Here is a 72,089-nt window from a genome sequence, read left to right as displayed (position 1 = left end):
CAGATTCACCACATACACTTGTTTTTGTTTTGTTTCCGCAAGTTAAAGCTCAACCACGACTCATAAGGCTGCACTGTGCTCCTTCCCCCTCTCACGTTGCTGGTGAAGGAAATACGCGTCTGAGAACAGAGAAACAGAGAAAAAAATGGCGTTCCTTCACTAATTTTTTGCGGCCTATCTATGGAAGGGATTTTTCTTCTGAAAACGGCTGCGATATCAGGTGTCCGCAAGGAACAGATGTTCTCATTGGGACAACCTTTGTAGCTTTTATAATTAACAAGTTAATTAATGAATGTCCTTTGGACTTTGCTAATTCCCTACTAGGGAGTGCCCTTCAGCATATGCCATATTGCAATTGATTTCATCTTGGAAAAAATGTTATATATATTTTTTTAAAATCTGTATACAGGTGTACACGACATACGTGAACCCTCAAGAGCCGTCCCTGTGCCCGTAGCTCAGTCGTATTATCTCTGCACGCACGGTCTTACTGTGGATAAATAGAATAACTGAGTCAGGGAACAGGGAAGATAACAGGGAAGAAAAATACCGGCGCTCTTTGGCTGTACGTTGCACATATATTAATAAGCCCTAACGTCGCCACACCAGCACCGGGCAGCTGTTTCCACCTTATTGGGTCATCAGCAGCAAGGCAGGTAAGCACCAGGTAGGCGACGTTTGAGCGAGTGGCGGCGGAAGTTAAAGTTAACAGAAAATGCTTTAATGAAATTGATGCGGTACTAAGAGAGTACAAAGGAAGGGTTATCAACTTCTAGAACCGAATGTTGAATTCATTTTATCCACCGTTTGAGCGGCCTAAGAGCGCGCGTAACGTGATATTATACAGCTTCAAGTTGTAAAGCCCAATATAGGATATGACCAGACTCTACCTCATATCGTTTCCGTACGTCTCATTGACCCCCTGCAGGACTTTACTATTGCCTGCCGTTGCAATAGAGCAAAAGTATCACTCCTCCGTCGTCTTCGAATCAATGTTGCACGGACACCCTCACTTCCGTATCAAATGCGCCAAACGAATTCCCAAAATTGTGCAACTCGTTGTGTGGAGGACAACATTGAGCAGTGATTTTCAGTGGATTTCTTTCTGAGGACATATTAGTTGATTTAAATTGTGGGATATCTAATCAAAAGATACGGGGCACGCAGTGCCACGGCGACAGCAAGGGGGCGTGGCAGACAAACATTGTATAAAAGCGGGGGTCTCGGTAGAACTAGGGTCATTTTTCGCTTGGCTTTTCTCGACGGCTGAAGGTAAAATAAACCGTGTTGTTTCATTGAAGTTCTGTGTGTGCCGCTTGTTCCTTTGCGCGCGGAACGGACGGGGTGACGCCCCGAGGTTGTGGGAAATTAGGTTTCCACAACTGGCGCCCAACGTTTGGGGTTCGAGCTCGTTCGTCCCGTGGCGGGGAACACGCGGCACTGTGAGTTTGCGTAGCTGAGTATTTCGTTGTAGTTTGTAGTTTTTGCTGTTAGTTTTTTGGGTGTGCGTTCTTGTGTGTGTTTCTGTTTGTTTTTGAGTTCCTACAGCTCCCGCCCAGTACCTGTGTCCCGGAGCGGATGCACCGTTCACCGACGCTACACAGGTACGACCTCCGTAGCAGATCCGAGGCCCCGGGAGGGGAGCGGGCCCGTTCGGAAGAAAGGCTGGTCTCCAACGCCTCGGCGCCATCGGAGCCGAAAGGACCAGCCGAGGCCAAGGAGGCACATGCCGTGCCTTCCTTCCAAGCTACGTCGACTGAGGTACCTGCAGTGCCGCAGTCTGACGCCATTGCAACGGCAGAACTCCTGTCACGCATGACGGAGTTGTGCTCGCTGGTGGTTCAACGCATGGATGCCGGGTCGGTTTCGCCGCCGCAGGCACAAGCGCCTCTACGACTCAACTTACCGGTGCCTACCTTCTCAGGTTACACCGATAAGAAGTCTGTTGCCGATTTCCTGGATGACCTCACCGCCTATCAGACGGGTATGGGAATTTCGGACGAAGTCCTAATCCAACGCATCCTGCAGGTTGCTTTGGTCGGAGACGCCGCCCGCTGGCTTCGGTTGCAATCGGAGTTTACGTCCTTTCAGGACTTCCAGGAGCGGTTCAAAAACGAATTTCTTCCCCCGGATTACGAATACCGTGTCCTAGAGGAATTGCATAAGCGTACTCAACATCCTGAGGAAAGCTTAGCTGAATTCGTTCGGGCATTGCAGGATCTGTACAGCAGAGCGGATCCCACTGCTACGGAAGAGCAGCGCGTCGCACGGACTATCCGTCAGTGCCACCCGCGCTTCCGGCCCTACTTAAGAGCCCATCGCTTTAAAACCCTTGAGGCGTTGGCCCAGGAGGCTCGTTCAATACAAGGCGACCTCCTAGCAGAGCTTGAATACCGGCCCCCTCCGCCCCCGGAGCTAGCGTTGGAACCGCGCTGCGCGTGGTCGGGAGGAGCCGCCTCGGTCGAACGCCTGCATGCAACAGGTTTGGGTGACAACCCCCGTAATTCATACAATGCGGAGTCATCCCACCGAGCCCTAGATCCGTTCCTCTATGACCAGAGGACGATCCCCGCAGGAACGAGCCTTGACAGACCCGTCCCGCCCCGAAGTCGCGGTCAACCTGGCCTTTCAGCTAGCGAAACCCCACGGCAGCGGGAGCGGCATCATCCTGCGCCCCCGCAGCCACGAGCGCCCAACGGCTGTTGGAATTGCGGCAGCCCTGACCATTTTCGTCGGGAATGCCCGCGACAAAGATCAAACACCCGTAATGTGCCATCGGGAAACGGTCGCAGCCGGCGTCCATGAATGCTCGCTCAACGACGTCGGCAAGTTGCGAAAAAAGCGAGCAGACGGTTACTATCCGTGGCCTTGATCAGTCAAAAACTAGCTTTGCAAGCGGTAAGATAACGCAAAGAGATGCTTTGGCTCCTCTTGCTTTTTCTGTCCGAGATTACATCGAGGATAAGGAACCAAACATCGCCGTTCGAATTTTGGGTAAAGATTACATCGCCCTTATCGACACGGGAGCTACGCTTTCCCTTATCGGGGATAGTGTTTACGAGCATTGCGTATCGCGGCATGTGGAATTGCAATCCACAGATGTCACTCTTCGTCTTGCTTCCAATGACGCCGTTCCAGCACAGGCTGCAGTTGTGCTCTGGGTACGTTTGGATGGGAGACGACGAAAGCAGCGCTTCGTGCACCTTCCTGGCCTGGCAGTTCCTGTTATCCTGGGCAGAGACTTCATCATCCGGCAGAAGTTGGTGCTGGACCTGCCCAATGGAGGATACGTGTACCACGGCTCGTCGGGATTTTTCCGCTTCGCCGCAGCACGGGAACACTGCACAGAACAGCAAGCTGTGGCAGCGTCCGTTGAAACGTCTGGGCTGCCGACTGTCTTGGGGTCATTCCATGGTCCCGAGGAGCAACGCCGTCAGCTTGAACAAGTACTGCGGCAGTTTGACGGAATCTTTACCGAAAAACCGGGTAAGTCGTCTGTGTTACAGCATAGCATAGACACCGGTAACGCTAGGCCCTGGCGTTGTAATCCCAGACCATTGAGTGTGCATAAGCGTGCTTTATTAGACGCTGCTCTTGACGAAATGCTCCAAACCGGTGCAGTTCAAAGGTCCCAGAGTCCTTGGGCATTTCCTGTGGTTCTGGCTCCGAAACGTGATGGTACGGCTAGGTTATGCGTCGACTACCGTCGACTTAACGCAGTAACTGTAAGGGATTCCTACCCCTTCCCGTCCATTGAGTCAATCTTGTATTCCCTGGGCAACGCAACTGTGTTTTCAACGCTTGATTGTAGTAGAGGATTTTTGCAAATCCAAGTTGCCCCGGAGGATGTCCCAAAAACAGCCTTTACGTGTCATAGAGGTTTGTTTGAATTTGTACGAATGCCTTTCGGACTGTCCAACTCACCCGCCAGTTTCCAGCGGTTGATGGATACAGTGTTGGGAGATGCGAAGTACAATTTCGCAATGGCATACATGGATGATGTCGTAGTGTTTTCTAGAAATTTTCAGGAACACTTGGAACACCTGTCAATCGTCCTTGCAAGGATGAATGAAGCGGGCATAACAATCAACCCCCGCAAGGTGCAGCTGGCATCGTCTAGGATCAGCCTTCTCGGCTTTGTGGTGGACGGAGGGACCATCCGTCCTAACGACGACAAGCTAAAGGCGATCACAGAGTTTCCGGTTCCCGGTAACGTCAAAGCCTTGCAGCGCTTCCTAGGTATGGTTGGTTTTTACAGACAATTCATTCCTAATTGTGCCGAGCTAGCGCAGCCGCTTAACCAGTTGTTGCGCAAGGACACGCGCTGGACTTGGGGAGAAGAGCAGGAACGATCATTTCGAGCTCTATCACAAGCAATCGCTGATACGGCTAGGCTTTATCTGCCCGACCTTAACAGACCATTTGTTGTGCAAACAGATGCAAGCGATTATGGTGTTGGCGCAGTTCTCTTGCAGGAGCGTGACGCTACTCTTTGTCCAGTGGCTTTTGCAAGTCGCACGCTGAATCCGGCAGAACGGAACTACTCAGTGACGGAAAAGGAGTGCTTGGCGATCATCTTCGCTTTCAGGAAGTTCGACCTTTACCTGGACGGCAGTACCTTCACTGTCCAGACTGACCACCAGGCACTTTCTTGGCTGCAGCGGCTCCATAACCCGTCTGGACGACTTGCCAGGTGGGCCCTGATGCTACAAGGCTACTCCTTCAACGTGGAGTACAGGCGGGGCTCAACGAACGTGGTAGCAGACGCACTGTCCCGCGCGCCTCTACCGGAGGGGGAAGAGGAAGGCACCGAGGCGCCTTCTCAACTTCTGGCAGCAGCACAGGTGGCACGAGACGTATCTTCGTCTTGGGGCACGGTCGTGAGCAGAGAGCAGCTCCTAGACGCTCAGAGAGCGGACGGCCTTTGTCAGCGGGTGTCGCAGTGGATAGCTGAGCAAGACTCGGCGGACACCGGAACGACTGACGGACGGCACGACTCCTATCTGCTGGGCGAGGATGGCATCCTGTTCAGATACATACCCCAGGCGGATGAGGACGACGGCTCATCCCCGTTCAGAGTCGTGGTGCCACGGAAGTTGCGTAAGTCTTTCATACGATACTTCCATGACTCGGCCTTGGCAGGTCACAGCAGCGGCAGGAAAACTTATGAAAAGTTGTGTCGTGTTGCGACATGGCCAGGAATGAGGCAGGATGTAACAAAGTATGTTCGTACTTGTCCCGTATGCCAGAGAGCGAAACCTCGTGGTGGTTTACCCCCTGGGCGCTTACAGCCTGTTCAGAGCAATAGACCCTGGCAGATAGTCGCTTGTGATGTGATGGGACCATTTCCCCGTAGTCCTAGAGGTAACGAGTATTTGTTCGTGGTTACTGATCATTTCACGAAATGGGTTGAGCTGTTTCCTCTCAGGACACTGACTTCCCAGAGAGTGTGGGAAAAGTTACTCGTCACCTTTTGCCGGTTCGGGTTTCCCGCACAGCTGATCACCGACAACGCAGCCTACTTTACAAGTAAGGTGTTCTCAGATTCTTGCGCTGTCTTAGGCATTCAGCATAAGAAGACTTCCCCGTATCACCCTCAGGCTAACATTACCGAACGTGTTAATCGGAACCTGAAAATGATGTTGGTTGCTTTTACTAGCCAGCACCACCGTGATTGGGATCTTCGCCTGGCTGAACTGGCGTTCGCCACGCGGACGACGGTCAATAGGTCTACAGGATTCACCCCGGCGTTCCTGAACTTGGGACGAGAGGCCCCTTTTCCTGTGGAGAATGCTCTGGGCCTCCGGGATGGTGCTACCCGGCCTCCTTATTCAAGGTTTGCTGAGGACCTCCGGAGTCGACTGGACGATGCAGCCCGGACGGCTCGGGAGAACCTGGACGTCGCAAGGTTGGACCAGGCTCGCCAGTACAACCGTGGACGTCGGAACCTCACCTACAGCGTCGGTGACCTCGTCCTTCGACGGACTCACCCGCTAAGTGATGCGTCACGAGGCTTTGCAGCTTCACTCGCAGATAGGTGGGATGGCCCCTTCGAGGTAAGTGCGTGCTCCTCCGGCCTCACTTACAGGCTTCGTCGCTGCAACACCGGCGAAGAGACTGGGCCGGTTCACATCTCGGACTTGAAGTCTTACCATCTCCGAGACCCGGACGGAGAGGAGCCCGATTCGCAACCTGCCTCCCTCCAGGACCTGGACCCGGATCCCGTTCCCAGACCTGCGTCCAGCCGCTACCACTTGCGTCCCCGCAGGCGGCGCATGTAGCTGCCACTATCTCCATCGCTAAGCATAGTGCTTGTGATTTAGTGCTTTAGTAGTGTGATTTCTGTTCCACAGTTTTCCGCTATCTGTTTAGGGGGGACGCCTTCTCAGGCGCCCACGGTTTGAGGCCGCCTTCTTACCGTTTCCCTTTCTCCCTTGCAGATGCAGCGTCGCTCGGTTCCCGCAACCCGCCGTCAGAACGCGAGAACCCGTGAGCCCTTCATCCCACCACACCGACCAGCCTCCCACTCCCGCCCGGCACAGAACACTCACCGTGTTACGGGCTCGGCCTCCGTCCGGCAGCACTCTGTGGCCACCTGGACCGTGGTGTCCCATGGCATGCCAGTGTCCTGGGCCTCCCGATCACGCTGGACTGCCCAGCCGCGACCTCTCCACGGGGACGACCTCAGCCGCACCCCAGCCCCCTTCCGGGGACTAACTCTCTCCGAGCGGCACCCGGCCGACCCCCTGCAGCCCCTGACTGCAGAGGAGAGAAGACTCCTGTGTCCGGTGTGTGAAGTCCCGGAGGTACATCGAACCACCCACCGCCGGGGACCCCTCCACCAGGCCCGTACTGAAGCTGCCCGCACGGCCACCGACGTCAATAGCGCACTGGCCACGCTGAGGCGCCTTCGGCCTGAATTGCTGAGAGAGGCCCACCCCCCTCAGGCTCCTCTGGTACCACAGGCACCACGACCACCGCCCAACGCGGAAGACATCCTCCTCGACCTTCCGGAAGACTTAATGTCTGTATAATCTTCTGAGGGGGGCAGTGTGGGATATCTAATCAAAAGATACGGGGCACGCAGTGCCACGGCGACAGCAAGGGGGCGTGGCAGACAAACATTGTATAAAAGCGGGGGTCTCGGTAGAACTAGGGTCATTTTTCGCTTGGCTTTTCTCGACGGCTGAAGGTAAAATAAACCGTGTTGTTTCATTGAAGTTCTGTGTGTGCCGCTTGTTCCTTTGCGCGCGGAACGGACGGGGTGACGCCCCGAGGTTGTGGGAAATTAGGTTTCCACAAAATCATAACGAATGTCAGCGTTCAAATCACGATAAGAATTAGAGATTAAATCACGCAACCCTGCTCGTGCGTGCTACAGTGATTAGCTAGCCACCCACATTATTTTCTGGGTTTTCACGTTGTTTCGACATTCACGCAGTTGCTTTGTCCTCTTTGTTCTAACCTTGGTCGTGTCTCCTCCTTATATTTTTCATTCCCCACTGTTCCCCACTCCATCCCGCTGTCCTCTCCTGGACGCCGGTCATAGCCACAGTTGCTTCTCGGCGCTAACAGGGAATTAAAAAATAAAAATATTGCATTTGCCATTATGCAATTTTACAGGCTCAATCAAATGTTGACGGAGCACGTCACTGGCGTCTTTCTTCATACGAGTGCCCCCTGCTGGTTACCAGGAAGAAGTTAAAAGCGAAACGGGTGACCGGCTCTTTTGTTGACCTCTCAGTTTGCTGTGCGGGTGCCGCTCCATGGAGAAACACGATAACTCCGTGTTGCGCAAGCTTTCGTACGAAGCTGTACTACAACCCAGCCCACTAGTTACCTATACTTCCCTTGCAAGGACGACTGCATTTATGTTCTGTCCTCTTTGTTCTAACCTTGGTGCCGCCTCATTACTGCAAATTTTCATTCTCCAATGGCATGAACTGCAACGCTTCAGCCCACTAGTTCCTATATTCCAAACTGCTAGAAAAACACTAATCTATCATACTAACTGGATGCTAAACGTTATTCACACTACTACTAAAAACTAAGTATATACTAAATTAGTACGAGAAATATACGCAAAACTGCTACTAAAACACTAAACGATTATACTAACCAAATCCCAATCGTTAGTCACTCTACTACTAAGAACTAACTGTATACTAAAGTGCTACAAGGATGCACATTCCAAACTGCTACTAAACCACTGAACGATTACTATACGAAATAAGTGCTAAACGTTAGTCACTCTACTACTACCTAAATACTGAAGTACTACAAAATATAGCATTCTAAACTGCTACTAAAACTCTAAACGATTATACTAACTCAACACTAAACATTAGTTGCTCTGCTACAATGAAATCACTGATTACTAAAGTGCAAGTGTGCATTCTAACCTGCTGCGAAAAATATTATTCGATTATACTACCTAAATAGCCATAGCTGCTTCACGGCGCTAACATCAATAAAAAAATACTACCTTAATGTTAAGCGTTACTCACTCTGATTCTAAGAACTAACGACATGCTAATGTGCTACCTAAATATACATTCAAAACTGATACGCCAACACTAAACGATTATACAAACTGAATGCTAAACCGCTTGTCACTCTACTGCTAACTGAAGTGCTGAATACTGAAATACTACTAAAATATACATTCTAAATTGCTACTAAACACTAAACGATTATATTAAATAAATGCAAAACGTTAGTCGCTCTACTACGAGGTAACTACACACTGAAGTACTACTAAAATACGCATTCTATTGATCACGATGGAAATTGGTGTTCTGAGGCTGGAACACCGAAGACACAAAGCCTCAAGTGCCTAAGTACGATGAACGAAGAAAGTAGGAAGTCACTGAAAAAGATAGGCAGCTGCAAGACTCGAACCCACATCTTCTGGATTACCGGTCCAGGGCTTTACCAATTGAGCTAAGCTAACACGCCTCTCCAATGACTTCCCGGGTTGCGTCATGTGAAGGGACCAATCTCATCCACTCACTCACTCATCCCCCTTTGACTCTTACATGTTTTCTCATTCACACACCCAATCACGGGGCCACGCATCGGCATCTGTTGATCACGATGGAAATTGCCACACAACCAAGGCACATCCTGAGGATGTCAATATGACGTCACCAACTGGACAATCAGATGTCCGTAAGATATCCCGGATTGACCGGATGACATCCTATTGGACATCATTCGTACTGCCATTGCAACAGCCGGGGACTTGATTTGGGCAATACTGGTGGCTTCCTTTATGACATTTTCAGGATATTTTTCTAGGCATCTCAGGATGTTTTTCCGGACATTCCAGAACGTTACTGCAGTATGCCCCCTGCCCCCGTATGCTGTGTATACATCTTATAATTCAAGCTGTTCCATCCTATAAGCCTGTTCACTGTGAGAAGACATTTTATTGAATATTCTGTACTCCCACTCAGAAGCGTACACGAAGAGGGGAGTACCTGAGGAAGCGTGGACCTCCACGCGAAAGCTTGTACAAATCAAATCTTCAGTGTCGGTTTCTGTATTTTGTTTATGTACTCCCACTCAAAAAACCTCATCTGTATATCACTTGGCAACGAGCTAGCTAACAATGTATCATGTTAACATCAGTTCTTGGAATGAGCAGCTAGATCTAGAAATTGGTGTTTCATCTAAGTGGGTGAGTATCCTGAATAACGAAAGCGGTTAATTAAGTTATACCAGCACCATAAAGGGTATATAGATGCGAGCTAGCCCAGGCCCTTTGGTACACCAAAAATGTGAAAATTGCTCCCATCCTAACATGAAGATATCACAGGGTAGCGCCGACATGTAGTATAAACAGTAACTGCCACCAAGGAATATTGGAGGCATAGTTTAAGTAGGCAATTGTACTGAAACAGATTTGCCACAGAAGTGTTTACACAGAACATAGGCATTTCATGCGCTATTGCATCAGATAAACATGGCAAGATCACGTTGGTAATACTAGAGATTTTGAGAGCTTCGAGTGGAGCACGAGTACACATCATGATTGCAGTTCAGATAACTATAGATAAATATTTGGTCATTACTACACCTCCTGGGTCAGACTTGTGACTTGGAGATCACCTGTCCTACACACGCCACTTCCCCTTTGTTGTAATAGAGCTTCTGCAACGCTTCAGGAACAAAATGCATAAGGAAGCACCTCACTACACAGATGAAAAGACATTCACATCTTTATACGGTCGAAAGAGTTGAAGGACAGGAGGAAAATCAATTCACCAGGCTGCGAAGACGCTAACACGCCAACGGACGTTTCCAAGTTGAAAACAGACTCCGAGTTGATGCTGCTTGGTTGCATGTGACGATGAGAGCACTGCGGCTATAGTTAAGTTTCGGTTTCAAAGACCGGGAAGCTCACGTCTCGCAACATAACTAAAGCCAGGAACTATCGTATTGCACAACCAGTTTTTGCAATACACAGGTATTTGGAGTTGTGTGCACAACTTTGTAAACTTTGGGTATATATTTATTTAATTTATTTATTCGTTTTATTATTTTATTTATTTATTTTTATGTTTGAGCATGAATTATTTGCACACGTTTGCGCACTTTCGACAATTTCCTAAATAGTGTGTTGAAGACACTAAAACCAAATAAAGGGCAATAACTGCAGTATTTGAATTCCCTCTAAGGTAGTGGAAAATTGAAGTTATTTGATATTCGAGCTCTCTAACTGCGCTGAAGAGTCTTATGACATTTACTGTTTTGTCTCGCCATACACAATACGCCAAGAGTGAGTGACGGGCAATGCTTCAATCCCTGTGTAACTTCGACTTATCTGCTCAGACGTTTCTGCACAAATATTGCAGTGAAATTTGTCAAAGGACTGTGCAACCACAGTGGCGCTTGACATTAACCATTTTAATATGCTGTTGTAGATATCCTTTTGTGCTCTGTGCTGTTTGGAACGACACGCAAAAAGTGTTAAATCATTCATTAGTGAGATCCGATTGAGGCAAGACGCCGTGCTTAATGCCAGTAAGAATGGATCATCCAAGAGATCTGCATGTATAACTACATAGAAACATTAAATCAAGTAATCAGAAATAAAATGAGTCTTGGGCTAATTATTAAAATATTTGTGTAGCATATCAATAGAGCTTAGGTATTTTGCCTTGTTGCTGTACAATACGTACATTGTATTATTAAAGTGACATGCAAGTCGGGAGAGAATTACACCCACCACATACTTTGGGAATTCAAACCAAATGATTTAACTTCTGATTTAACATGAGACATAAGCCACAGGATAACTGTAGGATATCTACAGGATGTACGCTTTTATTGTCCCAACGGACATCGCAAATAGACATCTAGAAGACATCCTATTTACGTCACTTTCTGACAAAGATATTCCGACCATTTCAGGACGTCCTCTGGACATTGGTGGTTGTGGGTGGTGTTCTGAGGCTGGAACAATGGAAGACACAAAGCCTCAACTGCCTAAGTGCGATGAACGAAGAAAGTAGAAATAAACTGAAAAGGTTATCCAGCTGCAGTACTCGAACTACAGTACTCGAATACTGCAGTACTCGAATCTTCTGGATTCTAAACGCATTCTAAAGTGCTACTTTAACACTAAACGATTATATGTATACTCGGTGTTGCGTAAGCTTTCGTACCAAACTGTACTACAACCCTGCTTCAGCCCACTAGTTACCTATACTTCCCTTGCAAGGACGACTGCATTTGTGTTCTGTCCTCTTTGTTCTAACCTTGGTGCCGCCTCATTACTGCAGATTTTCATTCTCCAATGGCATGAACTACAACGCTTCATCCCACTAGCTACTATATTCCAAACTGCTAGAAAAACACTAATCTATCATACTAACTGGATGCTAAACGTTATTCACACTACTACTAAAAACTAAGTATATACTAAATTAGTACAAAAAATATACTCAAACCTGCTACTAAAGCACTAAACGATTATACTAACCAAATCCCAATCGTTAGTCACTCTACTACTAAGAACTAACTGTATACTAAAGTGCTACAAGAATGCATATTCCAAACTTCTATTAAACCTCTCAACGACTACTATACGACATAAGTCCGAAACGTTAGTCACTGTACTACTAAAAACTAACTAAATACTGAAGTACTACTAAAATATAGCATTCTAAACTGCTACTAAAACTCTAAACGATTATACTTACTCAATACTAAACGTTAGTCGCTCTGCTACGATGAACTAACCGATTACCACCATGCAAATATGCATTTTAACTTGCTACAAAAACATTAATCGATTATACTACCTAAATGTTAAGCGTTACCCACTCTGCTACTAAGAATTAACTACATTCTAATGTGCTACTGGAATATGCATTCAACACTGATACCACAACACTAAACGGTTACACTAACTGAATGCTAAACCGCTTGTCAATCTACTGCTAAGAACTAACTAAATACTAAAATATACATTCTAAATTGCTACTACAACACTAAGCGAGTACACTATCTAAATTCTAAACACTAGTCACTCTACTACTACGAACTAACTCAATAAGGCATTACTAACATATACGTTCTAAACTTCTACCAAAACATTAATCGATTAGGCTAACTAAATGCTGAAAGTTAGTCACAGTACTATTAAAAACTAGGTAACGTACTGCTAAAATATTACATTTCAAACTGCTATACAACAGTAGCCAAGAATGCTAAACGTTAGTCACTCATTGTCACCGTGGTGCTTGGCTCGACGCACTGCCATACGGATGGCATGTGGTCCACAGTGAGCTGCGGGATCATATCCTCCTCCGAGGAGAAGATATGCCCGCAGCATGACTTGCACAGCTTATCGGGGCGCGCCGCGGCCACCAATAAAGCCAGTGCGAGTATGGACCACGCCACCCTAAAGAAGATGTCCTCCTCTTTTATGGCAGCAGTGACGAGCACCGCGGCGACAAGTACACTAAAGACCCGTACTGCTCTATCCACTACGTCCTCGAGCTCTACCATATCGAAAAAGAACGGACTTACTAGCTTTCACAGGCGGAGTGGCTCCTTGCAGAAAGCGAGTCCTGATTGACGATCTGACAGCTTGTGATTGGTTCCCTACCTACCCCGATGTCATCGTTTATGGTGAACTAGAACATTCTTCTTCTTCGAACTGCTGTGGCGCCGAGAACATACCAGTGCACCATAAACGAAGATAGTCGAACTTCTTCGTTCATTATTGTTTTTAATTTGTTGCTACGACACGTGGAGGCGTTCCTCTAGGGTTGGAAATATTCTAGCGCCTCAGACTAATCCACCTGAATATTAGCTCCCCGTGTGTACACAAAGGAAGCTAGTCTTCCGGCACCCAGTGGAGGAGTTCAGTAAATCCCAGTGGTCCTTGCACACGTGTTGCATCTTGGGCGCTTGCTAAGCGGGGGAACGAAGAATCATGCTTCACATTTCGCTTTCGCTGAACTTGACACGTCGTGGACTGCGGACCGGTAGGGAAGAAATGGGAACAGTTTGGAGGCCGTTTGTTTCTTTTGTATTAGTAAACTCCCACAATTCCAAGCGACGGTAGCACTCAAAGGAAGCTAGTCTTGCTGCACCCAATTCCATATTGCTTGGCTGCCTGGTTCTCATTGATCCGGAGGACAGAAAAATTGATATATACAAGAATGACGACGAGTTTACGACTCCTCTACGCTACGAAAAAGCCCCAAGATTTTCCTATAGTCAGTGACGACATAACTCATACACTTGACCCCGCCCCCACAGCAGAATTGCTTCACGCTCGCGAATGTAGCGGCGCGGCCAAGTGGGCACTGCACTCTTAGAAATGAACTTCACCACATAGCACGCCCCTAGCCAACCATCATCCCGAATGACAACGTTCTCGCCCCTCATTTGTTTAAAACGGGAGGAGGAGCCTATTTTGTGCCGTGCATAATGGCACAAAATAGGCTCCTCCTCCCGTTTTCAACAAATCAGGGGCGAGAACGTTGTCATTCGGGATGATGGTTGGCTATGAGCGTGCTATGTGGTGAAGTTCATTTTTAAGAGTGTGGGGAGCGAGAGAAAGCCGGCACTACATCGCGAAGCGGGGGTGTCGTGCAAAGGTTGGCAGCCAATCTCAAGAACCTTCCACGGGTGAGTGGGAGGTCCCAATTGTAGCAGTGAAGTTGTCACTGACTCTAGACAGTGATGCTGATAAGAAAACGTCCGGAAAACGTTTCTCGTTGGTTTGGGTTTCGGTTTGTTTGCAAGGAAAAATGTAGGGATGCATACCTCTAGGTACGTGCTGTTTCAGGATTTTTCAAGAATGATTGCTTTAATAATGACTGGGATAAGTTCGTAGAGTTCTTGAAGTGGGTCCGCAGAGTCGAGGAATGGTTCGCGGGCCCGACGCTACGTGGACACGTTATGAAAGGTGGAGTCCACGGGGACTTGACGTAGAACACCAATAATATACATTTATTACAGGGAACTTCCAGTTACAAATGCTAGCCTAAGTGGCAGCGAGACCATCAGCATTCAACCCCGCCAGCATGTGTGGGTACTTTCTTAAAGGAAAGGCTTCCACTCCTCCACCAATCAGCACCTACGAAACTGATGTCAGTGCTCACATTACACCACACGACAAACGTGTACGGGAAAAGTAAAAACCGTCCACCTAAGTGCTTCCAAGAGTTCAATTATGGTTGTGCCGCCTGACGAGCGGCGACTTTTCGTCGCAACGTCTCAAAGCGATGGGAACCACATGGTTAACCTTGGATTACCTGCCTTCCACCTTGGTCCGGCGTCTCTCGGACGCTTGCATTACTATAAACGTCCCAGTGTCCTAGGAGGCACCCTCGTGATGTATCGACGACGGCAGTCCAAAGGTACCCTAATCCCACAATGTCTCTGGGTGCAGGGTTCCCATGTTGGCGAATAGGTGCAGTTCCGATTGAAAGTCGCCGAAACAAAACACAGAGGCTGCGCGCACGACCAGACTGCCTCTCTGCTTTGAGAAAAACTTGAGAGTGTAACATGATGCAACTGATGCTCTGAGGTTGGGACACAGAAAGGACAAATACATACAAGGTGTCGTGCAAAGGGTGGCAGCCAATCGCAAGAACCTTCCACGGATGAATGGGAGGTCCCAACTGTAGGAGTAAAGTTGTCACTGACTATAGACAGTGATGCTGATAAGAAAGTCCGCAAAACGTTTCTCGTTCGTTTGGGTTTCGGTTTGTTTGCATGGAAAAATGTCGGGATGCATACCTCTAAGTACGTGCTGTTTCAGGATTTTTCAAGAATGACTGCTTTAATAATGACTGCGTCTCATTCCACTTTCTCTGCTTTGAGAAAAACTTGAGAGTATAACATGACGCAACTGATGCTCTGAGTTCGGGACACAGAAAGGACAAATACATACAAGGTCTCAAATGCCTGAAAATTAATGATGAGAGATGCAAGTAACTGAAAAGGTTAGCCAGCGGTAGCACTGGAACCCACATCCACGTAATCCAGAAGATGTGGGTTCGAGTCCATAGAGCTGGCTAACCTTTTCAGTGACTTCCATCTTTCATCATGAGAGTATATTTCATTGCTGGTAAAGTAATGCCATCAAGAACCCAAGTATCTGATTACTATGATGCAATAACGTGTTTTCTACAATTACATATTGTTTTTATTGTAAAAAACGCGAAATCAACACTCCTGTCGGGAAAGGAGGCCCCCGTAAGGATGCATTGGCTGCATCTCGGCTCGGGAAATCGTTGGTGTACCGTTCAGGCTGCCAAAACGGACCATTGGCATCCCCGTGTTGCAAACCTAGGCGATTATACTATCTAAATTCTAAATACTAGTCACTACACTACTACGAACTAACGCAATACTAAAGCACTACTAAAATATAAATTATAAACTGCTACCAAAACACTAAACGATTATACTAGCTGAACCTAAACCTTACTGACTACTACTAAGAACTATCTACACACTAAAGTGCTACTAACATAAACCTTCTAAACTGCTACAAAACACTAAACGATTATACTAACTAAATGCTGAAAGTTGCTCACTGTACTACTAAGAACTTACTGTATACCAAAGTGCTACAAGAATGCACATTCCAAACTACTCCTAAACCGCTAAACAATTCTTATGGGCCTGTTGCTCTGGGCCAGGCAGCGCGAGTGAGCAGCAACATCAGCGCCCCAAATCATGCAACACTCCCCAGTTTAGCAGACGAGGCACTTTCAAGTACACGGTTTAACTAGTAGTTAACGCGCCCGGATGCAAACCGGGAGATCCACAGGTTGGAATCCACCGGTCGTGAGGTGTGGGTAATTTCCATCGGATGAGTAGAAGGCGGATGCCTTTGAAGTCTGTCCATGACGAATCAAGTGTTTGTTTCGCTGTCTCACATTGTGGCACGGTGCTACGATCAGCTGGCATAGCGACTACATAGAAACTAACCTTTTGTAGGGTCCTCCGCTCCTTTCCCGACAGCTCTTAGGGCTCGGGACGGAAGCCCCGTAATCTGGCACAGAGTTCCGCGGGCGCGTTTTTTTTTTCCCCTGTGTTTCTGTAAAAGTCATCGAATTTTCTTTTACGTGTACCACCTGTTTGTAACTCAAGTACAAGAAAAGTACGGCTTGTTTTCATTTGGTTGTACTCTGTGTGAAGCGCTCTCTATCGTAAAAGACACTGCGTAATAACACGGCCCTCGCGAGTTCCATCGTCCCTGGCCCTCCTGTCATCGTCAAGGCGGTGCAGATAGACGTGTAAGAAAAGGACCAGGTTTCCCAACAAATATGTAATGCAGAAGAGCTGCAATGTCGTGTAACAATCAACTAGAACAACAACCTAACAGTAAACTAAGGATACGCGCATGATTCATTCAGGTGTCCCTTCTTCCTCTTTATCTTTCTTACAAGAGGGTAGTAATGTCATCATTCGTGCAATGGCTAAGCCACCCACCCATGCATCACCCAAGGCCACCTCTAGCCAAACAACTTCGAAAAGATGAGGATGTCATACGCGTTTCAGTTGTTCGGTGAGAGAGTCATCAACGAGATAAACTTCTACCGCAATGAGCCCGAGGCTTCTCACGGAAGTATACAAGCTGTCCTCGCATTCTTGTAGTAAGTTCGCAAACAAGTACACGCGTACTATGATGATCTTCTGTTCGGAGCGACAGATAAGTGTTAGTGCAAGTACCTGAGCTGCATTTTTCTTTTTCCGTTTCCTTCGACCATGCAAGACGATACGCGATCCGGTGCAGGTGATGATATCACGTCACTCTTCAGCAGCGCTGAGACCACAGTCTGCCGCATGTGACAGCTTGTCGGAGTTCTTAGTGTTTCCCTCAGAATGGGAGCTTCACACATGAATGGGAAGGATTTCTGACTGCGTCAACGGCGGAGGGACTTCGCGTAACGATAGCCAGCACCCTGTCTTTACTGGAATACCTGACACAGAACGTCGACTTTAAATACATGATGGCATCAAGACTCAGTCAAGACCTTGTTGAACATCTCTTCGGAATTATACGCCAGGCTTCAGACCGCAACACTCACCCAACGCCTCAACAGTTTCTAGCGACACTAAGCTGTCTCAGCTTCTACAACGTTGCCAAGTCGGTGTCCGGCGGAAATTCAGAGAAGCTGTCGTCTTCACGCTGCTAAGTGCAAGCAATTCGCGAGGTGCAATGGCGCTCAGCGAGAAACAAAGGTGAATTGACGAACTGATTTCGTGTGGGAATTTAAACACTGCCGAAGACGCATTGCAGGAACTAAACGTGCATAATGACCATGTATCGTACGCGTCCACCCAGAGTGATCAGAGGTTCGTGTACTATGTCGCGGGTTATGTGACGTGAAGGTCCATCCTGAGCACTAAGTGTGACGAGTGCATAACACAGCTCAACGTGGGGAAATGACCGGCAGAACGTCAGTGAATCCGCGTTTACATCGCTTTCTGATAGAGGCGGACTTCTATATCACTCCGTACACCTTTTCACTTACGTGGACGTCCTAGAGCATGTCTTTACCAGTTGTTTCAGCACCCAGGAGCTGCATCGTGACAGCATACTTGACATTCTTACCACGATCAATTTAATGTCCCAACGAGCCGTTGGCTGGTTGGATTATCGCGAGCGGCTGGAAGCAGAGATTGTGGCGTTGTACATTGTAACGCGACTGTTTTTTTTTTTTTTTTACACTAAGGCACTGAACAAATCTAGGGGAGCTAAGCGCGCTACTGCGAGGTACGTTAAGCTCAGTCCCTGCACATAGCGCCTCCGGCGTACGTTGTCTGTCCAATCAAAAGCCCAAACCCCAGAAGAGCGCAGGAGGTCTGGTAATGATTAAAAATCTTCCTGTTCACCACCTTGTCGTGATGGAGTTCAGTCAGCTGCAACACTGCAGCTTTGCTCAATGTCGTCTTCTTGTTCCACCACAGGGAGAACGTCGTCGGGGCCCCTTGGCACGTTTTTGTCGTCGGCGTTTCACCACCTCAAAAAAATTATAGGCACAAATAATTGTTTTGCAAGCTTCCAGCTACATCCATAAAAAAAAGTCACTTCTATGAGTTAAAATCCCCGAAAGCACAGACCAGTGCCTCCCCGCAGTGCTTCAGAACATCCATGAGAGAAAAACGTTGCTTAATTCCACGTCAGTCAATATAGCCTTGCCGAGAACGGCTTTACTGGTGATTACGGGTAAGAGAAGTCATTACGGAACATTAAATCACTCGCAGAGTACGAGAAACGGGGACCATCATACTGCAATCATCCAAGGGAATGCTACAGCAATGTTGGATCCTCAACAACGGATCTTTTCCGCGTGGAGACCATAACTTTTCACACAAAGTTGTAGTATTTCTACGGCCGCGGTGTTACGGAGACCCACGCTTCCGACCTGTCTCCCGTAACTGTGCTCGTTACTTTTACTTTTCACTTATTCAGGGCGATAATACTGCACCATTAGAAAGTAAACAAAAATGTCAATACAACAGTCCCAAAAGCACAAGCACTCGAAATATCGCAGAAACGGAGTGTGGCAGACGACAACGCAAAACCTCCAAGGGAAAGCTCTGGCAGCGCCACCGCTCGGCGTCTACATGCAACGGCTTCACGAAAAGCTGCCCGTTCGCCCTACTCGGTCTTGTAGGTTACTCTACTGGGAAGCATACTTACCCCGCCCGCTGCTGTCTGAGGGCGCCTTTGTAGCGCTTGCTTCGCGAATATGCTTTGACCGCAAACTTTCTTCTGGGTGCCACTAGAACTTTTCTATGTGCAGCAAAATATTTATCAGTTAATTTGAAGTGAAAGTTTAACACGGACTGACGAAACGCCCGCTAGGGCGCCACCGTCCGTCAGAGTGGACTGTCGTCGTCGCGTTGTGCGCAACACCGTAGATGTGCTGTTTTGCGTACGGTCTCTGATGACCGCGTTCGGAGTGGCACGCCTGGGGTTGGGGGTCCTGAAAAGACAGAACGTGCGGAGACACGGAAATGTTATCGCGCGCGCAAATTGTACGCGCGAGAACGCTGACCTACAGCCCGTGTTCCGCCGCGGGTAGGGCATGCCGCCCTACCACCTTGCCTTGGGCTAAAGCCGCCCTGGTCACCCTGCAGCTGGTTAGGTGGGCGGATAGACTCGTCCCCCTCGTCCGCCACGTGGTCGCGTTCATGATAGCGTTTTAAGTCGCCAACGTGAACGGGTCCAGTCTCCTCCGCCGTGTTCACACGACGGAGTCGGTACGACAAGCGAGATATTCGGGAAATCATTCGAAAAGGTCCCTCCCAGCGCTGCGCCAGTGACGCTGCGAAACCTATAGCAGCGTTGCTCAGCGGGTGTGTGCGCTTCAAGACCAAATCCCCGACTTTATATGACAGAGGACGGTGCCCCTTATCGTACTGACGCGCTTGTTCCGAGGGGGCGGCGTCCAGGCTCTCCCTTGCGGTATTCACCGCACCCAATAGCCGGCTACGCAACTCGCTCGCGTACCTCGACAGATTCAGAGCAATCGACTCCGTGCACTGTTTCAGTCCGTTCTCCAATTGGAAAGCAACCTCCTTCCCAAAATTAAGGTATCCCGGAGAAAACCCCTTTGACCTGTTTACTGTCGTCCTGGTTGCAAATCCCAACTCAGTAAGACGCACATCCCAATCCTTGTGCCTGTCGGTTAGAGCTACCAACATATGCTTAAGGTTGCGATTCACTCTTTCAGTAATGTTCGCCTGGGGATGATATGGCGTCGTTCTCTTGTGCTGAATACCAAGTGCAGCACAAGAGTCGACAAAGACTCGGCTAGTGAAATAACTGGCGTTGTCAGTGATCAACTGTGCCGGAAAACCGAACCGGGAAAAAGTCTCCATCAGCCGGTTCCATACCCGCTCCGACACCAGCTTCCTAAGCGGGAATAACTCCACCCACTTAGAAAAGTGATCAGTAACCACCAACAGGTACTGATTCCCCCGTGGACTTCTGGGAGATGGACCCATTACGTCACACGCTACTATGTGCCAGGGGTAGCTACTGACTACTGGCTGCATAAACCCTGGGGGTTTACCACCCCTTGGTTTTGCTTTCTGGCACATGGGGCAGCTCCGGGTAAAGCGCATAACATCCTGCCTCATCCCCGGCCAGGTCGCGATGCGGCATAACTTATGAAAAGTCTTGCTGCCACTGCCGTGACCCGCGAAGGCTGAGTCATGGAAATAACACATAAACACCCTTCGCAATTTCCTGGGAACTACGACCTTGAAGGGGGAAACACTCTCGTCCTCCTCGTCTAACACGGGCACATATCGCAGCAAAAGCCCGTCCTCACTCAAGAGATATGAGTCGAGGCACCCGTCGTCATCCCTGCCAGCGTTACCGGTGTCAGCTGCGCTATTATCCGCCAGCTTTTCCGACACCCGCTGACATAAACCGTCCGACTTCTGTGCCTCTAAGAGCTCTTCCCTGCTTACGATCGTGCCCCAAGACAAGGAGTTACCTGCCCGATTCAAACCAATCGCGGCCACGAGATCCACCTCCTCGGTCTGCCGTTCCACGCCTTCCTGGAGATTAGCGTAATCGCACGCGCACCCAATCTCCCCTCCTCTCTCTTCCGCTGGGAGAGAGGACCTCCCGCGTCTAGCGGCTCTAACCAGGTCCAAGTCACCCACACAACCGGTCGATGACCTGCCCTGACCCTGAGATTCCTGCCGTAATTCACAGCTGTAACCCAGTGGCGCACGGGACAAAGCGTCTGCCACTTTGTTCGCGTTTCCTTTCAGGTATTCTACATGGTAGGAATAGCCCTGAAGTGCTAACGCCCAGCGTGCTAATCTGCCTGACGGTTTCTTCAACCACTGCAGCCAAGAGAGTGCTTGGTGGTCGGTCTGAATGGTAAAGGGTGTCCCATCCAGATACATGTCAAACTTTTTCAAGCCAAACATTACCGCCAAGCACTCCTTCTCCGTAACGGAATAGTTAATCTCCGCCGGCGACAGTTTGCGACTAGCGAACCCGACCGGGCATAGACCACCGTCGTGTTCCTGTAGCAACACTGCACCAAGCCCGTAACCGCTTGCATCAGTTTGCATAATGAACGGCTTGTTAAGATCTGGCAACCACAATTTAGCTGTATCCGCTATAGCTTGTGATAAGGAGCGAAACGCCTCCTCCGGCCTAGGCCCCCAAGCCCACTGGGAATTCTTCCGCAATACCTCGTACAGTGGTTTTGCTAAGGACGCGCAATGCGGGATGAACTGGCGATAGAATGAAGCCAACCATTCCTAGGAACCTCTGAAGGCTTTTGACGTCATGCGGACGAGGATACTCGAGTATGGCCCTCAATTTATCCTCATTCGGACTTAGCGTACCAAGATCAACTACAAAACCAAGGAGATCCACCTTGGGGGATGCAAGCTGAACTTTGCCGGGATTAATGGTCAACCCCGCGTCCCTCATCCGACTTAGCACATTGCCCAAGTGAACGAGATGCTCATCGAACGACTTAGGAAATACCGCTACGTCGTCCATGTAAGCCATGGCATAATTGAACTTCGCGTCATCCAGCACGACGTCCATTAGCCTCTGGAAACTAGCGGGCGAGTTGGACAATCCAAAAGGGAGTCTCGTAAATTCAAACAAGCCTCTGTGACACGTGAATGCCGTCCTTTGGATATCCTCCTCCCCTACAGGAATCTGCAGAAAGCCCCTGCTGCAGTCCAAAATCGTGAACACGCTGGCATTCCCCAACGCGTACATGATCGACTCGATGGACGGAAAAGGATAAGCATCTCTGACCGTCACGGGGTTTAACTGGCGATAATCCACACACAGCCTTGCCGTCCCATCTTTTTTAGGTGCCAGCACCACCGGGAAAGCCCAGGGGCTCTGCGACCGCCTAACCGCGCCTGTCGCAATCATCTCATCCAGCGCCGCGTCAAGGAGATCCCTCTTACGCGCGCTGAGGGGCCTGGGGTTACACCGCCAGGGCCTCGCAGTACCAGTATCAATCCGATGTTCTAGAACATCGGTTGTTCCTGGGTGCTCCGTAAACATTTCGGAAAAGGGTAGCAAAGCGTCCAAAAGCCTGGCGCGCTCAACTCCTCTGCCCCCGAAAGACGCTACCACCCGCTCGATATCCTGTGGGATTCCCCCCACAGTTTGCACAAGCTTAGTTTCTGACGAGTGGGTATCCACACGACTGGTTAAACGGCCAGTCGGTGAAGGAGAAGCGAAAGGAATCAGTGGGCTTAGCGGTCCCCCACACCGATATCCGTTTGCCTTTAAATCGAGAATCAATCCCTCTCGGACAAGGAAATCTAGTCCCAAAATAACTGGGGTTGACAGCCCTGACAGGTAAATGAACCGTTGTCTGCACCGTCCCCCGTTAAAGTGCATTGTAAGTCTCACTGCGCCTGTAGCACTGGACATTCCCGATGCTAACCGCAATGGGATATCAACCTTCCTGACGCGGACATTTCGTTCACGACAGTGCGCGTACACGGCGTCTCCGATCAGCGAGAGCGTGGCACCGGTATCCACCAGGCCAACGTACTCTTTCCCAGCTATTGTTACGCCTATGTACGGACCGAACGCAGGAGCAGACTCCTGAACTCTGCAAGCTATTGGGGCGAAAACTGATCCATCCTCGGCAAAAGGCTGCGGCGAGGTATGAAACACATGCCCCGAGCTTTCTCTGACTGCCGACGACGGATTAGGGCTAATCCTAACTGCCGCCGCCGGCGTTACTAGTTTTCCTGCGCCGAGCGGAAATTTCCCCGACGCACAGGACAGTCACCCTTGTAATGCCCTGGTTGATTACAGCCATAGCATCTGGGCTGCGCCCGCCCGCGGTCCGCCTGTGGCATTCTGCTACTGGGGTCCCTCTCTACCTGGTTCTGCCTATCCTGAACACTCCGAGCAGTGGATGTTCCACTCCTCGGACCGCCGCGTGAGTTTTCGCCAAACCCCGCACGGCGCCTCTGTTCAAAGGAGAAAGGGTCCAGGGAGCGCGGCGGGACGATGACGTCCGACCGGCATCCCGCGACCGCAACCAAGGACGTCGCTTCCCTTCCCCGTGGAACGGAGCCCTTCACACCCGCCCAGGCGCAACCCGGCTCAACTGATAGTTCCGGGCGCGGTGGAGGTTGGTACCGCAATTCAGACAATAAATCAGCCTGAATCACACGAGCCTCTCGTGCAAGCGCATCAAGATTCTCGAAATTTCGCCCCCGTAGATACGGACGGAAGCTGGGATGGCTCTGCCGTATAACACGCGAAACCTTATCCTGATCTGTGGGCGTCGGGTCGGCCCTATCGTAGAGCTCCTGAATTGCGCGCACAAATTCAATGAGACTCTCGTCGGCGTGCTGTGTGCGAAAAGCTAACTCTTCGCGCACACGCATTGCGTAGTCGGGTGGCAAAAATTCCTTCCTAAAACGCTGCCGAAAGTCCGCCATCGAGGTGAAAGGCTTCTGCAGCCTTCGCCATCGAGCGGCGTCAAGCTACTGGCAAGACCTGCCCTAGCACAACCTCGTCGGACGCTCTAGATGCAACCTGATAGGTCTCCATCTCCAATAGGAAGTCGGCTACCGACTTTCTATCAGAGTACCCCGAGTACGTCGGAATTGTCATACTCGGGTGGAGCCGTGGGGGAAAAGTAGAATGCGGGCTAGTCTGCGCCGCATTCAACTGCTGGGTCAATGAAGCGACAATATTTGTCACTTGCAGCAATAAGCTAGCGGTATCAACCGCTTGTGGAGTGGGGAGAGGTGGATGCACACCTGCCCCCGTGTTGCTTCCGGCATCGCCGTTGCCGCCACGTGCTCCTGCCTCGCCGGGGTTAATAGTGTCCCCGTTTGTTGCTGACCCGGACTGATTCTCCATGGATCGCGTATGCACTACCATGCCACGAGGCGCCTAACACCCGTGTTCCCCCAAAATCCTAACAGGGGCCCCAAAATGTAGTGCGCTCAGAACCACTCCCAATTCCCGGCGAAAAAAGACGAAATTGACGAAAAAAGAACGTAGGCCCCACGTTGGGCGCCAGATGTGGGATTTACTCCTGCAAGTAGCCTTCCCCACCGGATTGTGGTCTAAATAACCGGTACGTTCCCTATCGCCAACCAAGAATGACTCTGACACAGGTTTGGAATAACTTACATTGCTGACTTTATTGCTGCAACGTCTGATCACTTCCAAGTCCCAGGCACGAGTGACCCCTTCCTCGCCAGGGTCCCCTCCCGCGACACCTTCCACTGACCTACTTCCGTGCGCCAAATCGGCCCACGCAGCCAAACTGGCCAGTGGAAAATTCCTGTGTCCAGGGATCGCCTGGGGGAGATGAGGTCACGGGACGGCTCCCCATGTGTCCCCCAAACTGGGTCACCACAAGCTGAGAAAAGGGCTAAGTAAGACAGGGACAGCATGCCAACCGAAGATTCTGATGAAGAGTACATGGGTATGAAATAAGGTTAAAATTTGGGCGGGTTGGTATGACATCTTTTAAAATGGATAAAATACCCCAGTGCGAAGGTAAAACAATGGGACGAGACAAACACAGACAAAGGGACGACGCACAGCACTGATTGCAACCAAAAGAATTTATTTCCGTCACCATCTCCTTTTTATACCAATACCTTCTCTCCACATTAACTACAGCATCACGTGAGAATACATTCTACGCAAGAAAACATTCTATCTTATCAGACAAGGTTACTGATGGTACACTTATGCACGAATTCCCCAATTTCTTTATCGTTAAAGCTTCCAGGTATAGTAACGCCCCTTGTTTCTTGTTTTTATACAAAACTTTTGTGCGTCGTCCCTTTGTCTGTGTTTGTCTCGTCCCATTGTTTTACCTTCGCACTGGGGTATTTTATCCATTTTAAAAGAGTACATGGGTGCTACAGGAGGCCAACCATTATCTTTTGATGAGGTGACAAGAACAGGTAAGTTGTTGTTCCTTGGCCATTGTCTGAGTATGTAGCGCAGGTGGTCTTTAGCCAGCAAGACATGCTGCTTATTTATTACAGGTGCACAGACATATCAAGTATCGCACCTGTGCATCAACTGTGCTGCAATGCATGGAGAAAACAACGCGCTGCGACTACGGGTGGCAAAGCTGGAGCGTCAAAATGGTGTGCTTCAGAAGTAACCGGCAAGCATGGTGATGTCGTTTACGACATCAACTGAGGGAAATTCTTTTCTTTTCACGATTACTTTACAGGAGTGTCAAAAGCCCATTTTTTTTGGCAATCCTCACCACAGTTGTCCCAGTCATTCCCACACCGCGATCAACTTTCCCATATTCCTGGCAATTCTTCATGGTTCTCATGAAGCTCAGGCTGAACACACCGATCCAGGACCTAGCATATCGCTTCCATGTTACACCCAAGACTTTACGGAAGGCTTTCGATGTATGGCTCAGACACCCCTCACAGATAGCAAAAGAGCTAGTGGCTTTCCTGACACCGGAAGTTGCGAGAAGCTGGGTCACTGATAAAGACAGTGTCCAGTTTCCTAGGCTGCGATGCATCATCGATTGCAGTGAAGTGTGTATTGCAAGGTGAGAAAATTTTTTTCTCAACAAACGTCTCTAATTTTAACATGTGGGGTATTATGTAATGCACATTCATTAGACCAACGAACTTGGAGACGCAGTAGGAAACCTGGAGCAATTTCAAGCAACACTGCACCTTGAAATACCTGGTATTTGTGAACCCCCTCGAAGCAGTATGTTTCATATCACACGCCTGTGAAGGTAGGATTTCGGATCGGAAACTGGTTCTGCGGAGTGGTAAGTGCAACAATATTCACATTTGCAGACGTATTCTACAGACAGGTTTAACCTTCAAGTGCCAATTGAAACTTGCCAAATCAAATATTTCGTATTTTGTATTTGACAAACTTTCGTTTTATTCTACGGAACATCTTTTGTAGGGCTGTTAGACTTGCTACAAGGAGATCAAGTTCTTGCCGACAGGAGATTCCTCCTCCATGAGGAGTACTTCTCACGGAACATACAACTTGTTACATCAAGCTTCACACGGGGAATGAAACAACTTCCACATGAGCTGGTGTGCCGATCCAGAAGAGTATCATCCTCAAGAAGAATTGTGGAACGTGCAATTGGACACATTAAGAAGTCCAGGGTGATGACTGGTACATTGCCGCACTTCTTTCGCAAGGATTATAGTAATATCTTTACTGTTGTTGCTGACCTGACAAATATGATGACACCATTGGTGAAAGTATGAGCAACTGGGTTTTGCCCTGTTTCTCACCGGTCTTCAAGGCCACCTCACCACGTCCCTAGGTCGCCTGGCTAGGTCGCACGCCAACTGCCCCCTACTGTACGACGAATGTATCCCACGACCTGCTATTCCATGGCGTGAGGAAATGCCCAATATCTCGTTGCATACCCCAGGGTTAAGAAAGAAGGGCGAGTCCAGCTCACTGGAAGTCAGTGCGGCTGCTTAGGTCCTAATTAGTGACACTTTTCACGCTCACACTCTGGTGTTCACAGACGGCTCCGTTGACGCAGAGTGTAGGAGCGCTACTTCCTCCTATTATATACCATCGTTAAATGTGACATGGCAAGGAAAATCAGCTCGATACCCAACATGCTCTACGACGGCTCAGCTTCTGGCAATATTACATGCACCATCCGCGGTACAGGTCAGGGGAATCACCAAGGCTGTCATCCTCACGGACTCGCGTAGCGCTCTCCAAATGGTGATGAACCCCACATGCAATAGCATTCTAGCAAGGTGTATCAGAACGTCATGTGCCCAACACAGGACGATTGGTGGAGACATCTCCCTGCAATGGATCCCCTCCCACGTCGGCATTAGTGGCAACGAAAAAGCGGACCCACTTGCGTCTGCTGCGCACCACAGCACTAGCACTAGTTTGCCAATCCTGGGAGACAGCGACAGAAAATTGGTCATCAATGAGATAGTTCTTATGCAGCACCCTGCGCTCCGGGACATCCTGGAAAATCATCGACATGATCTCCCACTGAAAGGACTTTCCAGAAGTGCACAAACCCTGCTCTTCAAGTTGCGAACAAGAAGCGCTTTCACTAAATCACAATTATTCATGATTGGCTCTCTATACAACGCAAACTGCATTGTCAGCAAATTGAAACTATCGAACATATCCTACTGCATTGCGGTGCATATGCTGCGGTGCGGGAGAAATGCCTTGGCCATTGCAGGACTTGTACGGTCGATAATATCCCACATCCCAGAGGCGCTTTGAAAAAGATACTCCAAAATTCGCAGCCTCTCCTCTCCTTTCTCCAGGAATCGAGCCTCGCTCAAAGGCTATGAGCACTGCTCGGACTTCTCATCAACTCTGGCAGTGCCTGCCTTAAATCGTAGCCTGGCCAACCACGGAGAGCAGTTCTCACCTTCACCACCACCACCACCACCACCACGCTTAAAATCGTAACTTTCGGCCGTCATCATTCCTTCTCTGTTATCACATCATCTCATCTCATCGTGGCTACAGTCGTGACGCAGCCCACATCCGTGAGACCAACAACGGCAAGGCGGTTTACGCCACCACCACCACCCACCCTGTTTCTGTTGTTGGCCTTACTTAAATGGCCAATGTCAGGGCGCTACACGGCGTCAGTCATTGCATTGCCCACACTAGTAAGGGCGAACAGTAGCAAGCCCCTTGGTACATCTGCCATGCTTCTATGTACATTAATACCACATTCTGCAGCCTTTCAGTCATCTAACAGAATTCTTGGCAAAATAAATTCTTTGAAAAAGCTAGTGATTTTCTCAATGTTACCACACCAAAACTCCCCATCTTTGGTAACAGTGAGTAACATCTCACCAGGCTCAACATCTAAAAATAAGTAACACTGTTCAATTCTGTAGGGTGTGAGATGCAATTGTGTTTGCACCTGGTATGCGACGTCATTAGTGTACCTTCGGGAGACAGAGAAAAGTTGGCTCCTTTCTGCCCTTCTTCAACTAAGTTTGCAGGTTCAACATCCTTAAGACTGTACAAGCACTTCACTTCTACCAACATTGGGGAGTGACAGTCACACTCGAAAAGTCCGTCAGGGCTGCACCCGAGGAAAGGAAAGGTGGGGTATATCATGAGCCCGCAGGATGACAGTCTAGCATTTAGGTGTGAAGCTCGCAGAATGTCCATCAGCCTCTCTCTTGCATTATTTTCATTTTCTATTCCATACTTTACAGCAGGGCCATTAATAACACCAGACAGCAAAATTTTCTTCGTCAGGGATTCGATCATTTTCATGCGTGTTCCACACACATCTTTCATGATAGAGGCAGTTACCCTACCTATTCTGTGTTGAAACCAAAGTGGAGAATTGGTTTGATCACGTGTTTCAAGCTCTATCTCAGATGCAGACTCTTTCGAAATTCTAAGGTGCTCCCTTGCAAAATTGCGAATTCAGGCTCTCTCCAGTGAAACCTCGTTTTCTTATATCACTTTGGGTCATAGAGTAGAGTGGTCCCTCTGGTGTTATATAGAATTTCGGGGGCTCTGTTTTATGGTTGGTATGTCCTTGTGGTGGACCCTGTTTTCGATTTACTTCGATCAGTGTGAAGTACCTTGCTTGTGGAGCAATCTGGAAACAAAAGATGTATGTACCCTTTGTGCTGGATTTAAGTTTTACAAGAATATTTAGGGCAATGTGACCTATACTTGTTTCAAATATTGTGCCTGTCTAACCGTACCTTACCTGTTTTAGCTTTGCTGCAAATGACTCAAAATCTATTTTTAAAGATTCTTCATCGACTTTGCGTTTGTTGCTACTTTTTTGTACCTCTTTTGTTGGTTGGTGACGTTCATATCTCAGGTTCACAGCTAGTTTTGGCTCAACCTGGCACGCAATGGCAGCAGACGGACATGTTTTCCATGAGAAGGTTGCTTGAAATTTTACATAAAAACAATACTGAATGTCATATTCAATACTAAGAGAAGCAGATTCGGTATATTTTATTTAGTGTACGCTATTACGATTGATTGAGCCTCGCACTATACCTGCTTCAAACGAGGCGTTATCCACGGGCAAGGTATGTCGGTCACAGAGGGACCTCACTTGGTGGCAGCCTTCACAGACACGCTCTGGAAGTATAGCACATAGCAAACTGCTGCTGCATGGCTACAACACCTTCCTAACCTGGGAATATGGAACGGCAGTCAATCAATATTCAAAATGCCACTGTGCCAAAATTCTTTAGTGCCTTATTCCATCTGTCTGTTGAAAGGTTATGGGAGTTGAACATTCTCGCCCTGCAGTGCATGTACACAGCGCATCCAGAATCCTTCCCTCAGTCTCTGCTGCCACCCTGCAACTGTAGACTTCATTTGTTCGCTGTGATCGACCCACAGTACCCCTGAGAACTAAGGTGCCAAGCCTTGGTACAGCAACAACGATGCCATGTACTTTCCCTGGCTGCAAGTATAATGCGAAAAAATGGATTCCCCACAGCGAATGACACAAGGAATGGTTTTTTACCTACTTTGACATAATAATATGCCTCCAATGACTTGTACGTTTTCATTGCTTCCTTGTCAACATCAGGAGAGTTGACGAAATATTGGGAGATATCTTCGCGCGTGACAGCGGGCCATAGATGCCGCAAGTCGTGATATGCCAAGCGTTCAGGATTTGTCAACTTATAGACGCTGCAACAAAAACTTCGCGTCGGTTCAAAACCACTTATTATCCAGCCATTCTTGCCTCATTACCACGTTTGCAACACTCGTTATACTTCTATTGTTACTATCACGAATAAAATGCACAAGACAAGCTGCAGTATTGTTTTTGTACCCACGAGCTTGAAGCTTGCCTTTCGCTCATGCTTCTTTGTTCTCAAATGTAGCCTGCCTTGGCTAATTCTTATTGTTTATGTTGCTTTCCACCGCTATTTATCGATCGTGCTAACTCATATGCACGCACAGAAAAGCGTAGAAAAGTAACACACCAGTCTTCAGGGAGTTCTTACCTCTTTTTCAATATGCCCGTCTATGTTGACAAGAGTTGATCCAACGCTCACTTTCCGCATGCGACGAAACACCTCTCGTCACAGCAAGTAGCAAAAAACGCTGCGAAGTGTTACAAACCGTACAGAGGTAGACAAAACAGTAACGTGCGCCTGTTTTGTCTACCTCTGTACGGTTTGTAACACTTCGCAGCGTTTTTTGCTACTTGCTATGGAATACCAACTAGCCCAACGGTCTGCGTTATTTGACCTCTCGTCAAGATGCTGCATGAATCCACCGAATGCGCCTCGATGTGGCCTTTACGGCTCAGTGGCGTTACCGCTTGAGACAAGTTGACTCTCCCTCCTGCTGCCACTGTGGTGCTTTTGATGATCTGAAGCGAATTCTTCTTCATTGCCCCCACTACCAACCTTCCCGAACCGCACTCTCCGAGTCTCTTCCTCAGCTGGACTCTATCCCCTTCTCCCTATCGAAATTGCTTGGTCCCTGGCCCAATCCAGCCCAGCAACGACCTCCGCTCAAAGCTCTTTTGACATTTCTGGACACCGTCGGACTTCGTTCGTTATTGTGAAGGGGCCCGTTATTTTATTCCCCACATCCCCACCAGCAATGGGGTAGAGTATCGCCTCTGGCGATGAAGCTCCCCAGTCTCCAAAGTCAAAATAAAGTTGTTGTTGTTCAACAGGCTTCGAGACCTAGTATGCATGCCTCCCTCTGCCATGGCAATCGTCATCTGCTAACGGTGACACGGAAGTAGACCCTTCCCATGATTCCTAGAGACTACCGGTCACCTATTATCTCCACCGCTCCAAATCGCGTCGCCCTCTGACGTGAAATGAGCGCTGTACTCCCCACCAAGGTACATCTAAACAGGTAGCGCAACTCCCATAGGCCCCTGTGTCTTCAGAATGACGCCATGATAGAGACGGTCAGCGCCATTCATACGTCCACGGAGTACTACGATTGTAAATAAATGTCGTCAGAGGTGACATCATGAATATGAATAATAAGTAGTGCATAATTAGCCACGTCACGTTTACATTCGCACACTTTGTTTGCGTTATATTCCCTTTTCCTCACCCAAGGAACAACGCCAGATGAGAATACAGAAAAATAAATCATATCAGGTTTAATTAAACGTACGACTTCGAAATACATACAGTTATCACAGATTTATACAACTCCAAACTGAATGGCATCGTGATGACCACACATAAATTAGGAAGGTTCACTTAAGGTCCATTTTTCACCTAGAGCTATACGCACACGTAGTGATTAGACGTTTCTATTTATTCAGTGAGTGGCCATTATAGGTACATTGCAACAAAACATAGCATAGTTGGTGCACAGCTCATTCTTGCTAACACTCACGCTATCATGGCCGCTTGTCCCATGACGATTTTTTTTTTCGCTGTTCCAGCAACAGGGGATGCCTTGTATTTATCTGTTCACGCGTGCAATTCTTGGTCTACACCTCCGAGATGTGAACGTCGCTTCCTGCCCAGGTGAAAAAATTCCCTAAGTGGATCCGCTTGCAAGTCGGTTATGGAACCAGGAATTGATTGCTAGCTTGGAATGTATTTCCAGCTAGGAATGAATTCCAGCTGGGAATCGCTTTCCAGCTGGGAATCGCTTTCCAGCTAGAAACACGTTTCCATTTACAAATGGATCCACTTGCAAGGCGGTTATGGAACCAGGAATCGATTCCAAGCTAGGAATCTATTCCAAGCTAGGAGTCGATTCCGAGGTTCCTTCTCAACCAACCTGCAAGTAGGTTATTGAAGCCCAGCAGGGTTTCAGCATCAGTTTCTATTCTCAACTGCTGCTGTGGCTGTGCAGGAGAGCCAGCCTGTGCTGCGAGACTGGAATGTGTACAGAAGGCCATTGGAGGTGAAAATTGTTACGATATACACAGATGACAGACAACAAAAATCCAATCCTAAGTACACAGTCATGAACACTGCTTATTTAAATTTATTCACTGTGTTACACATTACCACGACTACTGCGACGTGGCTACACAAAACATTTGTAGACTATATATTCTATTCAGATGTCTATTCATATGTCATTCTATATATTATATTCACAGTAAAATTTGTCAAGTCCACACTTCGGAGGCAGTGTTAAAAATATGACTAGATGAAATTGCACAACTAAAGCATGGGTATGTGGTGCATACAGAAGGAATGTGCAGAAACAAATGTCCATTCTTGCACAACTGGATTAATTGCAAAAACATGTGTAGAGGTTGTCTTGTCCTTCTTCCATTGCAACATCAACAGGCAACACAGATTGGGATAAGAACAGCAAGTCGGGCCATTTGGTATGTACTGAACATGATGGTAGCGCATGGAACAGAACAACAAGAAGGGGACAGTGCACACTCACAACTAACTTTTATTTATGAAAACCATAACCAGGAAAAGCACAACATAAAAGAACAGCAGAAACAACCGCTCCCCCTACAACACCCTCTCCAGGAAAGCAAGCTCTTTTTCAGATGAGCAATAGACGCTTGACTTACGCACGTATAATCTTCGGCCTTTTCAATTGCATGCGCCTCTATAATCTCCCTTATACGAGAGCCTTGCCTGCCACCCCCAAAAGAACAGTCTTATCAAAACTCGGTTCGCACGTGCAGCGGCTGCAATGAACTGCCAAATGGCCAGACGGGGCCGACCGAACTGCAAGCGCATGTTCTCTTAACTTATCATTCACACACCCTTCGCGTCTGGCCGATATAGCATCTCTCACACAACAACGGGATCTTGTAAATTACTCCTGTTCTGCACTCAACAAACTGACGTGTATGCTTCTTCCTGCAACACGGATGGTCATCTAGGTGGGTAGGTTGTGTCGGGTTGTTAACTCGCAGGATGACCATCCGTGTTGCAGGAAGAAGCATGCACGTCAGTTTGTTGAGTGCAGAACAGGAGCAATTTACAAACCGAATTTTGATAAGACTGTTCTTTTGGGGGTGGCAGGCAAGGCTCTCGTAAGGGAGACTATAGAGGTGCATGCAATTGAAAAGGCCGAAGATTACACATACGTACGTCAAGCGTCTACTGCTCTATCTGAAAAAGAGCTTGCTTTCCTGAAGAGGGTGTTGTAGGGGGAGCGGTTGTTTCTGTTGTTCTTGTGTGTTGTGATTTTCCTGGTTATGGTTTTCATAAATAAAAGTTAGTTGTGAGTGTGCACTGTCCCCTCCTTGTTGTTCTGTTCCACGCGCTACCATCATGTTCATGTTCATTGGGATGCCGCACATACAAAATGAAGAAAAAGCTTGTGACTTAGAGCTGTAGAGTCATCTTTGGTGGCCTTCGTGCATCTTGTATCTTGGATGAGAGGATTGTCGAGATGTTCGACAGTGCAGTGTCCACCGCTGCTCCATTTCTTTGCTCCCACGTGGGGTCAGCCATGCTGTTGGAATCTCTCCAGTGATTCAACGTTGCTGGTAAATAAAGACAGTTTGTAAATTAGCTTAGGAAATTTCTTAGTATAGACAATCAGCTCATGGGCATGCATAAAGCCCTTCTATTTCCGCTGCAGCAAACCTTCGATTTCATGGGAGGACTCCCCAAATTCTGTAATTTCCCATGGTAAAAGCAAAAATAAGTGCTCATTCACACATTCCTTATGGTTCGGCAATAATAGTGCCCTCCTTGCCTATATCAGTTGATCTGGACAGAGAAAACATGTTTGATCTCTTTTGTGATACCCCAGGTGGTGCTCTTTACGCTATGTAGGGTGATGAACGAGCAACATCAGGGCTGTATCATTCACCAAAATTATAAAAAATATACAACTCAAACATAGCATGTAAATGTGTAACTCTACCAGCTGCAAACTTTCTTGTAAAGGTGGCTTCCTGCTGCGTTTACATGCGTGGGGCCGCGCCTTACGAACAACGATTTCGAGCGTATTCGAAGCATCACTATAAAAACAGAAGTTCACTGCATAGCACGTTTTGCGCCAACCATTGCCGAGAGTGATAGGGTTATCGCTTCTGATTCGAAGACAGAGGTGGGCGTACGCCTTTTTGTGGCAATTTGGCTATATGAAAATTGCCACAAAAAGGTGTACGCCCCCTCTTTCTTCGAATCTGAAGCAATAACCCTATCACTCTCGGCAATGGTTGGCGCACAGCGTGCTATGCGGTGAACTTGTGTTTCTAGAGTGACGTTAAAAATCCCACCAGTTCTGGAACACTGCGTCCAACACTCAGCATTCGAAGAAACGTATAAATTATTATGGCTAGGAATGTCATAATGTGATGAAAGTCAGTTCATTTCTCATTGCACTTCCCAACAATTGGGCAATTCCATGAAATTCGGCGCAGTATGCCGTATTCCACAAATTTTTGTGGAATCACGAAATCGTGGAAAAAGAAGTCTTATGCATGCACTAGTGGTTCACATATCACATGGGGAACACTCTCACCAATCATTAACACACTATGGCAGATATACAAAGAAAAGCACCGAATCAAGAGATTAATAAATGGCAATGGCACTACAATACCATGGCCAACAAAAGAAGCTAATACCTCCTATATTCTTGATAAGATTTTTTTTTTTTTGTAACGTGGTTGGTTTATGTCATAGCAATCTGAGGGAAATGAACAAGAATGCATGGTAAAAATGCGAAAAACCTAGGCAGATGCAGCTCAGTGTCCATTGGTAATCTTTTCCTAACTCAAGTTTTAGCTTGATTTGTACTACTGTGAGGAGTCCTACCTGCCTATCACAAAGAAGTCTCTACTTCATGGAATATAGTGGCACAAGATATCGGATGAACAGGTTTTCTCACCTACAACCACGCCAACCTTGTGAGGAGTAAGCTCCTTCCGTGGCTGCTTCGAGTTGTCTCTTTTATCTTTAGGTGCCAGCCGCCCTCCATAGCTCCTCTCTTTCAACTTTTCTGTTCCCCATATGGCCTGTGCTGTTTCGCGGATAACCACCGTGGGTTTCTTGATTTTCTTAAGTTTATCTGCCAGAACATGTGACACAACTACCCCATCCTTAAGGTGGAACTGCACAGAAATGCAAATATCAGTAGAAGCATTTTTACGGCACCAATGTGTGAGGAAGTATGCCTACATGTTTGTCGTCGATTTTTGTGAATGGCTCCAAGTCTGTGCTAGAAGGGTCTGATGTAAGACTACAAGGTGTGACAGACAAGGGCTCCGTTGTGGGAGGGGAAGCCACAGGACCTGGTATTTCTGGAGATGAAAGGATGACAATGAATGAGCATAACTGGAAATCAGCAGTCCCGTTGCAACAAATACAGCTGTACCTTGGGGTGGCTCGTGCACTGGTGTTGACGACTGCCTACCAAACAGCTTTTCGTCTGAAAAATAAATAGCAGTCTGGTGTTTACATATAACTTGTACTACAGTGCCCTTTCAAAAATATGCAGCACGCTGGCAACTGCAATTTTATTGTCAATAGACATATCCTTCTCACCGAACCCCGCTGCCTGGACCGTCACCAGCACTTCCTCCACAATCTTTTCAACTACACAAGAAATAAGGAGCTTTGCTATCGGTATCCTCACAATGTTCAACAAACTTAGGCAATAACAATGATTTTATCTCGACATGGTGAATTGGCGGCACACTCGCTCCATTACATTTCATTGTGTTTGTGCTTTAAAACAAATTGCATATACTGATCCCAAACTTGCCCTTCTCAGTACAATAGCCCTTACTCACTTCGTCCAAGCTTGGTTTTTAGCTCCCACAGATTCTTTTCACAAAGCCGCTGCCAGTACGTGGCCTCTTCGTTAGCTTTCTTTACCTCGGCTGCTGACACAATACACTCGGAGTCTGACACCTCCGACTCGGAGAAATCGTCCGTGTCTCTGTGTCTTTTTCTTCTCACCTAGATGCAAAATGAATATACCGTGAGCATATAAAATATGGAAGGATTTACATCAGTTCTGGGCACCCCATGGGCTTGGGCGGCTTCCTTTTTTGCGTTCTGCAGATGCTTATCTATGATGTTCTCATACTCCTTTCGTGTTGACGTCGTCTGTTTCTGCCTTTTTTTCTTTTCCTCCTGCAAAGAGTGGATTATTTTTACTCTATGTGTAGACGCGCGGCGTCCAAGTACCTGTCGAATTTTCTGCTTTTGTGAAATTGGCGCGGCGGCACTTTCACATTGTGACGTGTTGAGCTTTGGCACAAACACACGTTTGGACGTCTTCTTTCTTTCAAGCTCAGCCTCTGTTCCTGCACACAAAAGAAGTGAAAGCGTGGACGCCGGCGAGAATCGAAACCACGTGAAAAACGAGGGAAGGTGGAAACAAAACGGTTATGAGACGTGACATCTCAAAATATGAACACCATGTAGCTCAAAGAATAGTACTCACGTGCCAAAAGCAGAATTTGAACAGGACAGACGTCGCTGGTGCCCGGCTTCCATGCGTCGTAGGTTGCTTTATTGTCAAAATCGTCGTCGTCTTTGGGGTTGAAATTCACGATGTTGTCCGCATTAATGGCATGCAAAGTGCTATCAAACTGGTTTAAGTAACGGACAAGGGCGTACATTTTCCACCACTCATAGAAATTTCAAAATTCCAGACCACTTTTAATTGAACGCGGCAACACGGATGACAGTTCGGACCGGCTGGCACATCTCCCAAACAGGCGTGTGAGGTCACGTGCACATGATCGCAGCTTGCCAGTGCAGTATCAGTGGCGCCACAATTCAGATTCTGTGAATTAAATTTAGGACGGCATATCTCCGCTGCTCGTGGTGAGGGAGGATTATGTGTTATATACCATCATTATACACTTACATGCAATATGATAAGCCCGCTATCGCCATATCGCTAAACGCAAAAATATTGCTAAGTGCGGCTATAGGCTCTGCTTCGAAATGCGCGCCACCAGGGGTCCTGTAGACCATATCATCCAGCGGACGCATGTTGTTCCCGGTTTCTTTGCGTGGTGCAGTAAGTGCTTCATGAAAGTCGAATTGTGCCTAAAACAGAATGTCATCTGGAGGCAATAAGAAACCTAGAAAACGCTATCTGGAACCAGACAGTACACAGAGCACCTCCGAAGTGAAACTACCGAAATCAACGAAATGGCGCATGGAGGCGTCTCGTTCGGGAGCCACTACAAGTTCGCAGTCCGAGGAAGCGCATATAATAAGAGAATCCCGCCACGATGCCGAATCAGATGCGACAAGTTCCAGTGGACGACAGACATTAAGGGTGTCTCGAGCATACGAAGACCAGCCTGTCGACGCCAACGTTGAGACGCCCATTGCCGAACCGCCGTCTGGCAGTAGCAGTATACCGCTGCGTACACCATCCTGTTCTTCGAGTGCCTTGCTTGAATTCAGTAAGCCATTAATTACTGGCGGAAATGTGTCGCAAGGCGACGCTATCGTCCTCATTATGGATTACGCAGTTAAACACAAGTTACCGTGGACGGCTGTGGAAGACCTCCTGAAGCTTGTCAACAACTTAATCGAGAAACAAGCACTTCCTCAGAGCAAGCACTTATTCAAAAAATTTGCCGGAGTGAGGCACAGTGACATTGAATTCAATTTCTACTGCCCAGACTGTCTCCTTTTGTTGCTCAAGACGTCGGGTGACCTCAAAGAGAGAAACAGTGCGAGGCCCATTTGTACGTTGTGCAATGTCACATACACTGGAAAGCAACTCATGGCAAAGAGCAGCTTTTTTGTGACACTTTCTTTGAGAAAACAACTGGAAACGCTTCTTGAAAGCAACCCAGTGAAGTCCGCATTGCTGAAACAACTGGAGAGCGTGACAGACAACAGCGACGTGCTGAAGGACATCACAGATGGGGCTCTGTACAGGCACTTCAGGGAGAACTGCAAGAAGTACGACATCACCCTTATTGTTAACAGTGACGGCAGTCCTGTGTTTGAGTCGAGTACTTATTCCATATGGCCAGTGCAAATTATGGTCAACGAGCTCCCTCCATCACTTCGGTTTCAACATGTAATCACATTTGCACTGTGGTATGGTGCCTCACACCCCAGGATGTCACTTCTGATGCAGGCACTTGTGGACCAAATGAATGTACTGCTAAAAGAAGGCGTGAACTGGACTGTGGATGACCGTTCGTTCAACTCAAAGGTGAGCCAGGCTAGATGCATGCTGATGCCTGGTTGATGACAAAGAACCCATGTGTAACATCACAGTTACACAATGGTATCTTGCACATGTACAGAACATTTTTGTGCTACTGACTGTGTTGCCCAGTTGCAGAGCATAACAATGCACACCAGGACTCACCACTGTGTCTCCTTTCAGGTGTACTGTATATGCAGTGTCGCAGATGCCCCAGCGCGAGCTACAATGCAAAATATGAAACAATACAACAGTTATTACGGATGTGGATGGTGCCTCCATCCCGCAACGGTCTTCGAAGGTCAGGATACATCACTGCATACTAATACTGTATGAAATCTTACGGGATCTTACATTTCAACAGGCGTCATAAAGTATCCAGTGGATGACGGACCGTTTGACGATAGGACGGATGACGGCTTTGTAGAGGACATGATTTCAGCGGCATCGAGACAGGAGCCGGTTCATGGAATCAAAGGACCATCACCAATGTTGAACATCCCTGGTTTCCGCATTGTGTGGGGATTTAGCCCTGACTATATGCACTCTGTGCTACTTGGTGTAACTCGTCAGGTTACTGAGCTATGGTTATCGCACAGTGAGGCAAGCTTCTATGTAGGCATGCCAGAAACAGTTGCGCTCATTAACGCAAGGTTGTGCAGCATAAAGCCGCCTAGGACATTTACGCGACTGCCTCGCTCACTTAAAGTTAGAAAATATTGGAAAGCTTCTGAATGGGAGCATTGGTTACTATATTTCTCTGTTCCCTGTCTGACTGGCATCCTCCCAAACAAGTATTTGGAGCATTTCTGCCTGCTTGTTTCTGCGATCCACCTGTTCTTGCAGAGTGAAATTACACACGCAGACATTGATAATGGCACAGAAGCCCTAGTCAAATTTGTTGCTCTTGCCCAGTCCCTTTATGGAAAATCTCAAATGACATCTAATATGCATACCCTGTTACATATCCCAAAATCTGTTGTCTTGATGGGTCCTCTTTGGTCACACTCGTGCTTCGGCTTTGAAAACAACATTGGTAAGCTGCTGTTGCTCGTCAAATCATCAAAAGGTGTACCAGTACAAATACTGTCACGTCTCATGCTGCACCAGAGTCTCCCAGCGATGAAGAGCATGGTGAGCCAGAAGGCACAAGAGTATTTTGATGTCAGTTGTAACACCGGTGATGTGGATGTTCCTGTGCCCCTTGGGAATGGAAAACATGCAGATGATGCGTTAGAAAGATTTGTTAAGGAGTGTGTCGTGGAGACTGCCACTGTAGTGGAGTACTTCAGAGTGCAGGTTGGAGGCACAGTGTTTCATAGTGTAAAGTATGATGTTCCTACTAAAACTGACTCCACAGCATTGTACATTAACGGCGTGTATGCAAAAATTGAAAGCATAGTCTCTGTTAAGGAGGATGACGAAGAAACATTTTACATAGTGTCCCACAAGTATGTCGTCCGACCTATTCCTGGTGTTCCCCACTTGAAACAAGCCCAAAAAACACCACAGAAAGCACTTCACATGTTGAGCAATAGTGTTGTGCAGTGCTTGTGTATGCATGTTGATGGTAAATTTGTGTTTGCCGATTTATGTAAAACATTCAAGCGGTCATAAGTTATATGTACGGGGTGACATTTTTTGTGAATATGTGGTATGGTGGCTGGCCGCTCCACAATGTTGTATTCTTGCATTGCATTCCACCTTGCTGTGCCAAACTCTGATGCCTCCTGAGGGAAAGAAATGCAATGGGGCACGCACATTTTCATCACTTAGCATCATGCGCAGGAGTAGAATTCAAAACTTTTCAGAATATGGTGATTTTCCAAAAACGTATTGCTGTGCCTTTTTCAGCAAATGTGAAAACAAACCCTATGTTAATCAATTGCAATTGCAAATAAATTGTTCAAAATAAGTGGGTATAACAGTATTAGTGACTTTGTTGAACTTCTGAATGACACATGAAAAAATTTTATTTCATGGAGTGTTGCTGAGCTACCTTCATGGAACAGTTTGCCAACTTTCCACTTTGGAGTACAAATTCTGAAACCACTTGCAGCCAAATGGAACGCTTTCATGCAAACATGAAATGTTTTTGTGTCCCATTTGAGATCCAGTTGGCACTGAAGTGGAACCATTCAGTCCAACATGGAATCCAGCTCCATCCTAACTGGAAAGCTGTTTGATGGAATTGAATACCAGTTACCTGCATAGTGGAACCATTTAAATCTGAAGTGGAAGTATGGCATCCCACTTCAGACCACTTTGGTGCTGAAGTGGATCCACTTGGTATTCCAGTTCTGATTTTCACCTGGGTGCTTAACCCAAAAAGTGTTCGAACTCCGTATTACAATGCACGGACTCACGGCACGGATAAACATGCCCACTGTGACACATGCGCAAAGGGAGCCGGACACCGAAATGTACCTAGGTGGTAGATGATTTCGTATATCTGCACGAGTGGAGCAACAGAAAGGTTTTTCTGCATTGAAATTATGTATACCCTTTTAGTACACACACAAACCATGCCCATGTTGTAAAGTTTTTCTGTTTACGATCATACCTCTACTTCCAACACCCAGGATCGCTCGCACCTCTTGCTGGTAGCTTTGCCGATGGGTCTGATTTGGTATTTTCGCTCGTTTTACCTCGCCGAGATACAATGTACCTCGCCGCACATCTAATTTTTGATGTAATTATTTTACTGCTTCTGTAAATCATGTAGTTATCCCCGTATAAAGGAACGCTGTATCGGCAATAAAACATGAAATTTCATGGTATACTAGTGTTGTACCTGTACTCGCGTGTACACGACATACGTGAACCCTCAAGAGCCATCCCTGTGCCCGTAGCTCAGTCGTATTATCTCTGCACGCACGGTCTTACTGTGGATAAATAGAATAACTGAGTCAGGGAACAGGGAAGATAAAAGGGAATACCGGAGCTCTTTGGCTGCACGTTGAACATATAAGCCCCAACGTCGCCACACCAGCACCGGACAGCTGTTTCGGCATTATTGCGTCATCATCAGCAATTCGTAGGTGGGCGACGTTTGAGCGAGTGGCGTCGGAAGTTAAAGTTAACAGAAAGTGCTTTAATGAAATTGATGCGCTACTAAGAGAGTACAAAGGAAGGGTTATCAACTCCTAGAACCGGATGTTAAATCCATTTTATCCACCGTTTGAGCGGCCTAAGAACGCTCGTAACGTGATATTATACAGCTTCAAGTTGTAAAGCCCAATATAGGTTACGACCAGACTCTACCTCATATCGTTCTCGTACGTCTCATTGACCCCCTGCTGGACTTTACTATTGCCTGCCGCTGCAATAGAGCTAAAGTGTCACTCCTCCGTCGTCTTCGAATCAATGTTGCACGGACACCCTCACTCCAGTATAAAATGCGCCAAACGAATTCCCAAAATTGTGCAACTCGTTGTATGGAGGCCAACATTGAGCAGTGATTTTCAGTGGATTTCTTTCTGAGGAGATATTAGTTCATTTAAATCACAACGAATGTCAGCGTTCAAATCACGATTAAAATTAGAGATTAACTAACGCAACCCTGCTCGTGCGTGCTACAGTGATAAGCTAGCCACCCACATTATTTTGTTTTTTCACGTTGTATCGATATTCACGCAGTTGTTTTGTCCTCTTTGTTCTAACCTTGGTCGTGTCTCCTCCTTATATTTTCCATTCCCCACTGTTCCCCACTCCTCCCCGCTGTCCTCTCCTCATTGGTCAACGTGAGGACGCCGGTCATAGCCACAGTTGCTTCTCGGCGCGAACACGGAATTAAAAAATAAAAATAATGCATTTGCCATTATGCAGTTTTACAGGCTTAAACAAATGTTGACGGAACACGTCACTGGCGTATTTCTTCATCAGAGTGCCCTCTGCCAGATATCAGGAAGTTAAAAGCGAAACGGGCGACCGGCTATTTTGTTCATCTCCCAGTATGTGTGTCCGCTGCAGTTTCCTATTCGGGTGCCGCTCCAATGGAGAAACGCGATAACTCAGTGTTGCGCAAACTTTTGTCTCAAGCTGTACTAAGAACCCTGCTTCAGCCCACTAGTTACCTATATTTCCCATACAAAGACGACCGCAGTCCTTCTTGTTCTGACTTTCGTCCCCTCTCATTACTGCAGATTTTCATTCTCCAATGGCATGAACTTCAACGCTTCAGCCCACTAGTTACTATATTCCAAACTGATAGAAAAACACTAATATGTGATACTAGCTGAATGATAAACATATTCACACTACTAGTAAGAAGTAACTAAATACTGAAGTGCTAGTAAAATATAGCATTCTAAACTGCTACAAAAACTCTAAACGATTATAGAAACTGAACACTAAACAATATACGCTCTGCTACAATGAACCGATTACTAAAGTGCAAATACGCATTCCAACCTGCTACCAAAAATATTAATCGATTATAAGCGTTAAGTTAAGCGTTCCTTACTCTGCTACTAAGAATTAACTGCATCCTAATGTGCTACTGGAATATACATTCAAAACTGATACCACAACACTAAACAGTTACACTAACTGAGTGCTAAACCGCTTGTCACGCTACTGCGAAGAACTAACTAAATACTAAAATCTACATTCCAAATTGCTACTGAACACTAAATTATTATATTGCATAAACGCAAAACATTAGTCACTGTACTACGAACTAACTACATACTGAAGTACTACTAAAATATACATTCTAAATTGCCACTACACCACGAGGCGATTATACTATCTAAATTCTCAACAGTACTCACTCTACTACTACGAACTAATTTAATGCTAAAGCATTACTAAAATATACATTCTAAACTGCTACTACAGCACTAAGCGATTATACTATCTAAATTCTAAACACTAGTCACTCTACCACTACCCACTAATCAATACTAAAGTATTACTATCTACTAACATATACTTTCTAAACTGCTACTAAACACTAAACTACTATACTAGCTAAATGCTGAAAGTTAGTCACCCTACTACTAAGAACGAACTGTATAATAAAGTGCTACAAGAATGCACACTCCAAACTACTACAAAACTGCTAAACGATTACTATACGATATAAGTGGTAAACGTTAATCACTCTACTAGTAAGAATAAACTAAATACCGAAGTACTACTAAAATATAGCATTCTAAACTGCTACTAAAAATCTAAACCATTATACTATAATACGATTATTACGATTACGACATACCATAATACGATTATATTACATCAAAGGAAAACGTTAGGTACTCTACTACGAACTAAATACACTAGTTCTAAACACTAGTCACTCTACTACTACGAACTAATTCAATAGTAAAGCATTATTAAAATATACGTTCTTAACTGCTACTAAAACACTAGGCGATTATACTATCCAAATTCTAAACACTACTCACTCTCCTACTACAAACTATCTCAATACCGAAGTACTACTAAAATATACATTATAAACTGCTACCAAAACACTAAACGATTATACTAGCCGAACGCTGAACCTTACTGACTACTACTAAGAACTATCTAGACACTCAAGTGCTACTAACATAAACCTTCTAAACTGCTACAAAACACTAAACGATTATACAAACTAAATACTGAAAGTTGCTCACTGTGCTACTAAGAACTAACTGTATACCAAAGTGCTACAGGCATGCACATTGCAAACTGCTGCTAAACAGCTAAACATTTACTATACTAAATAAGTGCTGGACGTTAGTCACTCCACTAGTAAGAACAAACACTGAAGTACTACTAAAATATAGCATTTTAAACAGCTACGAAAACTCTAAACAATTATACTAACTGAACACTAAACGTTAGTCGCACTGCTACGATGAACTAACTGATTACTAAAGCGCAAATACACATTCCAACCTGCTACCAAAAATATTAATCGATTATACTACCTAAACGTTAAATGCTCCTCACTCCGCTACTAAGAATTAACTACATGCTAATGTGCTACTGGAATATACATTCAAAATTTATACCACAACACTAAACCGTTACACTAACTGAATGCTAAACCGCTTGTCACTCTACTGCTAAGAACTAACTAAATACTAAAATATACACTCTAAATTGCTACTAAACACTAAACGATTATATTGCATAAATGCAAAACATTAGTCACTGTACTACGAACTAACTAAATACTGAAGTACTACTAAAATATACATTATAAACTGCTACCAAAACACTAAACGATTATACTAGCTGAACACTAAACATTACTGACTACTACAAAGAACCATCTACACACTAGAGTGCTACTAACATATTCTTTCTAAACTGCTACTAAAAACTAAACGAGTATACTAACTAAATGATGAAAGTTCACCCTACTACTAAGAACTAACTGTATACTGCAAGAATGCACATTCCAAACTACTACAAAACTGCTAAACGCTTACTATGCGATATAAGTGGTAAACGTTAGTCACTCTACTAGTAAGAATTAACTACATACTGAAGTACTACTAAAATATACATTGTAAATTGCCACTACACCACGAGGCGATTATACTATCTAAATTCTAAACATTAGTCACTCTACTACTACGAACTAACTCAATAGTAAAGTGTAGTAATAGTAAAGTCAAATGTTTAAGTCTGGCGACACCCAATTAGCTAATAACTACCGACCCATATCACTAACAAGTATCTGCTGTAAACTGCTAGAACACATTATTTATTCACATGTTGCGAGATTTCTTGAGAAGAATGACTTCTTCTATCCACTCCAACACGGTTTCCGTAGGGACCGTTCCTGCGAAACTCAGCTTGCATCTTTTCTTCATGACCTCTTTTCTAACGCTGACGTATCTGCACAAACTGACGCCGTATTTCTAGATTTCCGTAAGGCTTTCGACAAAGTGCCTCATAATTACCTTTTACAGAAACTTCGTGCTACTAATATTAGTAGTATGGGATCAGCTCAAGTATCCGGAAACTCACACAGTCATCTGGACGCCATTAATTAGCAATTAGAGCAATTTGGAACCCCCCCACATTAATCAGGACCCACCAGGAAGTCATTACACTAATTGGGGATCATCTAAGACACGTCCAGACCACTGTGTGAGTTTCCGGCTACTTGAGCTGATAAAAAATAAAAAATAGGTAGAAAATAAAATAAAAAGATAGAGATAGAGTGGAGAGAAGGAGTTTAGTTGAAGATCAACGACGCCATCTTGTAGAAAGCGGTCCGGAACGGCCGCTGACTGTCGCTGGGCGACGGAGCACGGAGGCAGGTTGCAAAGCATTGCAGCACCAGTTCCGGACATCCTGTGACGTCAGCTGTGACGTCATCATGGCATGTCTGGGCAAGTTAGGACAGCTCTGGACATGCAAGGAGAAAAACACTCGTAATACAGAGGCTGGGAAAGCAAGAGTATGCAAACCATCAATAGCTAACAAGAAAATAGAACTAGTTACACAACAAATGATCCCACCACAACAGGAGCGCAGAACCATGCGACTGCTCCATCCGAGAGGCAGGCAGAAACTGACTCGTAATGCTTTTTTGTCCGGTATAAAGCCCCGCAGCTGCACCCCCTAGCGGTTACTTTCTCAACTAATCTCACAACAAAATTATTAAGAATCACGCCAGCGCTACTGCCGTTCCCAAGGCAGAAGATGATAGAAAATGCCGGGGATGCCCGGTCAACAGCAACCAGCACTGGCACGAAAATCGCAAACAAAGCGGGAACAAAGTTGACGAAAGCATTAGTTACGCAACAAATCACCTCACCACAGCAGGAGCGCAGACCGATGCGACTGCTCTCCGTCACAACCAGCCAGAAACTGAGCGAGCGCGGGGAGCGCACGTCTGCTTTCTGCGACAGCCGGAGAGAAACTGACTGGGGCGCCGCTCCGCGGCCGCTACGCATACGCGCTCCTAGCGCCCTCTGGGGCGACCACCTCCGAGAGGCTAAGAGTGAACAGCATTCCTGCGTCCTCTTCTCTCGTTGCTCATTGGTCGTGAGGCTAAGTGAGAAGAGCATTCCTGCGCCCCCTGCTGGCCGTTCTCATTGGTCGTGAGGCTAAGAGAGAAGAGCATTCCTGCGCCCCCTGCTGGCCGTTCTCATTGGTCGTGACGTCATCCTATTGTCTCAGGGCTACCCTGTTTTTTTTCCACTAATGCTCCTTTGGTCAATCTACAATGAAGCCACAGTATGACGTCACCATGCACCTGCGTGGCTCAAGGGCGCGTACACTGTAGACAGGGGACCTATTATTTATTGAATCACTATCCCATGATTATTTCCTTTATTCTTCTATAACGATTGCATAGGAAACTATTGCAGAAGAGCACCATGCATGAAAGCTGATCGTAGGAATTCCAAAGTCTTACTAAATGAGACTTGCAAAAGAACAAAATATCCTAACACGTAACTCCATCAACGACAAATAAGAGGACTAGACACTCAACAAATCAGCACAGAGTACGGGTAACCAGGAGCGCAGAACTCAGGGCAGCACTATCGTCAAGACAACAATGTTCCTTGTCAAAAGAGAAAAAAATACTAAGTGTCAACAAAGGAAAGCATGCATATCGGGGCATGTCAGGACACGTCAGGACAAATCGTACGACTGCTGGGCAACAGAGGAAAACAAACACTTGAACAGAGTGAAAAAGGCACTCACCATCATTTTTCCTGTTCACAGCATTCCCTCATTGTAAATCCACTCGTCACAAAATCCACCTGCATCGTCGAACACCATTCACCAGTGACGAACCACATCCGCACCCCATCAGAGGCAGACAGAACCCCACCGAAGCTACGCTCTTCCACTGACGGCCAACGCCAGGAGCAGAATTTGCGTGTCGAGACCCGTCAGTGTCCAAAAGAGAAGTGAATCCTTGCGCCCCCTGCTGGCGGTTCTCATTGGTCGTGACGTCATCCTATTGTCTCACGGCTACCCTGTTTTTTTCCACTAATGCTCCTTTGGTCAATCTGCAGTGAAGCCACGGTATGACGTCATCATGCACCTGCGTGGCTCAAGGACGCGTGCGCTCTAGACAGGGGACCTATTATTTATTGAATCACTATCCCAAGATTATTTCCTTTATTCTTCTATAACGATTGCATAGGAAACTATTGCAGAAGAGCACCATAGACAAGAGGAGATTGTAGCATTTCATTCCCAAAGTCTTACTGTACAGGAAAAAAAAAATGGTTCAGCAAAACATAAAGTCACACACCTGTCCCCCTCACGGTTACTCTCTGAACTAAATGAATCGCAAAATTATTAAGAATAGCTCTACTCCCATTCAAGGCAGCACTATCGTCAAGAATATGCCTTGTACAAAAAGAAAAAAACTACATGTAGAAGGAAAGCATGTCAGAACAAGCCCAGGCATGTCAGCACATGTTTGTCAGACAAGGAGGGAAAAAGCGAAAAGAAACAAAGAAGGAAACCAGCATCAAACTATTTCTAAGCACACGCACTCCTCTTATTCAAAAACAGTGCTCATCATAAATCTGCCCAGGACAATACACACTATTTTTCTATTGCCACACTTTTTTCCAGTAACGGTCAATGCATTGCTACAGACTGCGTGACGTCATCACATCCTGTCTGAAGAAGACACCGACAAAGACTCCTATTATTTATTGAATCGCAAGATTATTTCCTTTGTCCTACTCTTAATGACATTGATTCTCTCATTAAAATTCAACAAAAAAGCACCCCGCATATTAACGATTTTCACCCCAAAGGCTCATCATGGTCATTAGAATTACAGTAAACTGCCACTGCTCTTTTAAAATAATAAGTGAGACCACTCAACATCACCTCCAGGCTTATGTAATACGTGACCCTTTCTATGCTCATACATTCGTTGTCTGAGGCTACACCTGCGAGCAAAAAAGGCGCGGAAGCCGGGTGGGCAAAGTTCCATTCGCACATTGCGAGCATAAAGGCGGGAAAGCCTGGGAGCAAAGTTCTATTCGCGCATTCCAAAGCACAAGACAGAACGCCTTTACGGGAACACGATAGCATTCCTATACTATATTAATGATTATTGCATTGCAGTTTAGAAAAACTACAACTAAACTATAATTTTAGGAGCCCATTAAAATTCTACTTTCTATGGAAACTATAATTGCCCTATTACTTGGATCGCTACTAATGAAGCGCTCCAATTTTTTCTCTCTTCCCATTTCAGCCTTGTCATGCAGGGAAGCAGACTCATATCCTAAATAATTAATTTACACTGAGGGTGCCGTGCTTCAGGAATTCCTATCCTGCGCTCAGATGCAAGCATTTCTTCACGGATACCTTTCAGTGATAACACAGTGCGCTTACTCGGGCAATCGCGCGCGTCCAAACCGCGAGAACGGGTCCGCGTTGCGCTCGCGCCGCGGGGAATCGCACGCGTCGCGAGTCCAAACCGCGAGACCGGGGCCGCGCGCGCGCTTCGCGGTTCGGGCGCACTGTTTTATCACTTAAACAGCAACAGAGCTGACATCGTAGTACCCTCGCGATAAATCTTTTATTCCAGCGCCGGCAGAATGTATTCAGAAAAGGCTTCGTGTGTGTAAGGTCAGCCCAAGGCGTGTTGATAGGAGCGCGCTGCTCTGTTGGGTACCCAAGCTTGCAGCCAGCGATGCTGGAATGATTATTTTATTTTATTTTATTTGGAGTCATTATCGGCTCACCTATTTAGTGAAGACCTATGAACACGGTTTGGTTTAAAAATGATGAGAGCTACAGTGTGCAGCGAATGATGTTCACATTTACGCGTCTGTATAATGATCGCTGCGTAGAAACACGGCACCGTTTTCTTCGTAGCGAACATGCATTCCTTTCTTTCTTTATTGGTTCGCGCCGGCCGAGTGACGATATCCTATTACATCCGGAACGAGGACCGATTGTCTTGCGTAAGCATACATGTCTGTGCCGTCTTTTGACGATGGCAGGATAATTATTGACCTGAGGAATAATATGGATTTATGTGGTTGTGAAAATAGACTTTGTGTTTGTGAGTGTGAAAATGTTAGTGTGTGTGTGTGTGCCTGTGTGTGTGTGCGCGCGCGCACGCGCTGGGACCCCACTTGACAAGTAAGTGTTTGCCTTTTCGTGTGGCACGAGTGATACATTTATGTACTATTGCGTGAAATAGTGGTTTAAAAAATAAGGGCAGTCGCGTTTGCATTGCTATCTGTAGGATAGGACGAGCGTTTTTAATGGAATTGCCTCGCGAACCTGGCGAAGTCTTTGTTTTGGGCAGGGTATTTTATGAGTGCCCGACGCCGGTCCTGCTGTTTGTTTGTTTGTTTGTTTGTTAGTATGTATCTGTCACGTTCGTAGCGCTGTTCAAGCGCTAGCCGCGTAGCGATACGCGGTGATTCTCCGATTATTCCTGAGCGGTACGACTTAAGCCTTTTCCCTGCTCACTTAAGGAAATTTTTGTATCCCTGTCCTGTGACACAAATGCGTGTAATTTTTCGCGGTTCTTTTCTTCTGTCACTGCTTTTACTCGGAATGTAGGTGAGGGGGGAAAAAGTCAGCATCCAGGTAGAGCAGGAGAAAGCCGCTCGGCAGAGGAGAGTTCATGAGAATGGAATTTGTTTGTTTTTTGTTATATATCGTTGCGTGTCAGTATTCACTAGAGGTGTGCGAATATTCGAAATTTCGAATATTGTTCGAATATTGTTGATATTCGAACCCTATTCGCATTGGAAAATTTGATAATCGAGAAATTCGAATATTCGAAAATTTCGAATAATGGAGCACAAGCGCCAGCATTCCCGCTAAAATGAACAGAATTCCAGGTATTGGGATTAATCTTGCTAAAATTTCACGTTTGGCACGTCCTTAGCGCGATTTCCAATTGGAATCGGACTTCATGTGCATCCAGCAAAACCGCAAGTTGGCTTTACAGCATGCTTTTGCGCATTGCGTGCAGCCAACTTTAAGGCACAACGTCTGGTAGGCTACCTAGCCGATTTGATTTTTTTTATGTGTGCTTTCGTTATTTTTTAAAAGACAGACTCGAAGAAGTGTTTGTTTGTTTGTTAGTATGTGTCTGTCACCTTCGTAGCGCTGTTCAGACTTTATTTTCTTTGCAAAAATTCAGACTTTATGGTATTAAGCTGTTCGAGTAGAAGTGACTTTCTGCGCTCGCTTAAGATAGATTGTGTATCCCTGTCCTGTGTTTTCTTCACGCAGGGTCAATGCAAATGAGTATTTAGCATTATGCAATAATTATCTGATAGCAGAAAAGGGTGTCTTTGTCGCAGTTTATTAGCGTGTGCGTCGTTCTTTTATTTATTTATTTTCTCTTATAGCTATGGGGCGAGCAAAAGTGCGTGTAATATTTCGCTGCTCTTTTCTTATTTTCTCTACTTTTTATGTAGAAGAAAGCCTCCTGCGTAAAAGCTGAATAGTGTTCTACCAGTGGAAGTGGGGTTGTTTGTTTGATTTTGTTGGGTGTTCGATATCTTGACGAAGTAAGCAGAGCTTAATTTTGCAGGTTTTTGAGCAGAAATGCTGGTATCTGAGCACGGAGTACAAATTTATATATTTCTCTGCTCCCTAAGAAAATTTGTACGTCGTTTTCCAAGCAGACCGCGTTTAGTTTACGCAAAATAGAAAAATGAAGTTGTGTATGCTCTATGATGATCCGCCGCAGGCTTAGGCCTTTTCCCCGATCACCAGTGTTTTCGCATTCGATGTCGCATGTCTAGACTTGTTCAGTAGTGTTGCAATTTTTACCCTTCGCTAATATCTTGTTGCTGCCGTCTTGTGTTAGACGTTGAGCTTCGTAGCGATGTGCGGTAACGCTACGATTATTCCAGAGCGCTCCGTGTGTTTAATGCGTTGTCCTCTGTGCGTGCGTGCGTGTGCTTTTTCCCCTGATTTGTGACGTCATCGTGGCATGTCTGGTCTTGTTTAGCAGTGTTGCAGTTCTTCCCGCTGCTAGTATGTTGTTGGTATCATGTTGTGCTAGCCGCGTGGCGATGTGTGGTGACCTGAGGTCTTAAGCGTTTTCCCTGCTCACCTAAGGAAATTTGTGTATCCCTGTCCTGTGCTTTCTTTACGCAAGGGTAATGCGACTGTGTATGTGGCATTATGCAAGAATTATCTGGTGGCAGAAATAGGTGTCTTTTTCTCAGTGTATTGGCGTGCGCTACGGTTTCTTGCAGTTACAGCTATTGGAGCACACATGCGTGTAATTTTTCGCGGTTCTTTTCTCCTTTCACGGCTTTTACTCAGAATGTAGATGAGGGGAAACAGTCAGCATCCAGGTAGAGCAGGAGAAAGCCGCTCGGCAGAGGAGAGAGTTCATGAGAATGGAATTTGTTTGTTTTTTGTTATATGTTGAGTGTTAGTATTCGCTTTCCTCGATATGTTGAGGAAGTCAGCCGTTATAGGTATTTGTGCAGAAATGCTGGTATCTGAGTGTGTGGAGTAGAAATTCCTATAAAGCACCTCTCCTTGTGCATTCCTGAGCTGCTGTGTGCGCGCGCGTGCTTCTTTTTCCTGGTTTGCGACGTCATGATGGCATGTTGGGGCTTGCTTAGCAGTGTTGCAATTTTACCCGCCGCTATTATCTTGTTGTCGTTATCTTGTGTTAGCCGCGTAGCGATGTCCAGTGACTCTGCTATTACTCCTGAGGTCTTAAGCCTTTTCCCTGCTCACCTAAGGAAATTTGTGTGTCCCTGTCCTGTGCTTTCTTTGCGACAATGCATCTGTGTATGTGGCACTATCAGATACTAGACATGAGTGTCTTTTTCTTGGTTTATTGGCATATGCTTCAGGTTTTTTTAACTCAAGCACAAGTGCGCGCAATTTTTCGCTGCTCTCTTCCTCAGATCACCGATTTTACGAAGAAGACAGTCGCATGGTACAGCTGAGAAGAGGGTTTCTCTGATTGTTTGTTTGATTTTGTTGGGTGTTCGATATGTTGAGGAAGTCAGCTGTTAAAGGTATCCGTGAAGAAATGCTTGCATCTGAGCGCAGGATAGGAATTCCTGAAGCACGGCGCCCTCAGTGTAAATTAATTATTTTGGATATGAGTCTGCTTCCCTGCATGACAAGGCTGAAATGGGAAGAGAGAAAAAATTGGAGCGCTTCATTAGTAGCGATCCAAGTAATAGGGCAATTATAGTTTCCATAGAAAGTAGAATTTTAATGGGCTCCTAAAATTATAGTTTAGTTGTATTTTTTCTAAACTGCAATGCAATAATCATTAATATAGTATAGGAATGCTATCGTGTTCCCGTAAAGGCGATCTGTCTTGTGCTTTGGAATGCGCGAATAGAACTTTGCTCCCAGGCTTTCCCGCCTTTATGCTCGCAATGTGCGAATGGAACTTTGCCCACCCGGCTTCCGCGCCTTTTTTGCTCGCAGGTGTAGCCTCAGACAACGAATGTATGAGCATAGAAAGGGTCACGTATTACATAAGCCTGGAGGTGATGTTGAGTGGTCTCACTTATTATTTTAAAAGAGCAGTGGCAGTTTACTGTAATTCTAATGACCATGATGAGCCTTTGGGGTGAAAATCGTTAATATGCGGGGTGCTTTTTTGTTGAATTTTAATGAGAGAATCAATGTCATTAAGAGTAGGACAAAGGAAATAATCTTGCGATTCAGTATATAATAGGAGTCTTTGTCGGTGTCTTCTTCAGACAGGATGTGATGACGTCACGCAGTCTGTAGCAATGCATTGACCGTTACTGGAAAAAAGTGTGGCAATAGAAAAATAGTGTGTATTGTCCTGGGCAGATTTATGATGAGCACTGTTTTTGAATAAGAGGAGTGCGTGTGCTTAGAAATAGTTTGATGCTGGTTTCCTTCTTTGTTTCTTTTCGCTTTTTCCCTCCTTGTCTGACAAACATGTAATGACATGCCTGGGCTTGTTCTGACATGCTTTCCTTCTACATGTAGTTTTTTTCTTTTTGTACAAGGCATATTCTTGACAATAGTGCTGCCTTGAATGGGAGTAGTGCTATTCTTAATAATTTTGCGATTCATTTAGTTCAGAGAGTAACCGTGAGGGGGACAGGTGTGTGACTTTATGTCTTGCTGAACCATTTTTTTTTTTTCCTGTACAGTAAGACTTTGGGAATGAAATGCTACAATCTCCTCTTGTCTATGGTGCTCTTCTGCAATAGTTTCCTATGCAATCGTTATAGAAGAATAAAGGAAATAATCTTGGGATAGTGATTCAATAAATAATAGGTCCCCTGTCTAGAGCGCACGCGTCCTTGAGCCACGCAGGTGCATGATGACGTCATACCGTGGCTTCACTGCAGATTGACCAAAGGAGCATTAGTGGAAAAAAACAGGGTAGCCGTGAGACAATAGGATGACGTCACGACCAATGAGAACCGCCAGCAGGGGGCGCAAGGATTCACTTCTCTTTTGGACACTGACGGGTCTCGACACGCAAATTCTGCTCCTGGCGTTGGCCGTCAGTGGAAGAGCGTAGCTTCGGTGGGGTTCTGTCTGCCTCTGATGGGGTGCGGATGTGGTTCGTCACTGGTGAATGGTGTTCGACGATGCAGGTGGATTTTGTGACGAGCGGATTTACAATGAGGGAATGCTGTGAACAGGAAAAATGATGGTGAGTGCCTTTTTCACTCTGTTCAAGTGTTTGTTTTCCTCTGTTGCCCAGCAGTCGTACGATTTGTCCTGACGTGTCCTGACATGCCCCGATATGCATGCTTTCCTTTGTTGACACTTAGTATTTTTTTCTCTTTCGACAAGGAACATTGTTGTCTTGACGATAGTGCTGCCCTGAGTTCTGCGCTCCTGGTTACCTGTACTCTGTGCTGATTTGTTGAGTGTCTAGTCCTCTTATTTGTCGTTGATGGAGTTACGTGTTAGGATATTTTGTTCTTTTGCAAGTCTCATTTAGTAAGACTTTGGAATTCCTACGATCAGCTTTCATGCATGGTGCTCTTCTGCAATAGTTTCCTATGCAATCGTTATAGAAGAATAAAGGAAATAATCATGGGATAGTGATTCAATAAATAATAGGTCCCCTGTCTACAGTGTACGCGCCCTTGAGCCACGCAGGTGCATGATGACGTCATACTGTGGCTTCATTGTAGATTGACCAAAGGAGCATTAGTGGAAAAAAAACAGGGTAGCCCTGAGACAATAGGATGACGTCACGACCAATGAGAACGGCCAGCAGGGGGCGCAGGAATGCTCTTCTCTCTTAGCCTCACGACCAATGAGAACGGCCAGCAGGGGGCGCAGGAATGCTCTTCTCACTTAGCCTCACGACCAATGAGCAACGAGAGAAGAGGGCGCAGGAATGCTGTTCACTCTTAGCCTCTCGGAGGTGGTCGCCCCAGAGGGCGCTAGGAGCGCGTATGCGTAGCGGCCGCGGAGCGGCGCCCCAGTCAGTTTCTCTCCGGCTGTCGCAGAAAGCAGACGTGCGCTCCCCGCGCTCGCTCAGTTTCTGGCTGGTTGTGACGGAGAGCAGTCGCATCGGTCTGCGCTCCTGCTGTGGTGAGGTGATTTGTTGCGTAACTAATGCTTTCGTCAACTTTGTTCCCGCTTTGTTTGCGATTTTCGTGCCAGTGCTGGTTGCTGTTGACTGGGCATCCCCGGCATTTTCTATCATCTTCTGCCTTGGGAACGGCAGTAGCGCTGGCGTGATTCTTAATAATTTTGTTGTGAGATTAGTTGAGAAAGTAACCGCTAGGGGGTGCAGCTGCGGGGCTTTATACAGGACAAAAAAGCATTACGAGTCAGTTTCTGCCTGCCTCTCAGATGGAGCAGTCGCATGGTTCTGCGCTCCTGTTGTGGTGGGATCATTTGTTGTGTAACTAGTTCTATTTTCTTGTTAGCTATTGATGGTTTGCATACTCTTGCTTTCCCAGCCTCTGTATTACGAGTGTTTTTCTCCTTGCATGTCCAGAGCTGTCCTAACTTGCCCAGACATGCCATGATGACGTCACAGCTGACGTCACAGGATGTCCGGAACTGGTGCTGCGATGCTTTGCAACCTGCCTCCGTGCTCCGTCGCCCAGCGACAGTCAGCGGCCGTTCCGGACCGCTTTCTACAAGATGGCGTCGTTGATCTTCAACTAAACTCCTTCTCTCCACTCTATCTCTATCTTTTTATTTTATTTTCTACCTATTTTTTTATTTTTTATCAGCTCAAGTAGCCGGAAACTCACACAGTGGTCTGGACGTGTCTTAGATGATCCCCAATTAGTGTAATGACTCCCTGGTGGGTCCTGATTAATGTGGGGGGTTCCAAATTGCTCTAATTGCTAATTAATGGCGTCCAGATGACTGTGTGAGTTTCCGGATACTTGAGCTGATCCCATACTACTAATATTGACTGTAAAACCTATTATTGGATACAAAACTTCCTCACGAATCGCTCTTCCTTCGTAATATGCAATGATCATCGTTCCGATTTTTTCGCTGTAACATCTGGTATCCCTCAGGGATCGGTGCTTGGTCCCCTTCTCTTTCTTATTTATATTAACGACCTCCCTAATAATATTTCTTCCACCACATGGCTATTTGCCGATGACTGTGTTATCTATCGCAAGATTTCTTCCTTTTCTGATCAGGTTCCTCTCCAACATGACCTCTCACTAGTTCATTCGTGGTGTTTAACCTGGCAAATGCATCTTAACCTTAACAAATGTAATGTTATTACTTTTGCCCGTCGCAATTACGGCCGTTTTTCTCCATATCCATACTCACTAAACGACATTGCTCTACTAAAGTAAGCTCTTACAAGTCTCCTGGCATTCATCTCTCCCAAGACCTAACTTGGAACAAGCACATTGAATTCATTGCTGGCAATGCTAACCGGACTCTTGGCTATATTCGACGTAACCTGAAACTCGCACCCCAGGAAATTAGAAAACTAGCATACTTATCACTAGTACGTTCAAAACTGGAGTATGCCTCAGCTTTGTGGGACCCTCCTCAACAATACTTATCTTCCGCTCGTGAAGCCATCCAGAATAGAGCAGCCCGTTTTATCATTGGTGATTACTCACGTTATTCTTCAGTCTCGGTAATTAAACAACAACTTCAACTCCCTAACCTAGAAAAACGTCGATACATTGCAAGGTTGTCTCTGTTTCACAAGTTCATTCATACCATTCCGCCTAGCATTTCCCCTATCACTCGTCCTTCCACAATCTTTCCCCGCTTCGACCATTTGTACAAGGTAACTCGTTTCGCCAGCCACACTGATATCTTTGCTAAATCATTTTTTTGTAAGACTACTATTAACTGGAATGATCTTGCCTTGAATATTGCGGAGCTCACTGATCACACCACGTTTCATAGGAAGATATCATCTACCATTTAACCATTCACTAATAATCAATTGATTCCTTGCTTTTCGCACTGTTATTTGTCAAGTGTATTTATTGTTATACCTAATATCTGTACGACCCCACTCCCCCATGCAATGCTCGCAAGAGCCTTTGGGGTATTGTAAATAAATAAATAAATAAATAGTAAGGCATTACTAAAATATACGTTCTAAACTGCGACTAAAATTTGTCCTGAGCAGTGTGGCTTCATGGAAAGCAGATCTGTCGAAACTAACTTATGCTCTTTCTTGAATTACACATCTCCACTTCTTTGTAATCGTTATCAAGTTGACACGGTATATTTTGATTTCAAGAAAGCGTTCGATCGAGTTAACCATAAGCTGTTACTTTCAAAGGTTTGTCAGTTTGGATTGTGTAATAGATATTGTCAATGGTTGAAAAATTACTTGTTCGGAAGGAGGAACGTGGTACGAGTTGCCGGAACTTTTTCCGTTCCGTTCGAGTCTGTATCTGGAGTACCGCAAGGAAGTAACCTAGGTCCTCTCTTATTTTTGGTCTTTGTAAATGATCTTGCCGGTGTCGTGAAACATTGCCAGTTGTTAATGTTTGCTGATGACGTTAAGATTTTTCGTTCCGTATCTTGCTACGGCGATCACCTGTCCATTCAGGAAGACATAAATGCAATCAGCGACTGGAGTTACTTAAACAGCATGTCTCTAAATGTAAAAAAAAAACAAAGTTGTATCTTATACAAGGAAAAAATCGACATTACTGTTTGATTATGACATTAAAGGCGTCCAAATAGAGAGAGTGGAAACCATTCGTGACCTTGGGGTCATTTTCGATTCGGCACTGAATTTCAACAACCATGTATCATTCCTGTATTGCTCCGCAATGAGAATGATGGGCTTCATTTGTCGCATATCCAAGAATTTTAGAGACTTTCATAGTGTTGTCTGCTTGTTCTATTGTCTAGTACGAAGCAAGTTGGAGTTCGCATTCGTCGTTTGGAACTGTCTCTCTAACACACTCTCAGATCGCATCGAAAATGTGCAAAAGGAGTTTGTGCGAATTATTTACGATAGGTATTCACAAAGAAAATGGTTTTATGAATACAATCACCTCCTTGCGAAGCTTAAGATGACGTCACTGAAGCAACGTCGTTATATTCGGGATATGACTTTCTTGTTCAATGTCGTGCATGGTAAAATAGATGCTCCTTTATTGTTAGCCAGTGTCGATTTTCATGCGCCATCTAGACATTGTAGAGTTCATCGTACTTTTTATCCACGTTTTTGTCACCCGTCTTCTCCTTTGGCGCGCATCCAGTGTTGCTTTAATGACATTGAGAACAATAGTGTGGACATTTTTGCTAATTTTACTTTATTTTTATCCTCTTTGTAACTTTTTATCGTTTTGTAAGTTGGTCTTTGCACCTTCTTTGCTGGTTCTTTCCGTGCACCTCTATGTAGGCTCACGCTGTTGGCGGGCACGTGAAACTAATAAATAAATAAATAAATAAAACACTAGGCGATTATACTATCTAAATTCTAAACACTAGTCACTCTCATACTACGAACTAACGCAATACAGAAGTACTACTAAAATATACATTATAAACTGCTACCAAAACACTAAACGATTATGCTAGCTGAACACTAAACATTACTGACGACTAAAACGGACCATCTACACACTAAAGTGCTACTAACATATACTTTCTAAACTGCTAATAAAACACTAGGCGATTATACTATCTAAATTCTAAACACTAGTCACTCATACCACGAGGTAACTCAATATTAAGGCATCACTAGAATATACATCCTAAACTGCTACTACAACACTAAGCGATTATACTATCAAAATTCCAAACACTAGTTACTCTACTACCGCGAGGTAACTCAATACTAAGGCATCACTAGAATATACATCCTAAACTGCTACTACAACACTAAGCGATTATACTATCAAAATTCCAAACACTAGACACTCTACTACCACGAGGTAACTCAGTACTAAGGCATCACTAGAATATACATCCTAAACTGCTACTACAACACTAAGCGATTATACTATCAAAATTCCAAACATTAGTCACTCTACTACCACGAGGTAACTCAATACTAAGGCATCACTAGAATATACATCCTAAACTGCTACTACAACACTAAGCGATTATACTATCAAAATTCCAAACACTAGTTACTCTACTACCACGAGGTAACTCAATACTAAGGCATCACTAGAATATACATCCTAAACTGCTACTACAACACTAAGCGACTATACTATCAAAATTCCAAACACTAGTTACTCTACTACCACGAGGTAACTCAATACTAAGGCATCACTAGAATATACATCCTAAACCGCTACTACAACACTAAGCGATTATGCTATCAAAATTCCAAACACTTGTTACTCTACTACCACGAGGTAACTCAATACTAAGGCATCACTAGAATATACATCCTAAACTGCTACTACAACACTAAGCGATTATACTATCAAAATTCCAAACACTAGTTACTCTACTACCGCGAGGTAACTCAATACTAAGGCATCACTAGAATATACATCCTAAACTGCTACTACAACACTAAGCGATTATACTATCAAAATTCCAAACACTAGTTACTCTACTACCACGAGGTAACTCAATACTAAGGCATCACTAGAATATACATCCTAAACTGCTACTACAACACTAAGCGATTATACTATCAAAATTCCAAACACTACTTACTCTACTACCACGAGGTAACTCAATACTAAGGCATCACTAGAATATACATCCTAAACTGCTACTACAACACTAAGCGATTATACTATCAAAATTCCAAACACTAGTCACTCTACTACCACGAGGTAACTCAATACTAAGGCATCACTAGAATATACATCCTAAACTGCTACTACAACACTAAGCGATTATACTATCAAAATTCCAAACACTAGTCACTCTACTACCACGAGGTAACTCAATACTAAGGCATCACTAGAATATACATCCTAAACTGCTACTACAACACTAAGCGATTATACTATCAAAATTCCAAACACTAGATACTCTCACGAGGTAACTCAATGCTAAGGCATCACTAGAATATACATCCTAAACTGCAACTACAACACTAAGCGATTATACTATCAAAATTCCAAACACTAGTTACTCTACTACCACGAGGTAACTCAATACTAAGGCATCACTAGAATATACATCCTAAACTGCTACTACAACACTAAGCGATTATACTATCAAAATTCCAAACACTAGTTACTCTACCACCACGAGGTAACTCAATACTAAGGCATCACTAGAATATACATCCTAAACTGCTACTACAACACTAAGCGATTATACTATCAAAATTCCAAACACTACTTACTCTACTACCACGAGGTAACTCAATACTAAGGCATCACTAGAATATACATCCTAAACTGCTACTACAACACTAAGCGATTATACTATCAAAATTCCAAACACTCGTCACTCTACTACCACGAGGTAACTCAATACTAAGGCATCACTAGAATATACATCCTAAACTGCTACTACAACACTAAGCGATTATACTATCAAAATTCCAAACACTAGTCACTCTACTACCACGAGGTAACTCAATACTAAGGCATCACTAGAATATACATCCTAAACTGCTACTACAACACTAAGCGATTATACTATCAAAATTCCAAACACTAGTTACTCTACTACCACGAGGTAACTCAATACTAAGGCATCACTAGAATATACATCCCAAACTGCTACTTCAACACTAAGCGATTATACTATCAAAATTCCAAACACTAGTTACTCTACTACCACGAGGTAACTCAATACTAAGGCATCACTAGAATATACATCCTAAACTGCTACTACAACACTAAGCGATTATACTATCAAAATTCCAAACACTAGTTACTCTACTACCACGAGGTAGCTCAATACTAAGGCATCACTAGAATATACATCCTAAACTGCTACTACAACACTAAGCGATTATACTATCAAAATTCCAAACACTAGTTACTCTACTACTACGTACCACTTCAATACTAAAGCATTACTAAAATATACGTTGATAGCAGAATCTCGGTGAAACAGGTAAAGTCAAGTCCGATAAGAAATGCAGCACAATACAAAAAGCAACACTGAAGATTCCTTAGTTTAATATAAACAAGCTTTCGCGTGGGGGACCACGCTTCATCAGGTACAAGGTGTAAAGTTCGCGTATACAAGTATATAAATATATACAGAGAGAGAGAAAGTTTACAATAAGCAGACCCCAAAAAATTGGAGGAGGTACATACTGAAAAACAAAACAGATACGATGAAAGATGAAAGTCCCTTCTATGTTGTTCCAGCCTCAGAACATCAGTTTATCTCATGTAAAACAGATACAACTGGGAAGCTACCAGTTTATCACTACATGAATGTTGGGGGTCAATGCGTTTGGAGTGGAGAAAAGCGGAACCCCACATAAAGGACACCAAGGTCACGGTGACGCATCTTCGCGGAAGTCAACCTCCAAAAGTGTGAGAAATCTGTGGGACTGTCTGGATGGAAGGGTAGACTCCATGTGTTTCAAGGGAAAAAAAATTACAATCCAGATATGTTTTGAGTAGCTAAACGATGGTGTACGCATCAATAATTAAATTAATTGATACAAGGATCCAGGGCTGAGATTTGGACCATGGTGTTGAAGGGATTTGAATTTGGATATTAGATAGGATTCCTTATTTTTAGGTTTAATATCGGTGCTAAATCGAGATTGTAAAATAATAATTTTTAGGTCATTTTCAAAGTTATGGGCAGGAAGGTTGAAGTGGATGAATACTGGAGATTGGCGGTTGTTACGAATATCGAATTTATGGCTGTAGAATCTCTCTCTTATGGTTTTTGAGGTCTCTCCAATGTATTGGACATTACATTTGTGGCAGAATATTAAATAACATGCACTGGATGAATTACAATGGAGGGATTGGTGTATTTTGAAAATAAAATCGGAAACTGTGCTTCGTGCTATAACACATGGTAGGATGAATTTACAAGTTTGGCAGCGCGCGCCACCGCATGGATAACAACCAGGCTTGTTGTGAGTCATACAAGAAGAAGTGAGAATATTGCATAAGCTATAAGCTAAGCTGATGTCGATAATCAATTGAAGCAGTTGGCTGGCAAAATCACACCGGATGAAGTTGTTGTTCTATCAGAGTTCGCCCGAAGCAAACTCACAAAGATACACAAAGTAAAATTGAAAAAATCAAGGCGCGACTATCTCAAGTTATCCCCGAGGCTGGCTGAAGTTGTGTTCTTATTCAATATCCGGCCCCAATACTGTTTTTAATCTTTCCAATGTGTCTCTCAATCCTGCTGAACTGAACGTTCTTTCCAAGGGCCTGAGCTTTGCACCGACGACAGACAATGTTAATGAGTTCGAGATATTAAACGACTTACATAACCTCGGCCGAAGGATGCACCTTAAAACGTTCTTCCATGACAAACCCAACTCGGACCATTCACCCTTCAAACTTCCATCTTGCTGGACCCCAGACTCCTCGAAAACTAGTCCTCTGATTGATAGTTACGTTAAGGCGGTCTATAAGGACATTCACAGCAATCTCTCCAACTCTAGCAACATAAACCCCAATAACTTGACAAATTCAAAGAGAACTGCCTTACGGTGTCTAAAAACACGCGAAGACATCATCATCAGACCAGCAGATAAGGGCGGGGGTATAGTAGTACTTAACACATCGGATTACATCGCAGAGGCAGAAAGACAACTGAATGACTCGACGTTCTACAGGGCCATTGACCATGATCCCACTACCTCGTTCTGTGTTCTCATTAACAACAAAATCAACGAACTAGCGAACACCAAGGAAGGGAGTTGCCTCAGGACAGAAGCCGCCGATATTTCGAACAGAGACTGTTCTTCTTCTGGGCACCGTCCTCATCATTGGCATGGTATTTAAAGGGTTAGGTGTGACGTGTTTAAAGGTTCATGCGAATTGTGGGTCAACAGCCCGGAGGGAAGAAAGGTTCCCTACGGGTTTTACGGCCGGAGTGAATGGCTGCTTTGTTAGAGTGTGGAGGGGATTATGTGAACGTAGCGAACACCAAGGTTATCCCTCTCCACATTCCTAAATTTCTGCGTCCGAAGAATGTTAGACAAGGCAATTTCTATATTCTTATTAAAGTCCACAAAGAAAACAATCCCGGAAGACCCATTATTTCCGGGATCAACACCCCTACGAAAAAACTATCCTTAGTTGTTGACCAGTGCTTGAAACATATTCCACCACTCCTTCAGTCTTATGTCAAAGATACGAATGATTTCCTTTCCAAAATAAACACCATTCAGGATAAATTTGCTAATGGTATGGAGCCATTACATCCAACGAGCTGTTACATCCATCGTGTCGTTACATCCATCGATGGACGTAATGGCGCGATTGATGTAACAGCTCGTTGGATGTAATAGCACGGTATGGATGTAACGACGCGTTGGACGTAACAGCATGATGGATGTAATGACACGATGGACGTAACAGCCAAAAAATCTGGGTCGCGGAGGCGATGGGAGGTAAGAAGGTCGACGGGAGGAGAAGCCCGGATTAGGAATAGCAGGTGTGAACCGGTGACCCGCCTGTGTTCAAAACGAATACAACCCGCAGGCGATTGCTGTGTGTGTGTTTCGTTTCTTTCTTTTTCGTTTTCTTTTTATGGAAGGAATAGCAAGTCGGCGTATGCCTGACTAGCCTTTCCCCGCTTCTTTTTCAATAAACATATGCCCCCGGTTGCTGGTCAGTGGCGACGTACATTCATCCACAATGCATAGTGCATGAATATTCATCATTGATGCGTTTCGGTACCTGGCGAATAGTATTAGTTCCGCACATCCTTTCTTTTCTCCCGGTTTCGCTGGCATGGGGCTCGCGGACGTGTGCATCCAAATCCTGTGCGAAAACTTTATCAAATTGTGGCTTTCATTTCAACCCCATTCTTTTCCGAACGAACTTGAAACGTGAACCAGTACAAACTAACCGCAGGCAGTCCCAAAAAAGAAAAAGAAAAGAAACACACGCACACAATAAAGCTTTTACAAGCATAAGAAGGCCCGTCACGACGGGAGCTCTGCTCAAGCGCTAACTTGATCTGCCAGCCTCACGTCCACAACGTGTGGCTGCAACATGTGGGAGACCTTGAAAATAAAATACATAACTCAATTAATTAAACATGAACGTGTCTTTAATGATCTTATCTGTGTGCTGCCCTCGATATATCGTTGCGCAACGGTACCATTACCAAAGGTATAGCAGTGACTTAACAGCAAAAGGTCACAGTTTCTTGAGCAACGCGGCATACTATATTTTACTAGGTACATCAGTTACAAACAGCTCTTCATTCGCGGACTATAACATTATGTACATGGCAAAATCCCAACGTCTATCACGCGTTTGAGGTACGTTGCGACGTCTTCATATTGAACGGGGGCACACAAAAAATAGCGGCGAAATAGTTCAATCTCTTCGACATATCCGGCGTTCCTCTCGCGCATTCGTGGCGTGTGTGGCTTGGGCGGCGCTGCAGGGCCCCACAGCACAAGTCGGAGCTGGTACTTCGCGGCGTGCTGCACCTTCTGGAAAAATGCAAGGAGTTCCGCGAGACTTGGGTGCTGGTTCGGGAGTTGGTTATGGAGTTCATTGTGCCAACCCTCAACTACATTCGTGGTGCGTGCTCCGAAGTTGCCAAAGTGGTCCTGTACGTCACGGACGGGAACGTATGTCAGCCAAAATTGCGGAAGTAGGATTGAAGGGCTGCAGCAGAGCGCTCAGAAGAGCTGATACTTGCCGAGGTGGATTGGAAATGAAATCTCGCTGAACGGGAGACGGAAATGATCGGGAAAGGAGTGCAGGTGCCTTACCACCCTGAACCATTCTTGTACTTCTTCATTGTCCTGCAGACGGTTCTCAGGTGAAGCTCGTCCCGCTTTTCATTTATTTATTTCATTTATTCACACGTACAGCGCTGAACACTGTCACTGCTGCATTTATAGGTGCAACTTCGAAGTGAAACGTCCAGTGACCTGAGCTTTGTAGTGTTCTCAAGTGGCTGAAACTGTGTAGGAGTGTGTCACGAATTACATCAAGGGTTGATTCATGGGCGGTTGTGTCACGTCGCCTGGTGAGCGCAAACACCACAGGGTGACACTCTCCTCGTATCCACACATGAAGGGTGTACAACCGGATTCATCAATTCTGGTGACTCATGCTTAAAGTTTCCGTCCCAAAACACTTACTCCGCCGACAAAAGCCCTTCCAGGTCGCTATCTCCGCTCAAAACAATCATTTCGCTGCCCGGGGTGGAGTCTCTGAACCGGAGGAATTTTTCTCCGTCGAATCGGCCAGGCAGCAACAATAACCCGTTACTGGGTCAACACGTGGTTTTTCCCGGATTCAGGTGACCAGGTGTGTGCACTTTCCCAACACTATCTGGTATTCACACAACGTGATTCACACACAGTACGCTATCTCATATGTGAAGGAGATCATTGGCAATAAAGCGCAGAACAGTGACGTTCGCATGGGGACCACTCACCTATAGGCTCTCCTCCTAAGTTTGAAAACAACTAAGGAATTAACGACCTCAACACTTGCTGGCCAATGACGTAGGTGCGACAAAAAGTACAGAACAGCGGTGTTGAAATGAACCGCGTTTGAGATGGTCGATGGAAGGCGCTGCGTAACAAGTAGAGAACACCGACGAGAACATTGACCGAGTGCTCTGTGTCCGTGGATGTAATGGCTCGTTGGACGCACTGGCCCGATGGATGTGATGACTCGTTGGATGTACTGGCTCGTTGGATGTAATGACCCGTGGATGTAGTGGCCACAAATGGATGTAACGTCTCGTTGGATGTAATGGCACAATGGATGTAACAGCATGTTGAACGTAACGGCTCGTTTTTGGATGTAGTGGCGCGGAATCTTTGCTAATCACAGTAACATCTTCATAGCCGCCATGGATGTGGTTTCGCTATACACAAACATCCCCCATGACGAAGGCCTTTGAGCTGTTCGTTCTTTTCTTGATACTCACCCCTCTGAAATCCTCCCAGTCTCTGCAATCATTCCTCTTTTAGAGTTAGTTCTTACTTGCAATAACTTTAACAACCTTTAACAACCAACACTTCGTCCAGATTCATGGCGCAGCCATGGGATCTCGCGTTTCCTCTAACTACGCCAATTTGTTTATGGGCCAATTTGAAACTTTAGCGATGGATTCATTCCCCTTTAAACCGCTACTTTTCCTCTGATTCATTGATGACATCTTTATTCTCTGGTCTGGTGGTGAATCAACTTTGCAATCGTTCTTTGATCATTTCAGTTCTATTCATGACAAGATCAAATTCACATATAATTATTCTGCAACATCCATCAACTTTCTTAATGTGACAGTCTCTTTCAAGTCTGGTCAGCTTACCATTAACCTCTACAAGAAACCTACTGATAAGCGACAATATCTTCATCCTACCATCCCAACAACCAAAAAAGAAATATACCCTATGGACAGTTTCTGCGTCATTACGTTACGAATTACACTATGTCTACTCAGAAAATGACGATTTTATTAAACACGGTCAGGAAATGTCCTCCGACTTTCAAAAAAGAAATTTTCATTTCATTTTCATTTCATTTTCATTCCGCACTGAATTTGCACGTTAATGATGTGTCATTGTCCTTCCTAAGGACACTAAGCATACGTGGTGCATTGTGTAGCTGATTATGCTGATTTGTTTCCAATGTGCAGTGCAGGTATAGGTTCCTTTATATGTTTTTCTACGGCTAGATTTTGATATAACTATCAATGATGAGTGATAAAGGGTCGTGCCCTAGTCAAGCAGCTTTTTGCTGCTTTCTGGCCACCCTGTGATGTACATGTTTTTACAAATGTTCCAATAAATGAAATGAAAAATGAAATGAAATGAAAAAAGAAATTATCCCGCTTAACCCGTCCATGCCTCTTTCGCTAAATCTTCCGCCAGTAGACAGGGCGTCTCTATTCACTCCTAAACCCAAAAGTAACAAAAATGAAGTAATTCTCGCCACGAGATACCATAAGGCACGCGTTAATACTAATTCCATTCTCAAACGACACCTTAATATTCTTCATGGTGACGATAAGTTGAAAGAAATATTCCCGTCCCCTCCAAAGGTTGCTTTCCGCAGATCCAGTACCTTACGTAATATTCTCACTTCTTCTTGTATGACTCACAACAAGCCTGGTTGTTATCTATGCAGTGGCGCGCGCTGCCAAACTTGTAAATTTATCCTACCTTGTGCTATAGCACGAAGCACAGTTTCCGATTTTATTTTCAAAATACACCAGTCCCTCCATTGTAATGCATCCAGTGTATGTTGTTTACTATTCTGCCACATATGTAATGTCTAATACATTGGAGAGACTTTTAAAACCATGAGAGAGAGATTCTACGGCCATAAATTCGATATTCGTAACAACCGCCAATCTCCAGTATCCATCCACTTCAACCTTCCTGACCATAACTTTGAAAATGAGCTAAAAATTATTATTTTAGAATCTCGATTTAGCACCGATATTAAACGTAAAAATAGGGAACTCTATCTAATATCCAAATTCAAATCCCTTCAACCCCATGGTCTAAATCTCAGCCTTGGATCCTCGTATCAATTAATTTAATTATTGATGCGTACACCGTCGTTTAGCTACTCAAAACATATCTGAATTGTGTTTTTTTTTCCCTTGAAACACATGTACCCGTATTCACCAACTCACTTAAACCATTGGTTTAGTGACGTCGAGTTTACATCAATCATGTGAGACTTTCGTTCGCCAATCCTGGATCACCACCCCATGCCCTACAACCTGCTGCTGTGAAGCCAATGGCACCGCACATAGCGAGCTTCCTGCACGGCGCATGCGCATTTCGCCAGAGTCTGCCAGAAGCGGTTGTCGCCGGTAGGCCTAATCCCCGGTTCACGAATAATTTTTCATCAAATCTTCGGTAAGTTTTGATTGATATAGTTGCTAGAAGCGCCCAGGAGATGGATTTGATCGCAATGGGACGAATATTCCCTTCAAATATTCCATTTCGATCATCCACCCAAGCTACTTAAACCGGTGGTTTAAGACCCATGTATTTGAATGGGACGTGTTTTAAACTAGGGGAGGGGCTAGTTTAACGTCGGCCTAAGTACGTTGTAACTGTGAACGTGTGCTGAAAAAACTATCGTAGAGTGGTTGTGGTAGGTGATGTTTCACTAATTCGAAGTCTAGCTGGTAAAAGTTACGAAGGCAGAAAAAATAAGCGATGTCAAGTTGCCGGTGGTGAGTAAATCAAAGAGTGATATTAAACGGTAGGAACAACTTATTTATTTACACATGGTAAACAATACTTTCGTGCACGGGTCTGCACTTCTTCAGGTTACAAAAATATAAACATGGTACAGGCACATATATACAGTTGAAGGGGGAGTTCTGGCATGAGAGGGTAACAGGTTGATGGAAAGGATGCAAACACAGATAAAAATCAAAAGAACATAAATACAAAAGCAGGGGTATCAGAAGCGAAACATAACGCGAGCCCAAGGGCTTATACACAGGAAACGAGAACACTTGTTGGTGACGTTCGAGGAATTAAGGATAAAAAGGGGGCGTTATGGCGACGGAATGAGGACACAGGTGCGGAGTACAAAGGTGACCAGTGAACCGTGAGAAAGTGAAGACGGAGGTGGTCTCAGGAGAGAGACAAACGAAGAAAATGTGGAAATTGGAGAGTTGTGTGTGTGTGTGTTTATCATTATCTTTTTTTATTTGAAAAATTATATTTACGGGTTCAATAATTGTAGTGGGCCTGCGTGGATGTTCAAACCATGAGGCTTCAGAGACTGGAATTTTGCAATTAAAAAGGATTCGCGATTTTTGCGCTTCATGTCACTGTTATAACCCGATTCAAGGATAACGATTTTGAGGTCTGTACCTAAAGCGTGTCCAGGAAAGTTAAAATGTGTAGAAACGGGTGTAGGATGGTTATTAACAATATCTGATTTATGGCCGTAAAACCTTTCCCTCATGATGTTCGAGGTTTCTCCAATATATTGAATACAACATTTAGTGCACATAATGAGGTAACATACGTTAAAAGAGTTGCAGTGCAATCCCTGTCGGATTTCGAAAATAAAAGAGTTTGAGGTGCTCGAGATAAATGTACATGGGCTAATGAAATGACATGTTTGGCAGCGTTTGTTACCACAAGGGGAACACCCAGGATTTGGTCGGGATAGACGGGATGAAACTAGTAAGTTACGAATGTTACGTGATCGACGGAATGTGATATTGGGGGGAGCAAGAAAAATTATTTGAAGTTTTTCGTCGCTGTGAAGTATGTTGAGATGGCGGGTGAAGATGGACCCTGCGCCACTCAGTGCTTTGTTATAGGCGGTAACGAAGGATAAAGGGTTTTGTTGCTGCCGCGGTTCATGTGAAAGTAATTTATCCCGATCTAGAGATTTGCACGCGGAGAGAGCATTGCTTATAAGGTTGGGAGGGTAGTTTCGTTTTCTAAAATCGTTGGACATTTCTTCAGCGCATGCCTCAAAATCTTCTGGGTTAGAGCATATGCGTTTTAGACGTGTGAATTGACCAAAGGGGATGTTCCTTTTCTGAGTATTAGGATGGTAGCTGTTAAAATGAAGGTACTGGCGTTTGTCAGTGGGTTTCTTGTATAGATTCGTGACCAGCTTACCAGACTGTATAGAGACAGTCACGTCTAGAAAATTCAATGATGCGTGGGAAAGATTACACGTGAACTTGATGGCCTGATGTACGGAGTTAAAATGCTCGAAAAACGCAATTAGGGATGGTTCATCACCCGACCACACGATGAAAATGCCGTCAATGTACCTTAAGAAGACTAAAGGTTTGATCGGGAAGGATGCTAATGTTTTTTCTTCGAATTGCCCCATAAAAAGATTCGCATAGTTGGGAGACACGCGTGACCCCATTGCTGCACCTTGAATTTGGACAAAATGTTTTTCGTTAAATATAAAGTTGTTTCTTGTTGTTTTATACTCGTTTCCTGTGTATAAGCCCTTGGGCTCGCGTTATGTTTCGCTTCTGATACCCCTGCTTTTGTATTTATGTTCTTTAGATTTTTATCTGTGTTTGCATCCTTTCCATCAACCTGTTACCCTCTCATGCCAGAACTCCCCCTTCAACTGTATATATGTGCCTGTACCATGTTTATATTTTTGTAACCTGAAGAAGTGCAGACCCGTGCACGAAAGTCTTGTTTACCATGTGTAAATAAATAAGTTGTTCCTACCTTTTAATATCACTCTTTGGTAAAAGTTAAGCAGAATCGGTTTAAATGCGCGGCTAGTAAAGCAAAGTGGCGTAACGCTTGACCGGGATCACGAAATGCAGCAGTTGTTTTTCGAAGGCGCTATTGCAAGCTCTTGCATGGTAAACGTAAAAGCACCGTCGAAGTGTGGTCAAAGTGAGTGACATCGACATGTGCCACTAGACAAAATCCAGATATCAATCCAATGGACCGACAGAGCGTGCGGATTGCCGAACTTCAATGTGCATCTTCAAAAACAAAGCGTAGTGCTGTTTGTGCTGGCGCTTATTATGAGTGTCGTCTCCTGTGATACACACTGTAAGCACCCCTCTCATTGTACAGTAAGAGCAATAACGTGCTAGATGGTTGTTGCAAGCCCCGATGGAGAAATTGAGGGGCGTTACCCACTCGCATGTTTATTAACCGTCCCAGTACCTATGATCTCTTTGCAGCGTGTCTTATCTCCAGAGACCTTTAACCGTGCAATAGGACTGATCATAAAGTGCATTAGCGTCTTGCGGCTGTTGTGTGGATACTATCTAGGCATGGAAATATGCATGTTGTTGCACTACAGTGAACACGGAATTTGAGCAGATTTTGCTTTCCCAGGTTATGAAAATACTGGAGCAAAACCGAACGAGGTCCGCATTTTCCCTGGATTCACATGTAATAGATTTGTAATTCACATAGATGAAACTGAAATGTGTGTTTTACTTATTTCAGCATGCCACAGCAGAGGAGACCAATGAAAAAAAGTTATTCAGGTATTGTGTTACTACTGCTACATTGGAAAACATTCAAAAAGACAGCTGCTTACTTCTATTTTGATTTATTGTATGGTAACAGTAGATCTGCTTTTGTAGGGCTGTTTCTGCAAAAGACACTACACAGCAGTGTGCTAAAGGAGGCTGGAGACCTTTTGGATGCATCATTACTTTTTTAGGTTAACTATTGCAGGTACATAACCATAACCAATCAACGACTGTTTTGTGCATTGTATAAGCACAGATATTCTGGAGATCATTTCTTAAAAAATCTCTGCTGTGGATTCATTCGTCACAACAACTTTGTATTCGTGAGATTTTTGTTTATATTCAGACAATAAAGGCTATTACGTAGTTCCACAAGGATGACTTGTTTCATAGAGGCATGCACTCTCGATACCCTGCTCAATTAGATGGTGAGGTCACGTGAAAGCATAAGTAAGCAACGGTGCACAAGGAAAAAACTCCTTGCTACATTCCCCATGCTGACTCCACTAATATGTCTGAGGTTTGCTGCAATAGAGCTGAATTGCATAGGAATCAATGGCAATGTGTACAGAAACTTTAAGCACTTTTGCTCATTATTGCATTGCACTTGAAGTTGAAAATTAGATCAACTGCAATTACTTATAATAACACCTTCCAGATAGATTTAACAAAACATAGGGTACAGACTTATCAATAGATGGTATTGACAATTATAATAGTAGCCAGCTGGTACACGCAACATCAAAATGGAAATGTGGTTCTGTCATAACTGTAGCATGAGTGCATGGAAATATTGTACATGGCCACGTGACTGTTGTCAACTACTTAAAAGAAAGTTACCTTCTGTTAGCATGGGTACAGATTTGTCCTACCAGTGCAGCTGTTTGTATATACACTGAGCACACGAGAACGTGAAAAGAGCACGGTCCCATGTTAACAGTAGCTATTGTTCTTTTATGTTATAGACAGCTGCCATATGGCTGCATAGTTAACTTCTGTGTGCACGTGTTCAATGTGGATATTGATGACAGTAGTA

General features: G+C 45.3%; 1 protein-coding gene across 1 annotated transcript; it reads right to left on the bottom strand.

Annotated features, from left to right (window-relative positions):
* Positions 1 to 33,720: 33,720 nt before the first annotated feature.
* Positions 33,721 to 37,049, bottom strand: LOC135384328 (uncharacterized). Its single transcript, XM_064613534.1, has 9 exons — positions 36,872 to 37,049; positions 36,613 to 36,731; positions 36,448 to 36,558; positions 36,213 to 36,381; positions 35,965 to 36,015; positions 35,795 to 35,848; positions 35,599 to 35,720; positions 35,309 to 35,531; positions 33,721 to 33,950 (listed from the first exon to the last, which is right to left on the bottom strand). The coding sequence occupies exons 1-9, from the start codon at positions 37,047 to 37,049 to the stop codon at positions 33,790 to 33,792; spliced, it is 1,188 nt and encodes a 395-aa protein (XP_064469604.1). The 3' UTR covers positions 33,721 to 33,789.
* Positions 37,050 to 72,089: the final 35,040 nt, after the last annotated feature.

This window comes from Ornithodoros turicata, chromosome 2, assembly GCF_037126465.1.
Source record: "Ornithodoros turicata isolate Travis chromosome 2, ASM3712646v1, whole genome shotgun sequence".
Taxonomy (NCBI): Eukaryota; Metazoa; Arthropoda; class Arachnida; order Ixodida; family Argasidae; genus Ornithodoros; species Ornithodoros turicata.
The sequence above is the reverse complement of the archived record's forward strand: the minus strand, read 5'-3'. Positions and strand labels throughout refer to the sequence as shown.

What these genes read in the sequence shown, in the direction of transcription:
- LOC135384328 (XM_064613534.1), bottom strand. Translation starts at nt 37,049, where the DNA reads ATGTACGCCCTTGTCCGTTACTTAAACCAGTTTGATAGCACTTTGCAT. An exon ending in AAAAGCAGAAAATTCGACAG is followed by an intron (nt 36,559 to 36,612) that starts GTACTTGGACGC and finishes CACTCTTTGCAG; the next exon opens with GAGGAAAAGAAAAAAAGGCA. An exon ending in GGTCCAGGCAGCGGGGTTCG is followed by an intron (nt 35,849 to 35,964) that starts GTGAGAAGGATA and finishes TTTATTTTTCAG; the next exon opens with ACGAAAAGCTGTTTGGTAGG.